Here is a 60,036-nt window from a genome sequence, read left to right as displayed (position 1 = left end):
TAATAATCTTTTTGTCACTCCAAGTAACACTAAATGCATATAATCAATCAGTACGTTCTTAATTATATTAAACTGAGGTAACAGTAATAAGTTTGTGTCATCCAAACTAATGTGATGATCAGGATCTTTCCGTAATCGAAAATCAGAATCATTTCGTTTTGTAAAGGTTAATTCTGGAAAAAACAAATTATTTCCAAAATGATCACCTTCTTGTGTACACTTGTTACATGAAGAATACCCAGAATGACCTTTAGTTTTTAATAAAACAGTTTTTGCGGGGAGGTCACATATTAACATATTAATTCTAAATGCATGTACTGTAATTTTAAATCGAAATCCCTCATTAATTAATGTTACAGCTTCTTTAATAAATTCATAAAGTAAATTATTTGAATCCTGTGGTTTTTGGTAACCGTGATATAATCCGATCAATAAAATGTTTTTTTAGTAAGTTTACTGTACCAAGAATTGGCCAAAACTGAGAGCCAGTGCTTTTAGATAACGGTAGGCCATCTACATTAACTGACATATACAGAACGTTATTTTCATTTAAAGATACATTATATTTGATAAATAAGTTTGTTATTGTTTCTGAAATTCCGAAATAAAAAAAATTCCTGGTTCCAGATCACGAATAAGGGTAGTTCTAGGAGTTTTTAATAAGGTCCTGGGATCTTTTGGTGGGTAACTTAACTATGTCGTCCCGCAATTTCCTTAATAATTTACCACAGTGACTTTGAGAAATATTATTTTCTACAGCTCATTTCACTAATTTATTTTCAATTTTCTGTTCTTGTCTTTAACACACTCTTGTAACTGAGGATAGCCGAATTCTACATCTTCTAATGGCACACCTTCATTTTTAGTTTCGTTACTTAATGAAGTTGATCTATTTAATTCGTCATCCACAGAACTCAAAACTATTGAAGAATTATCCACATCACGTGCACTTTCAATATGAAAACACTCAAAATTAGAACTGTTAGAAGTTTTAACACTTAAACTTGATTCATTTAACATTTTCATGGTTCTATCAACACTTTTCTTAATAAGTCTTTGCCTTTGTCTAATTTTACTTTTAGGTATTGTTGAAATAAAGATATAAAGAAAAAACAGATAAAGCAAACTCTAAGGAGTAGACAAGACCGCTAAATTTCCCGCCAAGTTCTTAGTAAACGTTCAGGTTATGCATAGACAAATCAAGCGTTGAAAACACCCCGATTTTCAAGGGTAAACAGAAAAGCAGAAAAAATCGTGAAAATACCCCCCATTTTAGAGGTATATTAAAATTAACGTTTTTCAAAGATTTTGCCTTGTTTTTCCATTGAGCCACTTGAGCACAAAAATAAATACGGCTTCACAGTCCTATTTTACAGGGTTAACGACTTTAAAAGAAAAACAGTATTTATTATTAAATTAGGATTATATGCGATTTTTAAAATTTCCATACCAGTTTGATATATTCTTATGATTCAGTGCGAGATATTTCTTTATTTGTTTGATGCAGACTTGGCAAACTAATTGATTTTTCTAATATGTGTAACTTTTTAACTCAGATTATCATGCTTAGTTTCTTAGTCATTTTTTACTTTCTACGCATTTTTTTTCCAAGAAAAATCCGTATTTCTACCAAAACATCAAAAACAACGTTGAATTTGACTTTTTACCCTGATTTTTAACCCTAACTTCTAAAAAACTACCAAACTACCAAAAAACATAATTTTTTTAGAAAAATGAGTCTGTTTTCAAGTTTTAGTCGTTGAAGTTTATTGAGTTTGAAAAACAGCCCATTGAAGTCTGTTCAAAAACACAAAAAATTCAGAAAATAACCTGATTTTAGACCCATTTTATCTATTGAAACATCAATTTTTTATGCACACTACCCTAATTTTTATAGCCTTTTTATATTATAATATTAATATTATAATGTTTAAACGGCCACGCCAAGTACAAGTGATATATAAAATACAAAGATAAATTGATATATAAAATACAAACAAAGATAGGTACAATACAGTTAACATAAAATAAAGTGTTAATTATTAAAAGAGCTAAGTTCACTATGTTCAATTACAGTTTTTAAATCTTTTAGAAATCTATTTTTAGGTAAACCTATAAAATCTAAATTACCAGAAAGTACGTTGCATGTTTTAGATAGCCTAGAAGATACAGAATTTTTCCCATAATTGGTACGGTGGTAAGGCACTACAAGCATTCTAGGCTCTCTAACGTTACAAACGGGTATATTGATTGAAAATAGCGGAAGAATAGGATTACAATTTACATTACCAGACAATATACGATATACGAACGACGCGTCATAAAATATTCTACGAGAAGATAGTAAGGATAGTCCTAAATAACTTAAAATGTTTATGTAATTATTTTTGTCATAAAATATGTTAAATTTGTAACATACAAATTTAACAAATTTTTTCTGAACATTTTCAATTCGATTAATATGAACATTATAACAAGGTTGCCAAATAATTGTGCAGTATTCCAAAATAGGACGAACATAACAATTATATAATAATATTACAACACGCAAACTTGAAAAATCAGAGCACTGTCTTTTTATAAATCCTAATGTTTTGTTTGCTTTCGACAAAATGTGGTTAACGTGATAGTCAAAACTTAACTGGCTGTCTACAATAACTCCTAAATCGCGAATATGAGTGACACATTCAAGTAGATTGCCTGATATAAAATAAGATGGTAAATTGTAATATAATTTTCTAGAAAATCTTAGTGATTTACATTTATTTATGTTCAGTTCTAAAAAAATTTTTTTACACCACATACAAAAACTATTTAAATCACGTTGTAATATATCACAGTCGTTTGGATTTATAATAACTTTAAAAATCTTTACATCGTCGGCAAAAAGAAGGATTTCAGAGCTTTCGATCGCTGTTTTGACATCATTTATATATAGAGAAAAAAGAATAGGGCCTAGATGTGACCCCTGTGGCACACCTGTGGATGGGTGAATTGCGCGAGACTTAGCACCATTTATAGTTACATACTGTACACGATTAGATAAAAAAGAATAAATCCAACTAAGGACTGGATCCCCAAAACCTAAATTATCTAATTTTGATATTAATAACTCAATGGAAATGCGATCAAAAGCTTTTGACATATCAATATATATACAATCAATTTGGAATCCATTTTCAAGATTTGACGTTATATATTCAGTAAACAGAAAAAGATTGGTCATCGTAGAGCGACCCTTGAAAAAACCATGTTGTACTTCAATAACAGATTGTTTTACAGAAAATGATATAATGTCAGCCACAATGGAGTCAAAAACTTTTGATATATACGATGGGGTACATATCGGTCTATAGTTGGAAATATTTACACGACTACCATTTTTAAAGACAGGTCTGATATATGAGATTTTCCAAATATCCGGAAATTGAGACTGATCAAGAGATTTATTGAACAGCATTTGTAATGGCAATGTTAATTCATAAGCACAATTTTTTAAAAACATTTGAGATATACCATCAGGGCCGGTTGTATAGTTGTCATCTAGATGTATCAATTTCGAAAAAATAACATCAGCAGAAATTTCAACGCTATTTAAAAATACAGCATTTTGATCATTTTTAGAAAAATTTAAATCTGATAACTTTGGTTGATCAAGATAAACAGATTCAAAATGATGGGCAAAAAGGTTTACAATACCATTAGGAGAATCACATGAATTTTCATTTAGCGACATTTTTTTAGGATAACCCTGTGCAGTATTTTTAGATTTAACATATGACCAAAATGCTCTACTGTTAGTTATAATATTTTGTTCTACCTGATCAAGGAATTGTTTTTTACAGTTCTTTGTGGCATTTTTACATTTATCTCTCAGTATACAAAATTGTTCATAATCACTTAACAGACCACTACGCTTATATTTTTTGTGAGCAATTTTCTTCTTTACAGTTAAAGATCTTGTTGATTTGTTAATCCAGGAAGGAAAATTTTTAGACGCATTTTTACATTTGATCGTAATAAAGTTATCTAGGATATAATAAATGTGAGAATAAAAATATTCTACAGAGTTATTAATATCAACAAAATTATCTAAAACAGACCAATCAATAGAAGATAAATAACTTTTAATAACGTCATATGGTGCATTCTTATAATCTAAATAAAAAATATCAATTTCTGGTTGTATATCAGGTACAATAATATCACAGACATTAACACATAAAGGTGGATGATGTTTATCAATAGCAAGAATGGGTTCAACATTACTTACTAAAAGCCTATTATTACAAAATGTCAAATCCAAAAAAGTACCATTATCGTTTGCAATATTATTATATTGAAAAAGACCGAAGTATGCAAAATTGTCACATATGATTTCCTCTGCAGCAGAAAATACATTGTTGGGCACTAAGTAATCACAGTCAGTATCAACTAACCAACTAACACCTGGTAAATTATAGTCACCAAGTACACATATTACGGCATTCGGATAGTTTGTAGACATAAGAGCCAGGGAGTCTAAATGATTTGAATATTCCACAAAATTTGCGTTAGGTGGAATATAAGTTGCACCAATAATAAGCTGACTAGAATTCACATAAACGGAAACCCACAATTCTTCTCTCATTGTTGCATCACACTGTACTTGATTGGAGGGAAAGTTTTTCTCCACAGCAATTAGCACTCCACCACCTCTTAATTTAATTTAATTAAAAATGTGAGCCAGATTTTTATGCCAAAAATAAGCAAAACTACCCTGTTTTTCAATTGCCCACTTCAGCACATATGAATACGGTTTTGTCAAAATAAATTCAACCTTGAAAAACACTTAAAATTCATGAAAATTATTTTTTATTACATACTTAACATTATTTGTGCTTTTATTGGAGGTTGGAAAATCATGACTTTATCAAAACTCAATAACAAACCATTCCATAAAATATTTTTTATTTATTCATTAATTTTATTAGTTTATAATCCCTGAATCAGTAGATGGACCTGGAGTCAGAACTTTTTGTTTTATCTGAACTCGACTGAATTTCCGGCCTGCAGGAACAAAACAAATTATAGAATTAATAGACTATCGTTTTTTTTACTTACAAATTGAGGAACCCAATGAAATTCCACTTTTCTTCTTCGCTTGTGAACCACAGTGGTATCAATCCTTGTACCCTCTTTGTTTTTACAAGCAGTTGAAGTTCATCTCCTTGGCTTGTTATATGTTTTGTTGCCCTTTTTTATTAGGCTTTCATTGGTTTAATTTCCGGATTTGCATGATTGTTGCAGCCTTCCAGCATCTTTCTTCTTTTCTGGGTAATTTCCTCCTCAATTGTAGCCGTGTTTGTATCCTGTAGGATTATTTTGTTTCTTACGTATCATGGTGCATTTAGGATTATTCTAAGAATTTTTGTTTGGATTGTTTCTAAGATACATTTGTTTGTTTTCTTTAATTCGTGATAAATTTCTAATCCGTATGTAAGTGAGGGTCTTATGATCATTTTGTAGATTTTCATTTTATTTTCCAAACTTAGTCTCCTTTGGGTGTTTATTAAAGGGTAAAGTTGTGTGAGTATTTGTTGTGTTTTGTTTTTAACTTTTTGAGTTTGTTGTTTGAATGAAAGTCTTTTATCAAGCATAATACCAAATTATTTGACCTGATTGGCCCAGTTTACTTCTTGATTGTTTATTTGTATTCATTTTTCTGGGTTTATGTGTGATTTCGTAAATACTATGGCTTCAGTTTTCTTAGAGTTGATCTTAATCTTCTATTGTTTTAACTATTCCAGTAGAGTGTTTAGGTCTTTTTGTAGATGTTTGTGTTGTGTTCTTTATTTTGGGTTTATCCTTTGATAATGAAACTATCACAGGAGAAACATGTTTTTATTGCACACCTCGTTACATTCCTCTTGTAGCGCGTGCCCTCAACATCGAGTGATTCGGCTACTCTCCATACTTGTATGTGAACATCGAGATACATATACTACATCTCCCCCCCTTTTTTTTATACGTTTAAAAAGAAAACAAACTAACCAAATTATTATAAAATTCGAAAACGTTACATAACAAAATCATGATATTTCTGTGGTAGTTTAATTGTGCGTTTTGGTCTTGTCATGGGCATGGTAGGAGTTGTCATAGTTGGGCTAGTATTTCTAGTAGGACTAGTTAGGTCACGAATTGGGGAACTGGGAATTTCTGTTCGCTTTTGAATTTGAGAGTTTACCTTGGGTTTGAAAAGCTCTTGTTCTTCCATGAATACTGGTGGGGCATTCATAGAAGGCCTTAGGTCTTTCCTATTTCGCCTAATGAAGCTTGATTCTGTTTGAACGATGTATGACCTCGGTTTTTCATGTTAGTCTACTACTTTTCCGGGTTTCCAGATTCTGCCTGTCTTGACTAGAACACTTTGATTTTTACTTAGACTAGGTAAATCTCTTGCATTTCTGTCATAAAATTTTTTTGTTTTCGTTTGTGCAAGCTCCTTATCCCTTTTAATATTTATAAGAATTTGAGGTCGTAAACAGTCGGTCTTAATCGGTAGTTTTTCTCTGAGGGTCCTGTTTTGCATGGCCTGCGTGGGCGAAACCCTGGTTGTTTTAATTGGAGTATTCCGGTATGCGAGTAGTGCTGGATATATGTCTGTATTTTATTCATACGACTTGCGAAGAATGTTTTTTGCAATTTGCACTCCCCTTTCGGCCATTCCATTGGATTGTGGATAACGTGGACTTGAAGTGCTGAGGGAAAAATCCCATTCCGTAGCGAATCTTCTAAATTCGTAACTATCGAAAGGCATGTTGTCTGATACAAGCTCTTCAGGAATTCCATATCGGGAAAAAATTTCTTTAAATTTGATGGTCAAATGTGCCGCTGTTTTTCCTTGCAAGCGAATTATTTCCAACCAGTTTGAGAAATAGTCGATTACTATTAGAAAATCCATTCCTCTAAACGTCATTATATCAGCAGAATCTTCTTCCAAGCGCGATCTGGAACCGGGTGAGGAATTAGTGACTCCTTCTGATTTTGGTGTCTATATTTTTCACAGATCCAACAACGCATGACCATATTTTCTATTTGTTTGGAAATTCCAGGCCAGTACACAGCCGATCTTGCCCGAATTTTACATTTTTCAATGCCCTGATGTCCTTCGTGTATTTGTGAAATAATGTTTTCACGAAGAATGACTAATCTGTTTCCTTTGAAAATCAAACCGTCATCGGTAGAAAGTTCGTCTCTAATATTCCAATAAAATTTTATTGTTTCCGGCACTTGTGTCTTCCTTTTAGGCCAACCATTTTTGCAATAGTTCAGAAGTTCTAGCATTGACTTGTCCGTATTCATTGCTTCTTTGATTTTTTTTTCCTTCGTCACAGCTATATGTTTCGATATACTGTGTACTACAGATTCCAAATCTTCATCATCTTTTACAGTATCCTTCAAAAAGTTTCTAGAAAGAGTATCAGCTAGATACATATGTTTTCCTTGAATGAATTCCAAATGAAAGTCATATTTCAATGTTCTTAACAACATACGTTGTAGTCTTGCTGTCGTTTTTCCTATATTCTTTCTAGTTATTGCTAGTAGTGGTTTGTGATCCGTTTGGACCGTCACGTGTCTTCCGTAAATATAATAATGAAATTTTTCTAAACAGTACACTACTGCAAGCAGTTCCTTCTCAATTTGTGCATAATTGATTTCTGTTTCCGTTAATGCTCTTGAAGCATAAGCCACTGGCTGTCCGTTCTGTAACAAACAACAACCTATCCCTTTCTTTGAAGCATCTGTTTGGATAACGATATTTTCCTTTGGGTCGAAATATTTCATGGTCGGTTGTTTACTAAGTAATTCTTTTAATTTATTGAAGACTTCTGTATGCCTATGGGTCCAATGCCAATCAACGTTTTGCTTCAGTAGCTCTCTTAATGGGGCATTAATTATTGCTACATTAGGAATAAATGACGAAAGAAAATTTATCATTCCCAAAAAACGTTTCACTTCTTCCTTGCACTTGGGCTCAGACATTTCTCGTATTGCACGTACTTTATCGTCATCTGGCTTTACACCCTTGTCCGTTATTATGTTTCCCATATATCGTACGCTTTTTATTTCAAACTGAATTTTATCCTTGTTAAATTTTATATTGTTTTCTAGAGCTGTGTTTAAGACTCTTTGTAAAATCTCATCGTGGCCCTTTTCATTATTTGCCGCGATGATGAGATCATCAAAAATAACGCTTACTCCCGATATATGGCCAAAAATACGAATGACATGTTTTTGAAAAACTTCTGGAGCCGATTTAATTCCGAATGGCATCCGTAAAAATTTGTATCTACCCACATGGGTGTTGAAACAACACAAATCTGAACTTTCCTTATCTAAAAGCACATGCCAGAATCCAGCGCTCATATCTTAATAGATATGTAAAAAACTTCTTACCAGCTAAACGTGGAATTATAGCCTGGGCTGTGGGTATCATATAGTGCTCCCTTTTTATTGCTTTGTTCAAATCCTTAGGGTCCAAGCAGAGTCTCAGCTGTCCTGTTTTCTTCTCAACAATCACTAGACTGTTAACCCAATCTGTCGGATATTCCACCTTCTCAATAATTCCTTGGCGTTCCAATTCTTTCAAGGTCTCTTCTGGTTTGGGCTGGAGTGATAAAGGAATGCGTCTAGAAGGATGAACAACAGGAATAATGTCTTTGTCGATTTCTATGTGATGTGCTGTGTCCAATACACCTACGCCTATAAAAACATTTCTATACTCATCTATTACATCATTAACAATACAGTAGTTTTTGTTAATTTGGTCAATTCTTTTAATCAAATTTTTTGAGATTTTTGAGAAATTGAGATTTTACATCTGCAACGACAAACTCAAGACGCTTTACATTGTCTTTGTATTTCCACTCTAGTGTAACTTTTCCAGTCGTATTTAGTTTCATATTGCCAAATGTTAACAAAGTTCCCTTATATGGAGAAATACAATTTAATTGAATTGACAATTTATCTAAAATGTACATTGGCAAAATATTTACCTCCGCTCCTGAGTCAAGTTTAAATTTCACTGCGACATTATTTATCGATAAATACTCATACCAGGCTTTAGAATTTTCTCCCGACACTTCGGAGACGAAAAAACTTTCAGAACTTCCTTCTTCTGTTACTTCTTTAATTTTTCTTCTATCTTGAATTGGTCCGCTTCGTCTGTTTTTAGTTTCCACTAGATTTTTCTTCTTGCACACCGTCGAGAAATGATTTCTACCCTTGCAATGTAGACAGGTTTTTCCAAATGCGGGGCATTTCCTTGCTTCGTGTCGTCTTCCACACTTGTGACAGTTCTCCGTTTTCTTCGTAACTTGCTCTTTCTTCACAGCTTCTACTCTTGCTCCATTTTGACTCCATTTTGAAACAACTGGGCTTGTCGTTCACTCTGCTCGGCGGCACGACAGTACTGGATGCAATCAGCCAACAATAAATTTGGTTCTCGTAACAATCTCTTCTGTAAAACTTTATCTCGGATTCCGTACACTATGCGATCTCGGATTAATCCTTCCTTCAATGTACCAAACTCACAGGTGACTGCCTTGTTTTGTAGTTCCGTTACGAATGAATCAAATGTCTCTCCTTCTCTTTGGACAATGCTGTTAAAGTTGAACCTCTCGATCGTGATATTCTTCAAAGGCTGGCAGTAATCCTTGAATTTGTTGACTACTGCTCTGAAGTTTCCCCTTTCTTCGGCTGTGGCCCATACGAAATTATTCATCAACTCTTGAGCATCTTCGCCAATGAGGTTAAGTAGCAGCGCTATTTTCCTTTTCTCCGTGGCCTCGTCTAATCCCGATGCGCTCAGAAATGTTCCAAATGTATTGTACCATTTGGTCCAGTTGACGTTGGGAACTCCTTTTATTTTTAGCGTCGGTGGTTTGTTAACTCTTCCATCTTTCTTGGTTCACGTGTTTTGTAACACCCTAGCCTCGATTTTTAAATCTTCCAACATCCGAGTTGTGTGGCACTATTCTGCGTTTGTGACACTTTCAATTAGACTTGTTTCACACCTGACACCATGTTGTGTTCTTTATTTTGGGTTTATCCTTTGATAATGAAACTATCACAGGAGAAACATGTTTTCATTGCACACCTCGTTACATTCCTCTTGTAGCGCGTGCCCTCAACATCGAGTGATTCGGCTACTCTCCATACTTGTATGTGAACATCGAGATACATATACTACAGTTTGATAGCCAGGTTTGTATTGATGGATTCCGTGTATAAAGCTGTGTCATCAAAATTAAATAATCAAAAAGATAAATGTTCTTATACAGAATCTCAAAGAAATATCAGAGGAACCTGGTGTACCAACGAAGTAAAAAAAGCAATTGAAAAGGGGTACAAAATAATAACTATTGATGAGGTTTGGCATTTTTACAAAAAATCATCATATTTATTTAGAACATATGTGAAAGCGTTTATGAACATTAAATTAGAAACAAGTCTTTGGCAGGATGATTTTGAATCAGAAGAAGAATATAGCAAAGCCATAAAAGAAATTCTAGGTATCGAATTGGGTAAAATAGAAAATAATCCTGGAAAGAGAGCTGCTGCAAAAATCTGCTTAAATTCATTATGGGGTAAATTTGGACAAAGACAAAATATGGGCGCAACAGAATATGTTACAGATGTTAAAAGGTTTTATTAAACGAGAAACTTGATAATATACGTATAAACGATATAAATGAAAATATGTTACAAATTGATTATAAGTTAAAAGATTGCTAAATAGAGAACGATATCAATATCAATATATTTATAGTTGCTTTTACAACTGCAAACGCAAGACTAAGATTATACGAAATGTTAGATAAGTTAGGAAAAAGTGTGGCATATTATGATACAGATAGTATTATATATATAGACGATGGAAAAAACACTGTTAAAACGGGGTGTCTATTGGGAGATTGGACAAACGAATTAGGTAAAGGCGTATGGATAGCTGGATATCAACAGGTCCAAAAAGTTATTGTTATAAAGACTAATACGGGTAAAGTTGTTTGTAAAATAAAAGGATTTACGTTAAATTATGAAACGTCTGAAAAGATTCATTCCGATAGTATAAATAATATTTGACAGAATAAAGACAGAAAAATCAGCACACAATATAAGCGTATTACCAGAGATACCAAAACCAAATTGCTATAAATTGCAGATATGACCGTAGAAACTTAATTTTTTTAGGATTTTAGCCGAACTGACTCGACTAAAATTTTTCTTGTATCTACTTTCTTATATTTATATCCCATCGCTTTAACAATTTTTCTAAATGATATTTCGCCGCCATTAAATTCCAGTTCTTGATTTGCAAAATTAAATAATTCTTTCATAGTAAAAAATTGGTTTTTTGGTTCTTTCTGTAGACATAGAGACTTAATTCTTCTTTGAACATAGAATCGAAATAAAATTTATTTTTCTTTTTGCTGCCAGTTCGGGGATTTTCAATGGGAAGACGGGATTTGTATTCAGTTAAAATTTTTCGAACGTGAGATCTTGAGTACTGGTGGGTGAATAGGAATTAGCAGGAGTTGAGTAAAGGGCAGGTATAGTAGATAAAATAGCGAAAATGTTTGGAACATTATCGAGAAAATATTTTTTACTTTTGTCTCCAATGTTCTTTCTGAAGCACCTAGGCAAAGTGGTTCAATTTCTGCGAGGCATTTTATAATTGCCTGTTTTACATCCACATTTAGCCTTGCCCGCTTTTTTGTCGAGTTTGGGCTGCTTTCCTTTTTTACTGCGCTTGTGCCAAGTGTCAAATTTTGACAATAAATTAGTATTGCCAATCGGTACACTAAAAAAACTAGGCACGGCGTACCAACCTAACAACTTTACAGCTGGTTGTTATTCATGTAAAAACTATGTACGTATTATTATTATTAGGAATTTTCGTAGATACGTGTTTACTCCTAAGAATCGTTACAACTTTTTTTAGTCTTTCTTCATTGCTTCCATTTTTTTGTGGTCAACATGTTTTCTTTGAATGAAATGATTTCGTTGTTGTAAATTAATCTTTCTGTTTTGATTCTTAACTCTTCTTGGGCGTACTTCTTTTAAAGCTTTTGATCCCTGCCAGCAAATTTTGTTAGCAAGTTCGTCGTTCATAATTTTTGACAGAAATCTTTTTACCCCAAAATATTTTTTTTACAAATGTCGTCTATAACAAACTGATTTGGCACCAGAATTACTAAAATGTAAAATAATTTTTAAGAGCAAATTTTTGAAAATTATCGTCCTGTAGGAGAAATGTTTCGATCTTGATATTTTAAGTTCTCAATGAATGTTGAATTTTTCAAAGATATCTATTACAGAATGGTGGTAAGGTCACTTTGAATATTGCTTAACTTGGGGTTAATGATACATTGTTGCTTCAAGATTTTTATCGTCATCATAGACGATGTTTCTATATTCGAATGAAATCATGCTTTTGGGACGAAAACCGGAAGGTAATAGAATGCGCTTTCCTCTAAAAGGGAATATACGTAATTACGTATTACCGCAAGAATTTCTTAAAATCAAAAAAATATAAATAGGCAGAATGTTCTTGTTAGAATTGGACCTACAATTCTACAATTGTACCATATGCCGGGTCAACATGTTCTAATCATCTTCTTCACAGTTGACACAGAAAAAGTATAGGGTGTATCAAAACTCACTCCCCGCCGGAAAGGTGCTATTGGTAACAGCAACAACGATGGCAAATATGCAAAAAAAGTAGGTCTTTTATTCTTTGTTTGCGAGATACAGAGGTCTCAAAGTGACCAATCCCAGAACCTTTCTCCTAGGTGTAGTGCCATTGCCGTCTTGAAACTCCAGGCCTGAATGTTGACATTGTGACGTCACAGTAAGAGTCTAAGCGATCATAACCTAACTTTGTGAATTTTTGAAAAAAATTAATTTTAAGAAACGACGGAAAAGTGTATCTGAAGAATCCTGATACTGCAAATGTGGTCAACGACAGGTCAACTATAATTTTTATAGTGACACGTTGCGATTTAAAGTAGCTTATCCAGAAAAACATATATTAAAGTTTATATTTTTTGATAGCTTAAACCGTCTAGCCGTGCTTAAACATCTAAAGTTACGCCCATTAATAGAAAAATTCTTCTTACGGGCCTAAATTTTAAATAACCGCGACTTAAAGATGACCGTTTTATCCAAGTTTTAACACAGTGTAACTTTTTTAAATATTATGTAACAGTTAAGTTATGATTAAGTACTATAGTTTTAACAATTTCTGAGATTGCATTAAAATCAATTTTGAAAAAATAAATGCTGCTTTCTTTCATTTCCACAATCCAATTATTAAATACTAACTCTTTGCACTGTAACTTGACAATAATTTCATTTAAACTTTCAATTTCATCTAACATTTCATCACATTTTTCTTCCCGCGTTTCATGGTGAACGTCATTCAGGGAACAGAATCTCTTGGCTGAATTTTTTCGTTTGACAGGAACATTTTCGGAAAGATAAGCAGGAAGGTCAGGGAAGAGTGATGGATAAGCATCACTTTTAAGGGTTAGTCTCTGTCTTGGTAAGGTTAGTCGGGAGCCTATAATATGTAAAAATTAGTGAAGGGTAATTATTACCAAAAGTACAGAAAGTAATAATAACCATTGTAGCAATAATTAGTACGGGTAGTTCATAAGCGCTCCACCAATACCCTTTTGGTAGCGCCACTTGCACCAGCGGCCACAGCCCCACTACCCCAACTAGCTCTTTTTGCGCAGGCACCGCCTTCCGCAAACCCAATAAAAGGACGACCTCTCCCCTGGACTCAACAGATTCAGTCGAGCATCCTTCGGGGTCCAACTGAAAACAACTTGCGCCTATCTAGGATTTTCTTTGGCCTTGTTCGCTTAATGTTATACAAATACACGTTTTAACAAAAAGAAACCAAACTCGTTTGGAGTATATTTCCCGCTCCCACGAATACTGTTACAAATTGACGCCCAACGTCTGGGCCCGAAGTTTCAACATTCCACGACGACGTCAAAGAGTAGAAGCACCTCCACGGCGAAGTCCACGTTTGAACGAGATGGCGATCCAGATGACGCAGGAGCAATTTCAACAATTGCTGCTGCAAATCCAAGGAATGGCGGCACAAGCAGCACCTGCACCAGCACCTGGGGCACCTCGCGCTAACCCCAGGCATTTCACACAATGTGTGGCAAGATTCGATGGCACCAGGTCGCACGCAGCAGTTGAGGAATTCATCACAGCGGCCACCATATTCAAAGAAGTGGAAGGCATAGAAGATGCCGAAGCACTTGCAGGTCTTCCTCTGCTTCTGATGAAAGAAGCCAATCAATGGTGGAGTGGTGTAAAGAATAACGTCGACACTTGGGATGCCGCCATGCAGCTAATCCGGAACGCCTTCGCCCCTCGGCGCCCGAACTATCGACTATTTCTGGAAATCTTCGGTGAACCCCAACCAGAAGGAATGCCCACGGACAGATATGTAACGATCCAACGGGACCGCCTCGCACAGATGACACGCCATCTTGACGAAGAATGGCAAATTGACGTTGTGTACGGCCTATTAAGACATAAAATTCGCGACAAAATTCCGCGCAGTGATATTGGATCATTTAACGAACTTTTGAATCGCGCGCGAGCAATCGAAGAAAACGAAAAAGAATCGACCGCGGGCCCGGTAAAATCCCAAAAAACGAATGGGACCACGACCGTTAAAGCAAACGGCGGGAAAAATCGCGCACGGTGTAGTTTCTGTAGAGCATTTGGACATGATGTTGGTGAATGTAGAAAACTAAAGACCAACACCACTTCCGGACCACCTTCTGCACCAAATGCAATAGTGCCGCGAGTGAGTACGGACATTCGGTGTTACGGATGCCAAAGGCCGGGGGTGTTCCGACGCAATTGTCCGGATTGCAATCCACCTAGTGCTCCAGTAAGTGCTCCAACCACGGATCCAACTGGATTCTGTGCAATAAACACAAGCATTCAACCTCGGCGTCGGCCAACGGTTAATATAGAAATCTTGGGCATCACGGGAACCGCATTGTTGGACACCGCCGCCGGCAATAGTGTGGCAAGCATAAGCCTGTATCAACACCTCCTCCGACAAGGTTGTACTCCACGTAAAGAAAAAGTGGAAGCAACTCTTGCGGATGGTGGAACCCGTCTGATGGAAGTCCCCACTGTAACAACTAATGTAAAGCTGGCAGGCAAAATCACAAAAACCACTTTTATCGTGCTCTCAACCTCAGAGGATACAAAAACTTTGTTGGGAGCCGACTTTATTGAAGACAGTGAAGTGATCATCGACCTAAAGCATCAGCAGTTTTACTTCGAACAAAATCCAAATGAAAAGGTTGCCTTCGCTAACGATTGCGCCACTCCCACCGATGAAGACATTCGTACCGTGTTCCAAGCAACAAAGATAGAATTTCTGTCACCCTTGGACCCCGAATATATTGCTAATGGATACGGCCCTCCACCACCCGATAATTCAAGTATGATACCGTCCGTAATTACTCCCGGAGGTACGTGGAACACTTATCAAGCTCCCGGTGGCGCCGACTACATGCTACAAGATGCCAACGAGATGCTGATGCATTACGACCAGGATCACGATGAATACCAGACCGATCTATTTGCGACGATCCCTTACAAAACGGAAATTTGTTCATTGGAGCTTCGCCCTACAGAAGGTCAGTTTTTAACCACCACGGAGAAGCATGAAATCAACCGGTTAGTGAAGGAATACAGAGACTTATTTGCGGAATTTGGTCCACCAACCCCATACGCCACCCATCGAATTAATACCGGTGACAGCCTCCCTGTAGCAGTATCTCCATATCGCCTGACATGTGAGAAACGAAAGGTCCTCCAAATGGAAATAGAGCGACTCCTTCAACAGGGTATCATCGAAGAATGTGATAGTGCGTGGGCGTCTCCCGTGGTAATGGTACCCAAAGCCAATGGGACCATTAGGCTATGTGTGGATTACCGTAAACTAAATGCTGTAACAAAACCAGATGTCTATCCACTTCCTAGACTGGACGATCTGTTACACGCAACTGGAAAGATTGGTTGCATTACAACGTTGGACCTACAGGCCGGCTATTGGCAGATCCAGGTGGAACCGGGAGATAGGGATAAAACATCTTTTATCTGCCCTTTTGGACTATATCGCTTCACACGGATGCCATTCGGTCTACGCAATGCACCGGCTTCGTTCCAACGTTTAATGGACAAATTTAAAACCGGCATTCCCGACGTTCCCATACTGGCATACCTGGATGATCTCATTATAATCTCCCCCGATGGTCATACACATATTCGCCACTTGAGAAGTACTTTTGACCAGTTACGACGCTTTCAACTACGCATAAACAGGAACAAGTGCTTGATCGGATGTTCGGAGGTACGATATCTTGGACATCGTATCTCTCCCTCTGGCATCGCCCCAGATGAAAAGAAGGTGGAAGCTATTAAACAAATACCACCTCCACGAAACCTGAAGCAGCTGCAGTCCTTCTTACAAACCTGCTCTTGGTTTCGCCGATTTATTGATCAGTTCGCATCCGTGGCACGTCCACTAAGTGAACTAACCAAAAAGAACGCTTCTTGGAAATGGGGAAACGCACAAGACGAGGCATTCACCACTTTAAAGGAAAAGTTGACAACAGCTCCTATATTACGAGCAGCCGATCCAACCCAACCGTTTATCTTACGAACCGATAGCAGTGCGTATGCACTCGGTGCGGCTCTTCTCCAGGGGGAGGGCCCCGACGAGAGACCCGTTGAATACGCTAGCCGCTTGTTAACTTCATCGGAACGCAACTATTCAACCACGGAACGGGAAGCCCTCGCCATCGTATGGGCCATTAGCAAATTCAGAGGATATGTGGGAGAAAACTCAACAACCGTAATCACCGATCATCAAGCTCTGCGATGGCTCATGTCGCTAAAAACTCCTACGGGACGGCTTGCTCGATGGGCTCTTCAGCTCCAGCCATACAATCTGGTAATCGAATATACACCAGGAAAAGCAAATACTATTGCCGACTTTTTGTCACGACCAGCAACTGAAGAATCTAGTATGATCTGCACAGTCCAAATTGATTTACCGGCTCGCTCGGACGCCGACATTCGCAACGAACAATTAAAGGACCCAGAAGTAAAGAAGATTCTCGACGAATTAATGTCCTCAAATCCTGAAATCGCTCAGCCCTGGTCTTCTCGTGGATACGTCACGAATCGAGGTGTGTTGTACCGCTACTCCCAAGCCGATGATTATGAAGAGGCCCAACTCGTAGTACCACATCATGAACGTCTCCATATTATGAAACAACACCATGACTCCCCTACCGGCGGCCATTACGGCGTTGACAAAACCTACAGTAAGATTGCCTGCCGCTATTACTGGCCTGGTATGAGAAGAGATGTTTCCGACTACCTGCGCACTTGTATTGCTTGCCAGCGATACAAGGCCTCTAACCTGAAACCCCCAGGACTCTTGCAAACCCCGGTACTTCAGCAACGCCTGGAAGTTATTTCGATAGACTTGTTTGGACCTCTACCCCCTTCCAATTGCGGAGAAAAATGGATTTTCATAGTGGAAGATACATGCACTAGGTGGGTGGAACTATTCCCTCTTGTTGATGCAACTGCCGAGATGTGCGCTTGGACTCTTCTTAATGACGTGTGCTTTCGATATGGCCTACCTCGACAACGGATCACAATTTGTGAGCGCCATAATGCAGAAACTCACCTTCTGCTTAGGAATAAGCCAATCCTTCACTCCAGTTTATCATCCGGAGGCTAACCCAGTAGAACGGAAAAATCGGGACCTTAAAACGCAACTCGCTATCCAAATAGGCGACAATCCACACTCCACTTGGCCAGAAAAGCTTCCGACCATACGCTTTGCTATGAATACAACGCCCTGTTCCAGCACTAGTGTCACTCCTGCATTCCTGATGTTTGGACGAGAATTACGAACCATCGACGACGTCACTAATGATTTACGACACATAGTTGAAAGTGAGACCTTTGTGGCCGAAGCCACACCGAAACTTTTACTGTTGAGCGATACGTGGAAAAAGGCTAGAGAAACACATGAAGACAAACAAGATCATCGGAAGGAAGCCGCTGATCGCACCCGAAGAACAGCCCCCGAGTTTCAACCCGGAGATTTGGTTTTGGTCCAACTCCATACTCTCAGCAGTAGCGCCAAAGAATTTAGTTCGAAACTGGCCCCAAAACGGGATGGTCCCTACGTAATCCTACGACGGCATGGCCCCACTAGTTATGAAATTGCAGCCCAGGATCAACCAAGTCAAGCACTAGGGACATACCACAGCTCTCAACTCACACCATACCGCGGCCTGGAAAAGGAAGTGCCACCCCCTGTTGTGCCTATTCGCCGGCGGGACGACCCCGAAAACATAACGTCCAGAACCAGTGATCGGGACGCTTCACATGGTTCTGAGGGGGAGAACTGTAGCAATAATTAGTACGGGTAGTTCATAAGCGCTCCACCAATACCCTTTTGGTAGCGCCACTTGCACCAGCGGTCACAGCCCCACTACCCCAACTAGCCCTTTTTGCGCAGGCACCGCCTTCCGCAAACCCAATAAAAGGACGATCTCTCCCCTGGACTCAACAGATTCAGTCGAGCATCCTTCGGGGTCCAACTGAAAACAACTTGCGCCTATCTAGGATTTTCTTTGGCCTTGTTCGCTTAATGTTATACAAATACACGTTTTAACAAAAAGAAACCAAACTCGTTTGGAGTATATTTTCCGCTCCCACGAATACTGTTACACCATAATAATAATAATAACCATAATAATCTCTGGTCACTTCGTGATATTTTATTATAAAATCATCCCGAAAATGTTTCACACAAACACGACTGTTCCTGGTAACAGTCCAATTAGTTCGTGGTATCTTCCTTGACCATAATGATCGCAGGGATTCTTGTTTGGGAAAGGAAAACATAGCTATATAAGGACCATTCATGTTAGACACACAATTGGGAACACAACACTTATTCGGCATTTTCTAAAATTAGGAATACAAAATATTCAAACGATGTGAACAAATGTCACGACTCTAACGATGACGTCACAACAAACAAAAGCTAGTAACCTCACGGCCTGGAGTTCGAGACGGTAATGGTAGTGCATACAGTAGATACGTTACTAAGGAATGAAAAATAATTCAAGTGCCCACTTTTATTGTCGGTTCTACCTATTTTTTGTTTTCCTAGCAACGTGTTTTGTTCCCCTAGTCCTCCAGAGGAGGCCTTTTGTGATTGGTTATTTTCAAACGTTCTTATCTCCCAAACGCAAAGAGTTACAATTTTTTTGTAAAAGAACTTTGGTTTCAGAATTGCCCAAACTATATGCACCTTTCCGGTGGGGACTGAGTTCTGATACAGGCTGTATATTATCCATTTTTCAGCAACTATTACTGGTTCGTGGGCCCAGTTTTTGCACGCATGGCACTGAATCCAAACTTCTCCTTTTTTGTTTTTTGAATTAGGTTCAAGACAGTATGGACACACACTGTGCATCACACACTGTAATAAGCGTTTCTCGTTCAGCCGACGTAACTGAACCCACTTGCTTTCTTCCTTTAAGAGCCCCTTGTTTACTTGACTTTTGTACGGTTTTAACGAAATTATCTAATTAAAATTTAAAGATTTCTATTTTCGTACGATACAACTAACTAACTTCGTGGGTAAATGACTACTGCTTCAAAAAAACTGACCAACAACTCTAGAAATGTAACAACTAAGTATTCTCTCGACTAACAACTTTAGAAATTTAACAATTAAGCATTCCCCCGCCTACACTAATACCACTTTTCAGTAGCACCTCCACCTTTAAGATATTTTGATATCAGGGAAGATGTCAAAATACGCAACCACGTAACATTCACACGATCACATGCATTTATTGGCCCTTGAATACCGCACTGATGCACTATTACTGGTTGGAGGTACTTGAAGTCTTATTTCTTCTTCATTGGAGTCGTCACAACCTGTCGAATGAGGAGACGGGCGCCGGATGACTGTTGATCTTACGTTGCAATAATTGAAAACCTGAGGACAGCATCCGCTGGGAGGACGGTGATCATCGTCATTATCCTCAGTGTTCAAACAATTGCGAATTTTACTTTTGACGCCGCATTTGCAAAGGAGCCAAATTATTATGACTGATATTGAGAAGATGATAACGTAGGTGATTGTTCCCCAGTGTCTGGATGTGATTGGTTCCCTGATGCTGCGATCGAGTTCTTCGTTAAATTCTCGAAGTTTTTGATCTGCAGTATTCAACTCGTCAAGATTCAAATGATTAATTTGAAGAGGTTGAAGTTTGGGTAATTCCTCTTTTTCGGGAAGTCGGGAACAGCAGTCAAATTCATTGTTTGGGATTAGAAGTTCGGATACAATCGTATCGTTGTCTTTTATGATGGCGTAAAGTTAAAAGACTGTTTTCTTCGATTATTTCGTTTTTCGAATTTTTTCCTGGACAAATGGTTGTTACTGTAGTCGAATACGAGATAGTTAGGAGCCACTTGTTACTGGCTAGTTTTTGGATGTTATAATCACTAATTGATATGATTATACCGTCACAGTGCTCTGATAGGACTTCACATGGAGCACTTAATGACAACATTTTCGTAGTTTTATCTGGTTTTGGACAACTTCGGTGCAATCATCCTTGTCCAGCGTAATGTGTTGTTTGCTTTCTCTTGATACAGCAACATATTTGTGGAGAGAGATAATTGTGTAAAAAAGATTGGTTTTGGTATTTTTAGTGGTAGCTGAGTAGGTATGATAATAGTCGTACTCGGCGGATTCAACAATTGGAACGTGAAAGATAAAAACGGTTTTGTTGAATATTTGAAAAGCTTCGATTTTAATCAAAGTCAAATTTTTTTATAAATAATTGTCATTTGGAATGAAAGGTAGATTTCCATGAGTTAATTTTTGAGGTATTTTTGTCAATTGTTGTAATAATAGACTAGGCTCGATATTGATGAATTGATGAAAGTTACACTAGTGAGAAGGTCGTTTAATTCATCCTGAAGGATCATAAGAGATTCCAAGATTTGAGCAACAATTTGTAATAATTTAAGCTGAAAATCATGAAAATAGATATTTTGAGAAAATTGATTTAGTCTCTGTGAGATAATTTCTAAATTTTTATTTAGCGTAATACCGTCATGCTTTAATTTAGAAACTGTTTCATTGAATGTTTTGTATGGTACTGGAGATAATTTGAATTTGGTTTTTCATAAGGTTTTTAACTTCTAATTCGCCCTTTTCAAGTTGTTCAACGCAATCGATATGATACTGACCGTCATCTTCATCTAAACTGCCTGCAATTAGTTTACAAACAGACCCAAGTCCATTAATAATTCCTCTTTGGTGTTAATTTAATTTCTTTATTTTTTTTTCAATTTTGGAGGATAAGGCATTAAGAAAATCAGTTAGAGTTGGATTGACACTCTGAATTTCTTGTTTTGGTCGCCGTATCATATCTTCAATTTGTTTTTGAGCATTTTTGTATTCATGAAATAATTCCTCTAAATATATAATATTTTTATACACCAAAATTTTCCAATTATCGTTTGTAATTCGTGCAATACCTTCTCTTAGGAAGAACAGGCCTGATGGGTTTTGACTCGAGTTTTGACTAATTCTAGGAAAATTGTTAGTAGTATGCCCTAAGTTTTGTCGATTAAAATTAGCGTGTTCATTTGAACGAGGTGGTACCTGATTTCGTTTGAAACTATTATTTATCAAATAATAGTCTGTCTTTTTACAGTAATTGCAAAAATTTTGTGGATTACTTGTTCTAGTTTGATTTGATCCAAAATTTTGTTTAGGAAAAATTCCTGATGAACTGTCTGGTTTAGTTGGAGGTTTTGAGATTCTTAAATTTGTTAGATAAGCTATATTTTCTTCCTCCATCAAAAATTGTTCGGCTTCTTCTAGAGATGCTGGGCGTTTTGATCTAATTATTGATTCAAGGGGATCATTAAGTCCTGCAAAAAAGGCTTTTAAAGCAATTTTCTCGTGTGGTCTATTTGAAACCTCTTTTTCGTTTTCTGCCAAATCGGCTGTTAAAGCAAGAGAACTGCGAACACGTGTTAACAAGTTTTCGATTCTTTATACAAAACTTCTAGGAGTTTTATTTTATTTTTGATAAGTTAAATCTCGTAATAAACTTTCGGTATCTCAACAGTCTCCGTAATAACATAAGAGTGATTCTTTCACCGCCTTCCAATTTTGAAGATTTCGAGAAGAAATGAATTTTTTGCGTTACCTGTTAATTTACTTTTAACTAGGTAAATAAAAAGATTTTCTTGTTGCTGTTCTAAGGCAAAGTCACATGCACTGCGATGATTTTTCTTTTCGCGATTAAATGCCACAATTTTTGGAACAATGTTAGATTATAACTTTGTGTTAGCCGTCCGCACATTTGTGTAGACTGTAATGTGATGGGAGTTCTTCCCTAACTAAGAGCCACACTAATTTGTCTAGGTCTAATTTATTCGATGTTAGAATACATAATGCCAAAATCTGGCGTCGAACTTGGTGATAAGCACAAATAGTAAGGAATACAATCACTGTCGATCTTATGACTAAATTGGGTATTTAATACCTCGATTGCACTACCGTCAGCAATTAAGGTGCAGTGGCCGGTCAAGACATTGCACCTGATGTGTCGAAATTACTATTACTATCTCTACCAATTTACTCTATCACACACCAGTGAATTGGTGTTTGAAACTAAAATTCCTTTACAAAAATTTCTAACTACGTTTGGAGGATAGTTATCGTTAGACTTATTTGCGGAAGAGTACGAGAACAAAACACGTTACCATACCAAAACAATAAGTATAAAGTTATTTGACCTAACTTTTTGAAAATATTTTGTCAGGCAATTTTTATGAGATCCGTAAAACTTGAATGTTTTGTTCGAATTTTCTGTTAAATTTATCGTACTTGAAATGTCCGTTTTATTTGACTTTGGTGGTTTTGTTCTACAGACATCAAATTAAACTAAAACTTTCACTCGAGCTTTCACTCAAAAAAAAGTCATATTTACGGCAAAAATTACTGGCGCTCCAACTCAGGGGTACGTTATTGAGAAGCAAGTGCAGATTACGGGAGAAAAATTACTAAAGTCATTTTTTAAAAAATTGGAGCTACAAACTTATTGTGCTAACTTCTTTAGTTTTCATTAGCTTTTAATGTTAATATGTTTCACACTAGGTAATCGTTCCCTAACAAAACGATGAATAATTATTTTTAAATTTTCTATCAGACTTTAGCCGTTTTTTTAATTGAAAAAAAATAAATTTATCAAAAAAATCACAATGTGTAGATGTGCCAACACTGGGAATTATTTCCTAGGAAACCGTTTCAAAAATAATTTATTTTTATTATTGATCAAATTCTATTGTGATCATGACTGTTAGACAACGTTGCCACATATTATTTATCTAAAATCCGTCATTTATCAATAACTTTAATACAAAGAATTTTTTTACTATTTTTAGCTTTATATGTGACCAGTTCCCTACCACACACCACAGAGTTGGTGCGCTAGTTTTTGAGCACGCTGTATATTAAGTAGAAAATTACCAGGATATTGATTTAATTATTAAGTAATATATGGACTATATGAAGAGACATGTTGGTTGTTTATCGAAAATGTGTAATTTTGAGGCGAATTATTGCAATTATATAGTTTGTAATGTTGATTCATTTAAAAAGTTTATGTTAAAATATCTGCAAAAGACGGTCAGTGCCTGGGGCCTTGGTGGCCTAGTGGTATAAGCGCCACTTACGACAGGGGAGGTCGGGGTGCGAACGTAAAGCAAAGCATAAAAGTGACAGAAATATGAAAATAATGCGGCAAAAGGTAAAAATACGTAAAGGCGCCAAATTGTAAACGTAAGAGCACGTCCTAATAAAGGGAAAATACTTTTTGTCTTGAAAGAAAAAGAGATGAAGCCAAAAAGTAAATAACAGAAAAATGAATAAACAAATCAATAAACAAACCAAATAAAACTAAAACTAAAAAACTAAAAAAGGTTTAACAGCTAATTGCACACCTTTTAAAGTAATTTGTAGTTTGATTGACTGAAAGTAAAAGCCTTTCACCCAACGTTTACGTAAACACCCCTTTCAGTTCAAAGATGAATTCAAACACAGTTGGGGCGATTTTTTCAGTCGGAAAATGCTTTCTGCTTTCACCGAAATCGCCAAGTGAGAAAAAACCGTCTCTTCTTAAACACATTTTCGCATTTATTCTCATAATTCTGTACACAATTGCCGCACTTGCGCACCTCCTTTATAATCTCCCGGACTACCGTAGTCTTAGTTTAATGCAAATGACTTTTCTGGTGATGACCGACGTGGCTTTGTATTGTTCGGCGATTTATTTCCCTCTCATGACGAATAAAATAACGCTGGGTTGGTACCACTTAATTCGTAATTTGTCGCAAGTTTGTGGCACTGGTGCTAACCGTTCATACTCTTTCGCTGGCTTTTTTACAGTTTCGTATTTTGTAACGGTTTCTCTTTACGTTATTTTGGGACGGAAGGAAGGAGTTAGCTTTTTTTATTATTTTCCGTACCGGATTTTGGCGGCGAATTCGATCAATTTTGGGATGGTTACGGGCGTTACAGTGTTACAAATGCTACACCAGTGTTACCACGTTCAGAAAAACATTGTCCAAAGACGGATTTTGACAAAAGTTAAATCGGAAGAAATCTACAGTTTGTTGGAACCTTTCGAACGCGGTCTTTTCACACTTAGTGATGCGGTTTCCCACTTTAATGATATTTTCGGATGGAATATTTTATTTAGTCACATTATTGGCGTTTGTAGAACTCTTATCTACATTGATGAGTTAGTTCGAACTCAAACAAATTTTCAGTTTTCTCTAGAAACGGGCGCAATACTTGGAAGTTTACTGATTTTTTGGGTTAGTCTGTAACTTAGTTTTAAATAATTATTTTGAGAAAGTAATAAATTTCAGATTTTGGCTCTGTATCTGATTGTACTTTGCGACAACGTTTTGAAAGAATTTGGATGATATTTTGGATGTTTTATTGAAAATTAAGTTTAACTTGATGAAAATGGGAAAGTTACAAGAAGCTTTCTTGGACGAAATTGAACAAATTCGACCTACGTTTTCAGCTGCGAGGTTTTATAATATTAGTAGACCAACGATTTTCAGTCTTTCGAATGCTGCAACCACATTTTTGATTGTTTTGTTGCAATTTCACATTAACTAGTTATAATTAATGTACTTAATGTGTCCAACACCAAGCAGTAAATATTTTATTTCAACCATTAATCATTGTCTTAAAACTTTCACGCAACTTTGCTGTTTGTAGATTGTAACTGTGGTTTTAATAAAATAAAAACTCGAACATTTATTTGTTTATCATTATTCTTACGTATGAGTTTAGCTTCTATATTGTAACTTATTTTTTTTTAAGACAGAGAGTTAAAAAAGCTTTCCAAAAAAATAGTAATTTAAATTGTTGAGGTTACGGATAATAATTCCGAATATAAAACATGAAAAGTGCATAAAACGTTCTTGGAGCGAATCTACGAAGGACTATAAGCTAAGAGACGAAACGAGATACAAAATAGCACCCGAACATGTAGTACGGCAGTGTAAAAATGAGGGCGCCTCAAATCGTTTAAAATTAATTTAAATATAATATAATTATATTAAATAATATTAATAATATTAAATATTTAATAATATTAAATAATAATTATATTAAATAATGTAATTATTTAAATATAATATAATTCAAGTAGTTCACTAATTACTTGGAAAAAAATGCAGAAATGTTGAGCTTTGCATTCTCAACAGACTGAGAAAAACTGAAGACTTAAATAAATATGCATGAGAAATATGAGAAAAAAAATATTAAAAATTTCAAATTTGCGCTTGTCTTTATCATCTTGCAATCTTAAAACTTTGTCTAGTTTGTCAATCTTATTGGTATAGTTTTAGGAAATTAATTTCAAAACAAAAATAAAGTTTCATTTTATTTATTAGACAAAGGCATTGTAGAATTTATTTTGATATCATCAGTAATTTAGGTTACAAACTAAACATAAAAACACAATAATTTTGAAAACTATTAGTATGCATTTACAAAGAATCAATACATGGAGCCTTAGACATTACCTCTAGACTCAAATATATCTAAAATATTAGAATTTGTGCAAGTTCCATGTGTCACAATGAAGCTTTGTGCGAAATACTTAACAATGTAAAAGGGTATTAAAACCGTTATAGGTAAATGGATTTTAGTATAAGCTTTTTCATCTACTTGATAATTTACTTCCACTAAAATATTGCACAACAATGACTTTTGAACAATTTTACTAACAGCATCTACATAAGCTAGAACACTATCTTCGACAAAAACACAGTAATTTGCGTCCTTCTGGAATAATTCATACAAATTAGATTTATTGTTTTTTGTGTAAATAATTCCTTTCGTACATGCTGGTATGTACTTCCAAGCTGATGTTGATGTGGTGATGCAGATGCTGCTGTAGCCATTCATCATTTTCTTAATAATTTCTGTGTGAGCTAGTCTATAAATTTTATTATCACAATTTTGCAAACGACGTTCAATGTCTTCCTCTCCTTTCAGCGCAGACCTTCAAACCAAATCAGTCCAAGGTGCTTGGCCAATGTTTCACAGTAAGATCTATCCCCAACTAATATCAATATTTCTACTTGACATTTCACAGTATTGTTAAATTGACAGTTGTCTTCATGTCCTACCAGCTCAAAGTCCCCTGCTTTTTGACATGTTTTTCTCTTTCTCTTACGAGTGAGAGATGAATTGCAATTAGAATCATCATCATCTTCTAGATCAGCTGAGCTTGATGAATCGCTTATTGAACCTGGCTGTGTTGTATACATTATGTGTTGCTTTCCAATATTCTTATTTTTAATTTCTTCATAAGCAGTTACAGTAACTTTTGATTTAATGTTTGTTTTCTTGCTACAATTAGCCTCAAGTACAAGTTCTTTGAATAATGTGGGACACTGCTTCTTGAATAAAACTGGTGATAGATTCGTACACTTGTATTCCTCTGTGATTTTTTCAGATTTACTCATCAGTATGCTTATCAGATCAAGAGGATCTCTTTCCATTGTTATTATTATATTATCAACGTATGAAATAAATTCTTTTATTAATGTAACACACTTTAGTGATAAATTTGTACAATCGAAAAGTAGAAAGTAAATCCTTCGACGTATATCATCTTCTTTATCGAAATATTCTTCGTTATTTGTACATTCTTCAAGGAAAATGGCTCGAAAGTCTCCTAATAATAAGCAAAAATTAAAAATTACATTCAATTGCATTATTCAAATCATTATTCATTCAACAGTACAACATTCAGAGCAATAACAGAGTTTAGAACTAAGTCTGTTGCAGTATATTAATTTACTCTCTACTGAACAAAATTAAATGTATTTACCTAGAGCTAGAAATGAATATGTATATCCACCTGTAATATACCTAGATATTCCAGTTTCAGTAATTTCACTGCAGACATGTTCCGTGCTAAAAATTCGTTACAAGGTGTTATTAATGATAATGTAATTTGTTGACATTTTGTTAACATGATGTTTCGGTCTCGATTTTGAGTAAACGCATTAGAATGATTTATGCCTTCATATTATCAGGTTTGGTAATAAAATTTAATACTATTAATGACAAATCGATTCTATCTGACACTATCTGCTTTAAGATAAATGTAAATAAAACAAAGTTGTAACGCCTAAGCAAGCTTTTTATATGATTAGGTGTAACCTTAACCAGAGAAACCTTTCTGTAAACTTAAGACAAGTTTATCTAACTAAGTCCTTGTACGTGTGGCCCACAATAAGCAATTATCTGCTTAATTACGAAAGATATTTCATTACTAAGTAACAATACGCTGTACTGATGGTAGTTAGATTCAATTCATTTCGAACAAAGTACATAGGGGTTATATCCTTTGAATGGGTTCATTACTGGCGCTGTTATTGTGTCTCAATACATTCTTGACAACAAATTGTCAAAAACCTGCTCTTGAGAAATCAAAAGCGCGAAGAAAATTTTGTTTGAGGACCTGTATTGTCGACATATTGACAAATTTGTGCAGCAAAGTAATATTTCAAAGACAGAACAAAACAACGTTTAGATACATATTCATTTTTGCATTAGCATAATTATTACAGAATGTAAAAATTAATCCGTTTGCTTTTTTACAATTTAAATTATGTGCAAATTAAGGGTCTGATGTCTTGCTTTCAATTACTCAAAAGTGTTTGCCCGTCTCGGAATCACCATTTAAAATCTAACAAAACAATTCTGATAATGGTGGTGATCAACTTAATTAATTTTAAAACGTGTTTTACTGATTTACCAAAATTTAATATCTATTTCCATATTTTGTTTAGGTACCTACGTCTAGCACATTATTTAATTTTTACACTTACAAACTTTTACAAATCACTGCAGGATGATAAGACAGGAACTGCTATTTCAGAAAGGTTCAGGTCCAATTTAACACTTAAACAATTATCTCCGTATAAAGGAGAAGGTCATTGAACACTTCTCACATATAAATCAACTGTGCACGAGTCGTAAAAGTCGCAGTCTATTCCACACACGTTATTTTGGTGTAATTGATTTTTAAATAGACTGATTAGTGGGAAAACCTAAATCTAAGTAAAACCAGAGATAAAAATAGATCCGAGGGAAATGATCAAGACCAAACATCAGCGCACATTGAAAGAACTCTATCAAAGGCTTTTTTCGTTTGAGCTTTAAAGTTGGGATCTCTCAAGAATGCTCATTACCGTACACAATCTTCGACATTTTGTTGAAAATAAAAATAACTGGTAAGAAGCGTCCATATAGAGTTGCAAAGTTTTCCACTTTTACTAGTAGGGTATTTAAATCTCATTAAATTAAACAATGACCATTGTTGTACCTTCATTTACATGAACGTGTAATCCAGCTCATTGTGCAGCTATTAAATTTGCATGCAAAATTATTAGAGTGTTAGGGACGACTTAGCTTCTAAAACCTTCAATTGCACACCCACTTGTTTAAAATTTCCAAAAATCAGTTCGTTCTAGCGAAAATAATGTAAAAACTTCAATCTGAAATAACGTAGCTATATTTTAATGAAAACAAATTGCAATTTCTCTGAGATCTAATCTGAGAAAGCTTTTCATCAGAACCAAAGTTAAATTATGTTACATATTGTTGACAAGCGGTGGAAACACGCGAAACAACAATTCAGCAAATTACTAGATAATTGAACACGGAAAATGTTGTCACATATTTAATAAGATTTAAAAATAATGTAGTCTAGCAGCGAAACTTTGATTCTGCACCAAAGTGCACGTTTCAGTTTTGTGTAATTAACTTTGAAATTAATTCAACTCTAAAAACAGATTTGGCTTCTAGGTGCAACAAGATTAATGTTGATTTCATTTATTCTGTCATGTTCAATGCATAATGTTCCATTATGTGCGTCTCCTAATCCCATAACATCTGTTTTGCTCTATGAGCAAGGAAAACTCAAAGCTGTGCCATAACTGAGTTAAGCTCAGTAAATTAGAAATGTATTCGGCTTTTCGTGATTATCAGCCTGATATCACTCTGTACTGAGTTACTTTATTCCCAAAAAATTGGGTATCAGAATGCGCTGTATAAATTCTTGGGCAAACAATTTAAAAAATTCGACGGTTCTAAAAATTGACAGTCAATGTTTGCGCTAAAAATTATTCTTCTGCTCAACTAAAGCGTCGCAAGCTGCAGTGTTGTTTTATTGCTGTCGAATACAAAGCAAAATTTAACCTTTAATTAGTGTTACGAGAGCATATTTGGCCAAAGCAAACTTTAATTAACTTGTGGCAAAACGCAAATTACCGTGCTTTAAAAGATTTAATCAATACGAATCTACCCACCTTAATTTTATTAAAATGGAGTTTAATCTTGTTAATATGGACGAGCCTCGAAACCGTATTAAAAATTTATTAGAAAATTGAGTCGGCATAAGGAGTTATTCATCGTTAAAGGTAAATTTTAAAGCATTTCGTCGTTTAATTAATGCTAAATTAATCCAAGTTATGGCAGTTTTTAATAGAAACTGATTTCGTCGAGACTAATTTGAAAATACCAATGGAAAACTTAATTAGAACCGAAATTCGGAGACGAAAAAAGTTAATTAAGAATCGAGCTTTTATTCCCTTGCTTATGGAATATTAATATAATTCCCGTGTAAACGCTGCAAGTTTGCTACATTCCTTGCTATTTCACAATTACAAGTTGCAGCAGCTGCGAATAAGGCTCCTCGAGTGGGCACTTAATTCGCAAGTTTTTATTCAACAAGTTACTGGTAAATATAATTACACCGACTTTACATTACAGTGGAAATTAAATTATTTTGTTCTTATTTGAGCGCGTCAGCTTTCCGCTCAAAACTTTGATGACACTTTGCAGTAACCTTGTTAAGTAACACTTGAAAGCTTGGAATAACTTGCTAATCTCAAACAAATCACTTTATGATATCGCCAAAATGTTTGACGAAATTTTTAACAAGTTGGAAACTGCGCCAGTGCGACAGGTGGTTGCATTAGAGCTTTCGGAGCCGCTGCTGAAGGAAGCCCGCGCGGTACTATATGCATGAGCTTTCGAGCTTTCGGAAGTTGGCGTTCATGCATAAAGCGACTGCGCACTTACATCTCTATATCTCAATAAAAACCATAAAAAAACGTGTGTCATTGTAACACCACCCTCTGATTAATACATATTTAATGTAATACTTTCGTAAATGTCTCAGATGGAGACGATTTTTGTATTCTTTCAATCATAAGGTCGTCTGTTTTATTAGATTTAACCCGAAGTCATTATTGTCCAAAATTGCGCTTCACACGTCTCTTTTGGATTTAAATTAACCAATCACGCCTTGAATTGCTGTTGTAATTAACCAAGAGGAAGGAATTAGTACGATTAAAAAACCATGATTAAACAACCAACCGATTGTCTGAACTGTAGTTAAATCCTTTCTGTTTCACGTCCGAGTCCATTATCGATATTGTTTGATCATAAAGCACGCTCGAGGCTCCATTCTCTAATTTTCAAATACGTGTGATAAAATGAACGTTCTGTGTAATCGTTTAATGAATAGTGGTTACAAATTTTTGGTCGCGATCAGTTAAATTGACAAAATAACTATACATTATTGCACTTCTACCGAACGTGCTTTGAAAAGATAAAATTTATCTCTAATTATGGCTTGTTAACTATCGATTATGGACAAAAATGAGACTGTAATTGTGGCAAAGTCGCAACTGTTATCGTCGTACTACAACATACTTTTCCCGTTTTACTGCAGAGAGGTTTAATCATAAACCCACATTATTCCGCCATAAATGTAAAGGTGATGAACTTGGAAGTTCGTTGTAAAAATGTTTGCGAAGCTTCTATACATTGTATAGTAGGATAGAATAAAATCCCACTTGTCTTTCGTAGCACTAAAAATATAAACCTAAACATTAATTAAATTTTCCTGCTGTGTAATTATTTATGTGGAGAAACTGTCTCGGCCGACAAAGTCACTATAATAGGTCCCACCTCAGCTGTCCTATTCTGATAAACCCTTAAGCATTCAAAGGCAATTACACGGTTCGTAAGCCGGTAACCACATTATTTTTATTTAACCCTTTTATGGGTGGATTACTTGATTACAACATCCCCGATGTAAACACACATGAGTTGTTTTGGCTTGTGTGCAAGAAATTGATTTTAGCAAAGTGGGAACGTAATTTATTATTACAGAAACAAACAATGATCGCTATTTAAATGCACCAAAACTTTATGCGAACTCATAAAAAATACAGGATCAAATCCCCAAGAATAGAATTTTTCACTCGTGTCTTGTGCAAGTGTGCTGCGAGAAAATTTATTTCAGCGAATACTAATACCTTCATAAATTTTATCATTTATGTTGACATTTTGAAGCGAAATTATAAGAAAGGTTCGGATATTTTCAATTTATAATAGTATGCTCACAAATCGAGCAAACAGGGCTCTTGTAAAGCTTCTTTAACAGACTGTTTGACAAAGTTGTATCAATAAATACAATCGCAACAAAAGGCTTCATTGAATGATATCTTTATGACTTATTACAGATTTAATAAGCTTGATTTTGCATAATTTTCAGTAATTGGAATAATGCACGTGTGGAGAGCTAAAGCTCATTACCTTTACATAAACTTACAAATCTAACAAAACGTTCTAGACTAAAACACGCGAATGTACAAATTCACCATGTCTTTGAAGTATGGAGTGTTGTCAAAGCAGTTAACATCAAAGCTTAGCTCCGAAATACCGCTTATAAATCTGAAAGATAGCAGATTGGTTGCTCAAGGTAGACGTTATCACTGCACTATATAATAGTTTTGCATTAAAAATAGCACCACTTAAACAATTACAGGCACTCCACTTTAATATTTAATTACCCAGTGCTGTAAAACGTAACTGGCAATAAAATTGCATTTCGAAATTACATTCATACGTCCAATATCTCATTTTATTGTCTCGTCTGGCGACATCGGTAATGATTACCTTTGATTTTATGCCCTAAAAGTGCATTAAGGCTAGGTTAAAAGGAATCTCGAACTCGCTCTCGGGGTGTCGATCATAAAACTGTCGGCCCGACCGGCTTAGGGCGCTTAAAATTCTGTGGTTAAGCTGATGTCACAACAAAGAATGTATTTGTGATTTACAACATTACCTACATTGGTCTTACTTGATATTTGTATGCCCAAAGAAGATGTTCCCAATTTGAACAGTTTTATTTTAAATTTGAAGTGTTTATTTAATGAAAAAGAAAAAACGTTCTAAAATACTGGTAAATCACGATAAAAAGAAACTAATTCAAGGCGTTCTCTGGATTGTCAATTTTTCGGATTACTCAATTAGTTTAATAAATATAATTTTAATTTAAGATTCGATTAACATATCGTCGAATTAAAAGATTTGACTGTAGTTAGGAACGTAGGTGTTATGTAATGAAACATGCGTAAAAAAAAATCATATATTTTCAAAAAAAAATCTAAATACTTTTTTAACTAACAGAAATTTCTATATTTCTATCTTCCATTGCCTTTGGATCTAGCCATTTTGTAAAATGTCACTAAGCACAAACTCCACACAATAGCACAGCGAACTGTTAAACAGTAATTAAAAATTACCATAGTTTTGCACGTCTTATATTAGCAGAAGCTTCCTCCTATCACTTTAGGGAGATTACAATGTAGGGGGTTGGTGTTTTCTCTTTTAAATAGCAATAAGTATACTTTCCCAAGAATGTAAATTTTATAAAAACGAATAACATATAATAACGAATAACACTCTAAATACCTATGGTCACTGGTAGAGTAGACAATTAACAAAAAATCTTTAGGTCAAAGAACTCAATTATGCAATTGCCATTCATCTTTTTTTACTTAATTTTAATTTTATTTTTTAATTACTAAAAAGTGTACTGTCAAAAACAACAAGTAGAAATATCAGTTGTTATTTACAAAAATAAAAAATTACGTTATAATTCAAAAACCAATTACGTTATTAATGTTGCTATACTGTCATAATCATAATATATATACCATGCACACAGCTGAGTCCTTTGAAAACTAAAACATTCCTTTTCAGCATATTATTTGTTATATTTAAAAAAAAAACAAAGTGTAAATTAGGTTTTTATTAAGAATAACAGTGTACACTGGCGAGCACTTTTGACATTTCACCGACATAATCGTGGGCAATACTACTCTATCCTTTTTGACAATGAAATGACAAAAGTGTCCAAAATTTTTTGCTCGCTATTGTAGGTATCATTTTTTGACGAAAAAAAGTCGTGCGAATTTTTTTAATTCTATAATTATTATCATTATTATCAATTTTTACATTGAAATTTGTACAGAACACAATAGCTCCAAAGCGTTATAGTTTAGGAAATAGTCACGCAATACGAGTTTACTGTTTTAAATTAAAGTTAGTAAACAAAGCCTAAAGTTAGTTAGGGTTTTGTTAGGTGCTTCTAGAAGTGACTTTTGATTTTTGAAAAAGAAAAACCAAAACCAATTAAATTTACGTTAACAATTTCTGGGTAATAGAAAATTAGCCTGGTGTGTGTTCACAAATAAAGTGCTTTCTAAATACCAGCCTTAGATAAAGAAATTATTAGATAAACAAGTTACCTATTGTAATACCAATTATAAATAACGTGAAACCCTTAAATTATTATTAAGCGGATAATCCCTTTTCTGGTTACATGGTTTAACTTTCTCTGGGTTGGTTGTTAATCTCGACCAAATTCCTTTTTCAACGGAAACAAAAGTCATTATTGTTTCGATGAATAAGACTAACAAGAAAGTGAGATGTGACAAATCTAATCATTTTTAGCACACCCTCCGGTCCCATTGTAAATCTTTCTGCGGATTTGTCTAGTCAACTGCTATAAATCATCGCCCAAGGAATTTTGTGCTTCCAATGAATTAAAATTTTCGCGATATTAAGCTTATTTTTAATAACAGAAAAAAATTAAAAATACCAAGGTGTTTAAAATAAAAATCTCTATCGATTGGCCGGAGAGTTTTTTCATTTTGAAGTCTTGGTGTCTTAATACGTGTATTATTTCGAAATCGTGTTTATTTAAATAGCCATAATTTATTGAGCACTAGATTTTTTTAAATTTTCTAATGGCCATTTTGTAAATATCATTTCTAAGATACATTGAGTTTTGAAACGATGTTGATATCTTTTCAAATAACTTAATTACAGCCACAATTCTTTTACATTGAAAACGCCATAAGACGAATACGTTTAACCTAGCCTTTTAAAACTTTTCATACTCCTAAATCAATAGAGAGAAATTTCAGTTTTTACAGCTGCGTGTTTTCATTGTGGTGCTAAATCTTTCTGAAATATATTTTCCCCTTATAATACGTAATCTCAACACAATTTTTTACTGCGGGAAGAAAAACAGGAGAGGTTTTATGAGGGAAAAATCCAAAGCCATTAAGATAATTAATCAAGCAAGTCAGGTGAGCTTTTATTAGAGCAAAATTCCAGATCGATCGTATCGATTAATCGTCAGACGTCTTGCATTTTTGCATAGAACCAATTTTAATAAAATAGATGTGAAAAATACCGTTTCAGTTTTCCACACTTACTTGGTCAAAATATTTTAATTTTAGCTAGGGAGGACAGCAACTAAGAGGAGAAAATTAACGCAATTTGCTTACTCTGGCCAATGTTTTGATTGATTGCATAATGGTTGCACTCTGATTGCAATACCCAATTTTTAATTAAATTAGCCCAACCAGCATCATTTATCTCAATCGCTTATCATTTATATGATTTTTGTGTAAAGAAAGCCAACTGTTTGTTATTATGACAAATTAATCTGTACGTAGAGCAGAACCACTTATTTCTGTCACTGTTATGATTGATTAAAATTAACCCTTTAAAGCACACATTTCCAGAAAGTGAGGTATGAACATTTTTAATAGCATTTTTCTTTAGTTGTTAGATAGCAAAAAACAGTGCTTGCCAAAAAAAATTTTTTTTTCAAAATTTTGAATTTTTTTGAGGGGTGGTTTACCGTAAAAACCACTATGCAACGAAAAGGAAATTAATTAATTAGCAAAAAATCTAAATATTATTTATTTTGTATGAAATCCAAGAAAACAGTTCCTGTTATCAGAGAGGCATAGGGCAACTTTGCATACGGAGCAAGCCCATTTTGTCCTATGAACTTCTGCTACTGTGGAACAATGTCCACATCTTCGAGATGTTGTTCTGACAGGCAAATGTTCCGACTTGTTGTATCTTACTTCTTGTGAGACGTAAGTTTTAAAATGGTGAACAGGGGTTGATGATTTACGTCCAACTTTTTCTCTCTGTGGAATGCCGATAAGAGATATTGCAATAGCAAGGCGCAATTGCTTGAGTGTAAGCTTTTTTCCTTCCGTAAGTTGTGAGTAGATGATAAATGTATTTACCACCGTCGTGTCCAACATGTGGAAAAATATACGGTGCCACCATTTGCGCGACTTTCTATCAATACAATATATTGTTTTTAACATGTCTGCTTTGTCCACACAACCCATGTGTTTGTTGTAGTCCTGAACAACTGCTGGACAAGCGATTTGTTTCGTTGAACCGTCGTGTTCTTTTCTCCTCACTGAAGTTTCTGTCAATGGACTGTGCATGTTTGAAAGAAAATGTATTCCTTTTCTGTCTTTCCATTTTGTAGCCGTTATACCAGTACGTGTTGATCTCCAAGCAAAATTGCCACGAATCATTTCTTTGTCAGTTGGAAAATCTTTTGGAAAATTCTTTCTATTTGGTCTGGTAGTAGCAGCTGCATTGATTTTATTTTGTTGGAGATAAATAAGTAGTTCTACTGAACTGAAAAAATTATCGAAATATACTGAGTAATTTTTGCCAACTAAGTCTATTGTCAATTCTTTGACTACTCGAAGTCCAAGATTTTTTTCTACGATATCTTTTCTTTTTCCTTCGTAAATTTGAAATTGTACAACGTAACCATAACTATCTGCACGTACCCACACCTTATAACCTCGCTTAGTGGGTTTATCGGGCATATATTGTTTGAGACAGCTTCTGCCCTTGAACGGAATCATCGATTCATCTATTGCCTGAAATTCACTTGGAGCGTAGCAGGTTTTGTACGTCTCTGTTAACTTTTCTAACAGGGGTCTGACTTTGTATAATTTATCGTAATTTGGAGAGTCTCTGGTTGGCATTTTAGAATTGTCATTTATATGCAAGTTTGAAAGAAGCCAACCAAATCTGTTCACAGACATAGTAGATGCTATGTAAGAATCTCTAAGTTCCAATGACGACGACCAGTAATCCCGATAAGAGGGTAATTTTTTTATTCCCATAAGGATATTAACTCCTAAGAACTTTTTTATTTCTTCCTTGTTTGTAGGATTAGTAATTATGCCACCATTATTCTGCGTGTTATAAAGATTAGTTTCATAAACCAGTGTATCTATAAGTTCCTCAGTAAATAGTGACAGAAATACATCAATAGGTTCTTCTGCTTCTATGTTTGGACCTGTATGTTCCCTAAACTCATTTTTTCTTGCTATGTTTGGATAATCATCAGACCAAGTAATTCCTTTCCTGTAAAGTCTAACAGCAATGGGAGTATCGTCGTCAGAAACGTCGTGATCATCATTCTGAGACTGGTTGTCATCATTTTCTTCAATGCCATTAATGTCTAATCAGTAATCATCATTTGGCTTAGTATACAAAAAATCAGAGCAATATAAACTCACCTGGAACATGTTCTTCTGGTTGCAAAATGTTATCTACACGCTGTAATACATTGTCTGTACCAATTACATACGTGCCTTCAATATCTTCATCCACGTCATCTTCTTCTTCATCAATAGACTCTGGGTCGGATGGTATTTCATCTAGAACGTCAACAAGTCTTTGAAGACGAGCTTGCTCTTCCTCAAAGAAAGGCATTACTCATGTCTGTAAAAAATAAAACATTTACTGCATAGTGGTATCACTGTACAACCACCTGCATATTACTATTTACCTCAAAATGTAAACAAAAATTGAACATGCGCCTGTCGTTACAACAAGTAAAATATTTATAGCAACAATTTACAGAATTTACTTACCCTTATTTAACTGTGAATAAACGATAATAATAATAAAATGAGTCACTATCACGACACTGATACAGCAGGAGCAAGTCCCAATACAAACATCGACACAACTTTAATTTCGAGGTTGAAAAAAGTATAAGTTAGGCAATTTCTAAAACAGGCATCTTAGTACGCATGCCTTATGTGGTTTCAGCGAGATACCAGAATGCTGAATAGGAGTAAAATAAATTTAAAAAGGTGGTTTTACTGAGTAACCACTGTGCTTCAAAGGGTTAAGCCGTGCAAATAAAATATGGAAAACACAATTAATTCTAGAAAGTTGATTTAGTTATATTATTATCGGAGTATCTAAAAATACTGAGCACTTAATCCAGGAATAAATTGCGATTTTATTTTTACAGCATTTTTTAAATAAAAACTGCGTGTTTACTTTGCTCATTTTGTTTACCAAAACTCGACTACAATTACAGCTGTACCTATTCAAACTGAAACAATATTTTAACAATGAATGTTAGTAGGATGGCTATAAAACGAATATGACACAGATTTTGTTTATAACGAGCATCTGGATAACTTACCTATCGCCACAAGAAAAATATAGTTTTGAAATTCGGAGTAAATATTTAAAAATTCAAATGAAATTAGAATGCATTTGGTAAATATTTAAGTAACGTTCATTCAAGTTTTATGCCGCGTTTAAACCTGTCTTTAGGGCCAGGAACATTTTTCCTCCTTTTACGGTTTCATTTAAAAGCAATTAACCGCTTTTTCGCTCTAACAATGCCATTTAAGGTACCCTAGAGTTGGTAATCATCCCAAAGCATCGATTTTACATAATTATAGATGGAACGGCTCCACTGTTGGAACTTCTGGCCATGATTACATCACGTTCATAAACTATGTAATCTGCTAATTAAAGAAAATCTGAGAGAAAGTCGCATTTTCCTAAAGTTATTCAAGGGAGGTATCTGTAGCTTGCAGGATCAGTTTAACTTCCAACAAATTGTAAAGGGTTTGCGCTAAGAAGTGACGCAGAGATGGATTTCACTGGCCACATCAATCTCCTTCAAGGAAGATCCACGAAACTGTGTAAAGCATAACAGAGAAGATGCATCAGAATTTTTAAAACTCCTTAAAAATAAACGCGATCCCTGGCTTGATTGATACGCAAATATTTAATCGATTTAATTTCATTCAGACAAATATTTCAGAAACGTTTTTATTCTCCCTATACTGACTCAGTGAATTTAATTAGTGTCCATTCAAATATCATATAATTAATGCCCAATGAATCTAATTTATGTAATTACTTCAAAGTAACATTCAATAAACAGTCTGCAACAGCAACATCAAAAACAATGGTTCATTCAAATTCAGCGATTTTATTACACCTGTTGATTTAATATAATATTTACCGCGAATAAAGTATTTAAAGTTGTAACTGAAATTGCTTTAGGTTTTCTTAAAATAAAAGCAATACATAATAAATAACCGTATTTATTTGGTTTTAGTATGCCACTAGTTAATTAATTTACTACTAAACTTATAGAAAAATTTATTTTACACCCAAGCTTGTACCAAACTTGAATCTGTTAACAAATAAAAAATGGTTTGTATCAATGCTATTTGCTTTTGCCGTCACTTTCCTCCAGAAATAACAAGTCAAGCAATAAATCGAAGAAATGTATATTTTGCAGCTATAAACTCTTTAAATCAACATAAGATCGTTTTTACGACTTGAAGATTTCTGCACGCACAATGTAAGATTTAACAAACCGTTGCAGGACAAAATTTAACAAAATTCTTATTTCCTCAAGCATTATTTAAATACTATATCTAACAATTGGTTTGTGCCACAACAGCAATTAATTAAAGTATTAAGAGTGAGATATGTGGAATTTTTTTGTTACAATAAAGGTGCAAGAAGAGCCCACACTACGTTTTGGTTGAATTTAACCAACTCACCTATTACTATTAAATTAGAGGCTTCTTATTTCAAATACAAATAACTCAGCATCACGGACGCACATCAGACCACACCGTTCCTCAAACAAAACTGAAGGAAATTCATTTAAGTTTCAGTTATTAATAGCTTTCCTGTTTGCAACAAATTTTATTCATTTTCCCACATAAAATAAGTTCATTCGAACATCAACAGCTTTATTAATTACAGTTTATAGTACACATAAATTTACAATACTACAATACTTTTCGTCTGTTTGTACATTTTTAATGCTTAAGCTAGTTCTAACATAATATTTCATAAAATGCTTAAACAGTTTCAGACACTGGTAAAGCTTGTAACAATAAATAAAAACTTGACTAACGTCCGGACTAAAATTGCTAAAATTTAATTATAAAAACACACATTAGTCCACAATAACTTACGTATCTACAATTCGTCATAATCACACAAATCACACGTAATTACTTTTCAAGAATTATTAGCTGGGATTCACTAAATTGTGATTAATACCTATCGTTTTCTTCCACCTAATACTGCGATAAGTACAGGGATAAAATCGTCTCAGTTCACTTCTCCACAAAGTAAATGTATTACTCTGCAGTTACTAAAAATGAGTTAGTAGGTGAAACAAAATTTAAATTACGAAACTTACCCCAACTTTAAGTAAAAAACACATTAGAGCTAATTATCTTGTACGAACAGACACAAGCTGATGGAAATCTGTACCTATCAGCGTACGGTCTTCCATTTTCATCAGCCGTCAGTAACAATTTTTCGACGAACTTTTGTCGACACCTTGTTTTTAACTTTCTCACCTTCTCGTAAAATTTGCACATTTGATTTTTTCTAAAACACGTACTAAAGTCCGTCCTTATTCACAATAAAATTTAAAAAGCTTACATCACGCAGACCTCTACGGACACTCCTTGTTTGTATCCATCGAAGTTGTAGATAAATTTCAGATTATTTTTTATATTATATGCCGCTTTTGGGTATATAATACTTTTGTGTGATGCACAAATACAGGAAGTGTCTTGGTTCCTACTCATAATGGGCTCTATTACTGCCATACTCTGAAAGTACCGAGAAAACTCCTTTTCGCGGCTTTTTAATATTTTGGAAAATAGTTCTTTAGGGTAGCGGTCCAAGTGTTCACAGTACGTGTGATTTTGGCAGTTGGGGACCACCGTCTCGTACAAAAAATCACCCCCAATTTCACTCGAATCCGGAAAGGTCAAACCCTTGCGATCATCTAAAACTACGAATTTACTACTTCTTTCCTCATTAAAACCAGTTTAAAATTACACAATTAGAAGACGAATGAGAGAAAAAATTAGAGTGTCTTCATTAAAAAACTTTGTGTTATTCTGTTATATTCTCTGAGATTAGTTTACACTGATTAACGCTTGCTAAACTTACCCATCTTGGCTGGATTAAATGACATGGCTTGAATGCCCAACTAAAAATCAATTTATTAATCAAACTTGTAACAGCTTAATCACACAGCGCTTCACAAGATATATTCCTACCTCTTTGAAAACGGCAAAAACCAACACAAAAACCCACATTTCTTCCACTGCCACTGAAGGTTGTGTACTGTCTTCTGAACAGGTACATCTGACACTAACAGCAAAGGATTAAGAGTTAATGATACTTACCGTCCACCACCTTGACCATCATTTTCACTAACAGCAGGAGACCGGCTCCGAAGGGTATTCGACTACGAAATTCTTTCACAAGAATTTACAGGTCGCCGTGACATCAAAACTCATGTTTACTTTTATTTCATTAGAAAAGGTGGAAAAAAAAACGAATGTATAGAATCAAAGTTTTATTGTACCGGGAAATGGTATAACATTTCAGCTTCAAAGACACGTCTATTGATCGCAATTTAAGGAAAATTAGTTGTCAGCAAACTCTCCTAAACTCGGTTAAAATTAATAATTGGTTCGTATGCACAGACACAGGCGGAAGGAAACCAGAATAAATCCCACACAGGTTTTCCGTATTCATCGGCAACCAACAGCAACATATCGCTGTACTTTTGCATACACTTCGTCCTAACTTCCCGCGGCGTTCCCTGGAATGATCTGCAAGCTGTTTCAGCTCTAATAAGAAAGTAGAAATCGTAATCACTTCATGCACTTACACACATTCTTCTGTCCTTACGCCTTGCTTGTAGTTATCAAAATTGTAAACATATTTCCACTCGTTTCTGACGTTTTGCGCCACTTTGGGATATTGCGTTTGGACGTGAGAATTGCAGATGTAATATTCAGTTACTCCGTACAATCGATTTTTGATAGATTCTTCCTCGGCGGTGCTTTGCGGCATGAAATAATCTTCCCCGTATGTGGTGTTTTCTAATATTACGCTAAATTTATTTTTGGGGTAATGTCCGACGTCCTCACAAAATGTTTTGTTACCGCTACACTTTGGAGCAATGAAAGTTTCATGCTCTTCTAGCGAGTTCGGAAAAACGATGTGATTGTTTCCTGCCATAAAAAATAATTAAATTTTCATTTTCAAGGCGATAAATCTTACTCTGCCAGGCTGGACTTGCTTGAATACTGACTAAAAAAACTATAAGAAAATCCAGAAAAAGAGAAAAGAAATAACTAACCACTTCCATAGTCATAAAATAAACACAGACGAAAACACACTTCACCCACATTCGACGTTTGCAGCCACGAAGAATAATGTTGAATAGAATCGTAAATAAGTGATTAGGAAAGTTGAAAGGGTTTAGGGTTTCGGCCAAAGGTGGGGAGAAGGGTTCGTTCATTGGTTGTGGTTTGCTTCTGTATGATTTTATTCAATAAATAATCCCGCTGCCGTTTTTACAATAAAAAGTTCAATCACATAACTTATATCACATTCTTTATTTTATTTTCCTTTCCCTTTCGACCTTAAGGAAACATCGTCGGCGCCAAATCGGGACAAAAAACTCAGATCCTTCCTGTAAGAGCAGCAGCAGGCTGACGGTAACTGGAATGTGTCCGGGACGGGATCCCCATTTTCAGATAAAGACATCATCCTCCGCAACATGTATTTTTGCTTGCAGCTGGTTATGTAGCCGTTCGCCCTGTCGCCGATGAGGTCACAAGCCGCCCCTTCCCCGCAACACTCTGTCACCGACACAGAAATCAACTTTCAACCCTTTACTTTCGGCAAATTTCCGTCCTAATCCCTTGAATGTATCCGTCTTCCTCTTGATTGATTATGACCTTCCACTTGTTGTTTTTGTTGATGCCAACTCGGGGGAAAATCGTTTTGGATATGCTCGTGCAGATGAACGCCTCGAAGTCGCCGTTTCTGTTGGTGATGCTGTAGCGCTCATCGAGGGGTTCGTCCTTGCCGAATAAATCAGTATGCACCCGCTTGCGCTTAAGCACGTTTTTCACGTGGTTGTAAGGATAAGAATCAAAGTCCTCACAAAAAGTGTTGCCTTCGGCACACTTAGGAGGACCGTCGATTTTCGGAACATCATTGAAAATCACTTGGTACGTGTCGGGAAATATTATGTCCTGGTCGCCGAACTCCCCGCCCAGCAAATCCCCTGAAAGCGACCAATTAGTTTTCTAACAAATTTCAAGCAAAAAATAAGGACAAATAAACACACTTGTTTAAGTGTGGACGATAGGTCAAGGTTACGTGTTTTATGTAAAGACATAAACAAAAACAAACAGTGGCGTTTCAATCAAAATTTCATTTTTTCGTGTTTGTTTCCTGTTCCCAAAACCACTCTCTGAATTTATGCCATTTTGAAATTAACCTTGGACTAGGTTTATAAATCTGCGCTAAGTAGACGAAGATTGATTCGTACCTCGGAACAAAATCCTGGTTTTAGTTTTATTCTTGTCATCTTTTAACGCCTCGCCGGTTAGATGTTTAATAAAAGTGATAGCGCTATCATTAATCCCTTCAGTCACTTTGGAGATGGCTTCAAGCGACTCTTTAAATTGAGGTCGCGTCTCTGCAATATACACCTACAACAATTGCAGTGATTAAAGTATTAAGTAAAGTAATCATCAGTAGAATGGAACAGCGGTTTGTTTAAACATTTTCATGGTTATTCACATAAACTCGATCGACAGGTTTGTTTTTTTCTAAAAGCAATTTCCGACTTTGTTCCTCGAATCGGTTTCAAATACTTTCGCGCAATTAGACAAAGTGTACTCACCGTTACCGCAAGCACCACTAAAATAAAAAAGACGTAGCAATTTTTCACCATCGTCTTCCACAATTAGCCGCTGAAGACGCATTTACAGTTACTTGCACTAGTTTGCAAAGATTGTTCGTTGCGCTCAAATCCTTATGAAATTCCGAGTCCCCATTTAAGCCAGTTGTAAACACAAACTGATACATTGCTAGTTACAATTTTCGAATAACAAACTACACTACACTTGATAATGACTGTAGCCGCAATAAATTATAGCAAGTAACACATTAGCCGCAAGGTTTAGTCATCATATCGTAAATGAAAGTTCGATCAAACTCGTTCTCGTTTTATTTATAGAGTGCCACTAAATCTACAAATTATTTTCAAATACTGTGCTCCCGCCAAAGCGCAACACAAACTGTTTGAAACTAGTTTCGTTTCTGTGTTTATAGGTATAAACGCTTCATGTGTGGAAATTTACATAATTTACTGGCCAGCAATTAGACTCCGGTACGCGTCCGTGAAAGTCTTTAAATACACAGATACATCTTCACTTCTGAGTGATTTCACTCGATGGCCGTCAACCATGACCGGGGAATTACCAAATTTTTGCGCACTTGACTCACTTCACTGTGGCAAAAAATACATTAACAACAAATAGCTTTTTTTTTTAAATTAAATGAGATTTCAACAAATAATACCATAAATATTAAATAGGTACATTGGTTTAATAGATATACATAATTTAACTTGTAGATAACTCTTTATTTGAATGTGTAATCGGTATTGCATAAGTCAGTGGCCACATTTGGAAAATACATTTTTAGGCTTATTTAATTTTCCTACATTTCGTATCGTTAATAATAAAGAACTCCTCCAAATAAATTAAAACTGGAAATAATTACAAAAAGTTACAATTTAAGTTATTACGACTGAAATAAACATCAAAATCAGAAAAGTTCTGCGAGTTATGCTAATGACAGATGAATTTAATCTGTGCAAAAAAAATAATTTTCTGCAATCCTACACAAGAAGTACGAGTAAAAGACCTAAAGTCTACAGCGTGTCTTAATTTTCATTTTTTCTGCAGCTGCATGTACTTAAAATGATTGCGATACTGTTATTAATATTAATTTAACATTTGCAACAAATAGACAATTAACTAAATGCGCCACTTAATTTAAATGTATTGAGAAGGTGATTGGAGTCAAACTTTTCGAAAGTCTTTCTTAAAAGTTGTGTGCATGTATTACAAGGGTAACTTTAGACGCTAATTACAATGCTGTTATGACAAAATTATAAGCAACACGCGAGTCCGCATATAATTAATTATTCTTCTTAGTCAATCACGTGAAATAAGGTAAAAAGAAGGGAAGATGGAGTGATGTAGTATTCATTAAATGTTAATTAAAGAGGAAGAAAACTTAACTCATTACTCATCGGCAATCTTAAATCGCAGCACCCGTCTAAAGTTCCCCGTGCCTGATGGTTATACAACAAAGTGGGAAATACGCCGTACAAAAAAGAAAAATACAATCATGTGAAAAGTTCCAATACTTCCGATAAGTTTATTCTTTCCCCTAGGGCGAAAATATGAATTATCTGCAAAGTTTTCCCTTTGATTTTTAAACTTGAAACTTTGATCTGTTTCGTTAAATTCCATTATTTGTATGCAAATACGTTTGGCCAAAAGTTGTGGGAAATAACGTCAATACTTATTGTACTAAAATCCGTTTTGGTAAAAAAATGTGGAAAATTTAAATTATTTTCTTTTCTTCGGCGACGATGTTCTAGTTGATGGACGAATGTTAGCCAAGCCGTGAAGAACAGGTGAATGAAATGGATTTCCCAAATCGATCGGAAGTTAATTGACACTTTCTTTCCAAAAACGAAATCAAGAGAAACAGCAAATAAAAAGCGTAGCAACAATAAATGAATACATCATAATACGTAATTTATAATAATTAGGCGTCAAGTTCCTGAAGTTGGAAATTAACTGATCAGCTCCTGAAAAGCTTCATGATGTTCAACACTTTACGTTTCACGTAAACCAACAATTAATCACAACTTTCTTTCTCCATTTGCTGAAATGAATCATAAATTATTAATGAGGATCGTCGTCACAAACGTAGTTAGGAAATTTTTAATTACTTCCGCCAGTGAAGTATTTAGCGGGAAACACAGTGATACAGTGGCTTCCGGCCGACTGTCCTGCGTCTGGAAAAAGGACGAAATGTTGGCGGGACACGTCCTGCACTATGCAGGTCTACCAGCAGTCTCTTTCCCACAACATTACCGTTTGACTTGGTGTCCTTGTCGATTTACAACAAATTTTAATGTACTCTCGAACAGCGGTAGTGTTGAATGTTGTGGTCGGTCAGACGCTCCGCTCCGGTTAAAACAGACGTTGGGTCTCTTTAGCCGCTTTCGTATCATGCAGACGGGGTGGTAGTTGCTTTGTAGTGCTTAGTAGTTTGGTAATAGCAATGAATGGCAACGTGATAATAGTTTTAATGTCCTTGGTAAGAAACTAATGTAACTTTCCTCAATTTTCCCACAGTGACCTAAACTCAAACAGCTCGCAAACACAACAAAATCTTACTTGCAAATTCCACTTTTGCATAAATCCGCGTCACCTTCTTATTAAAAAAATTATTCGAGGAGTTATTTATACCTTTCTGCGGTCGCAATTATTATTACCTTTTTGTTTTTATTTGCTATTGTTAAATGTGTGTTTATCGCTCATTTGCATGGCTCAAAACATGATCGCGCAGCAGCTTGCCTGCTCTAGTAACTTAAAAGGCTCAAGACCCTCTGGGAGCTGGCGCATACGTTTTACGTGTAAACTGTTTTTACTGTTTTTAGCCGCAAATTTAGACTTGAAGAGTTTCTTGACATTTGCAGTGTTTCTTTATAAGTAAATGTAGTTCCAAGAAACATTCTTGATTAAAATAAATGGCTAGATATTTTTTTATTAAATAAAATGTCTGTTAATGAAGTTGATACGAATTTTTGATAACGGTGCATTGTATTGAGAATTTAAATAAACCATTTTATAGGAAATTTAAAAATACAGACCTGAGATATTTTAGATTTTTGTTAACTGTTCTTAATTGATAGATATAAAGCAAAAATTAAATTGTAAGTAGGCAACTTTTAATGCATCCTTCTTCGAATGCGTAGCTAGCTGGAAGAAGATTTATGACGGGTTTAGGACGCACCGCTGGAGGTAACCACCATTGGGGTGACCCACAAGATAATAATTTTATTGCCTTTGTTCAAGACAGAGAAATGTATCGGCACAAATAGGAATTTTAGCGATTTCTCTAATAATGGTATAAAATTAAAGCACATGATTTCGGAATTAATTTTTTTAACAAAATAATTAGGTACCTATAGATTTGCATTACGTTTTTTTTTGTGTAGACACTGCTATCAACGTATCTTATGAGATTTTGAAATACGAGTAATCACGCTCGCTATTTTTTTGAATACTTTTAACAATAAAATTATTCCTGTTTTAAAAAAAATATAAAAAAAGATGATTAAAACTTTGGTACTTAGCTTCGTTCTGTACAGGTTTTGTGATAGAACTACTGAGCTCCCTCACCACGACAAGGTGTCAACCCACTGAGGAAGTTTTTTTTTACTTTTATTGTTCAAATTAAAAATTATAATTATTATTAAAATGCTTATCATCATATTATGTATTTATGTAAAAATCTCTAAAACTTAACTTGAAATATTATTTACAAATCCTTTTTTATTATGCTGCGTAACGGTAAATTGCGACTATGTCTTGAATCAATTATTTCTGGTAACATGGCATTCATATAAAAATTTTCAAGACAATCTATCATTCCTCCGTTCCAATATTTACTATCGTTTTTCTCAATAATACAATATTTTAAATCTGTAGAGGTGTACACTATAAAATAACAAGTTTGGCGATTAGTAATGTGGAGCTGACCTTGTACTTGATGCATGTAATTATCTTTTTCTTTTAAAACTATTTTACTATCATCTTGAGAATCTATTTCTAAGTATTTAATCAATTTTTGTTCTATGGCAGTTTTAATATTTGTGTTTCTTGCGCTAAATGGACATTTAATTTCAACAATAGCATTGAACCCACTAACCCATCTGGTGTTGCACCTAAAAATTTTTTTTCTTTATCAACAAAAAAGCCGCATGAATCTACCTTTATACCTGTGATCTGTTCAAACTTCTCCTTTGCTTTCTCTTCATTATCAATTCCCCACTGTAGTGGTTCGGGTAATTTTTTAAATTTAGATAATCCCACACGATACAAGATATCTTTTACAGCATTCGAGTAGATAACGAATGGGGGGACAACACAACACAACCTTGACCTTGAGTTTGACCCCGCCCATTTTCCCTCTCTTTCTTTCAAGGTCACTCGTTCTCTCTCTTACTTTTTCAAGGCCAACCCCTCCACTTCCCCCACCACTTCAAGGCCAAGACATTATTGGACCTTGATGTTTTCAAGGTCAAGGCCATTCATGCTACTCCCCACTTTTGCAAGGCCAACAACTTCCCTCTTTACTTATCATTCAAGGTCACTGCAGCTAATATATATAAAATTCAATACAAATTCAAAACAGTATCTAATAAGTATTTCTCAATACTAAAGTAGTAAAAAAATGTGGTATCGTTTTACTTGTGAAGGTGTCATAATAGTGGAAGAAACGTGTTTCCACAACCAGTTAGGACACATATCTTTGGAAGGTGGTTGGGAACGTTTCTTTAATAGAGTGGTTGTGTGTGAACAGTGCAGCACTAAGGACATTTCTATTATTAATCCAGATGGGTGGAATAATTCTTTAAGTATTGACATTACTTGTAATGAAGAAGAATTTAAAGAGTTACTTAGAAAATATGGTTTCCTTTGTCATAAGTGTAAAACTCCGTGCTACACAGCTAGCCAAGTGGATCCGGAAAATGCCCAAAAAATTATAGCTATATACCACTAACTTAAATCAGCATAATGGAAGTTGACAATGGTATGTAATATGAGATTGTATGTACTTGTAGAAATTAAGTTTTAAATGTTTTCAGATCCTTACTGCTACATGCTCTTTTGCCTGTCTCCAAAGGACTGTAGTAACAGAAAATTTTTTTTTGTTTGAAATGTGTGAAGATTATGGCAGTGAGATTTCACATTTGTCATCTACATGTGACTTCAGTGTTAAACTACAAGTGTTTTTGGTGTAATACAGTAATAGGACAGAATTCTAAGTTGTGTGGAAATAATTTAATAAACAAAATGACTGTTAAAATATGGTATTTTAGTAGAGAGCGACAAATGATGTTTTATGATTCTGATGACTATGATTCTGACGACTCATCAAGTAGCTGTGATAGTGGTATAGAATGTTAGTTTGTTAATAAGAGTAGAAATTAGATATAAACAACTTGTAACCTTAGATTAAATTAGTATCTAGATTGTTCTTTTGCTGTATGGATAAAAGTAAATAAATGAAGTTATATAATAAACAGACTTGTGATTCTCAACATAGTATTGATTCAACTCTGACAAAGAGAGGTTGGGGTCTAATAAATAAATTAATAAATAAATTACCCATTGAATTACATATACCGGGTTATCAGTTTTGTGGTCCTGGAACCAAATTACAAGAACGAATTGCACTTGGACATAGTGGTAGAAATAAATTAGATCAGGCTTGTAAAGAACACGATATATCGTACGCCAACGAAACTAATTTGCAAAAACGACACGAAGCAGATAAGTTATTATTAAGTAAAGCAGTTGAACGTTTAAAAGCAAAAGACGCATCGTTTGGGGAAAAAGCAGCTGCATTAGCAATTGCTGGTATAATGAAAGGCAAAGTAAAATTCGGAATGGGAGCTAAAAGTAAAAAGGGTAAAAAAAGAAGACAAAAAAACTACGAATTCTAGTTGCTCCTAAATATGGTGGTTTTTTACCATTCCTATTACCACTATTAGGTGCTCTAGGCGCTTTAGGAGGAGGAGCTGCAGGGATAGCGACTGCTGTAAATAAAGCTTCGGTAGATAAAAAAATGTTGGAGGAAACTATGCGGCATAATAAAGCAATGGAAATGAGTAGCGGTAAAGGTGTAGGAAAAACTAAAGGGAAAGGTCTTTACATTGGTCCATATAAATGGTATCAGAAAAAAAACTCCCAGTAAAATTACCACGTCACGCCCTCACTAATATTGAAATAATAAAGTTTGCTCGACTATTACAAATTCCAAATTTTAGAGGTGTATATATGCGTAATAAATTACCGAAACTTATACATTAAAATAAAACAGGAATTATAAATTTAGATGAAGAAAAAAATAGTGGAACTCATTGGACAGCATATGTAAAAAATAAAAAAATATATTATACTTTGATAGTATGGGCAATTTAAAACCTCCAACAGAGATTATCAATTATTTCAAAAGTGATAATGATGGTAATAACATTACATACAATTATGATGGATATCAGAAAATGGGTTCATATAATTGTGGACAATTATGTTTAAAGTTTTTATATAGACACACATGCAAATTATAAGTTTAGTCGAATCAAAGATGCTGTTTGTATTAACAGGAAAATCAGCGATACTAAGTGCTGACTTTAATCCACCGATTGATGTTAGTGATGGTGTCTATGAACTGGGTGTTACAAATTTTGAAGTCTACAACAGTATACCGAATATTGATGAAGAAAATAATAAATTCTTTTTCGGGGATGTCGAATTTAAAATACCGACCGGTTGTTATCAATTAACCGATATAAACAACTATTTACAACATGTAATTGAAAAACAATTCCGTAATGACCTCTTATCTATTACTGCAAACAATAATACATTACATACACATATCAAAGCAACAAAAGATGTTGACTTTACCAAACCAAATACTATCGGACCAGTGTTGGGATTTAATAGTCAAATAGTTCCGAAAAATGTTGGAAAAGATTCGGACAATATTGCAGACATAATGAAACTTAATTCGATTATGATTGAATGTAATATTACAATTGGAAGTTTTAAAAATGGAGAACCTGTACACATAATTTATCAATTTTTTTCAAACGTTCCACCTGGATTTAAAATAGTACAGTCACCAGATCATGTGATTTACCTACCCATTAGTGTTAAAACTATCAGAAATATTACACTTAAAATAATAGATCAAGATGAAAAGTTGGTCAATTTTCAACAAGAGACTGTAACAGTTGGATTACATTTGCAGAAGAAAGAAGAAAATGGGTATTAGTTTTAGAACTGACTCATATAAAAAGCAACAAAAGTGTAGAAAAACAGTTAGTACGAAACGAACCGTGAAACAATTAAGTAATAAAAATAAACTGTTTCTAAAATCATTAGGATTTGAATTATACACATAAAAAATGTTCGATATTGAGAAGGGTATTGAGTGGGATGAAGGTGTGGTAGGTTACAAATTTCAAAGTCATGAGGCATATACAGCCAGATATGAAAACACGGATGAAATTCGAATTCCTTTACAAGAAGATTTGTGTACACTACCATGTGATAGTTTAATTTTAATTGAGGGACAATTGGTTAAAACCGACGCTACAACCAATAAAACTGTACCAGCAACAAAAACCAAGTTTGTAAATAATGGTGTCGCTTTTTTGTTTAGTGAAATACGGTATGAAGTAAGTGGAGTAACTGTAGATACAAACACAAAGCCAGGTATTACAACAACTATGAAAAATCTGGCATCATTAAATCAAAGTGAAAGTCTGAAATTAACAATGTCTGGTTGGGATCTAAATGAAGAAGCCACTAAACCTATAGATGGATATTTTCAAGCATGTATCCCATTAAATCGACTATTAGGATTTGCAGAAGATTATAAAAATATAATGCTAAACATACCGCAAGAGTTAATATTAATTCGTAGTAATAGTGATGTCAATGCATTAATTTGTACAACAAATGAGAAAGCACGAGTTGTAATTGATAAAATTGCATGGCTAGTTCCACATATTGTGCCCGGTTTAAAGGAAGAGGTTAAATTGACAAAAACCATTGAAAAAGATAAAGAAATTGCAGTACCGTACAGAAGCTGGGAACTTCATTCGCTGCCACTCTTTACAAATACTACAAAGTGTAGTTGGCCTGTGAAAATCTCTACAAAATTTGAAACACCTCGTTATATTATCTTTGGCCTTCAAAGCAATAGAGAAGGACAACTTGATAAAAATATGAGTAAATTTGATAGAGGCGATATAACCAATATGAGAGTATTTCTAAATAATGAACGATATCCGTATGAAAATTTAAATATTTCATATAAAAAACACCATTTCGGTATATTATATGAAATGTTTACAAACTTTAGATCCCGATACTATTATACAGATAAAAAAGAAACACACATTACACCTACACAGTTTTTCGACAGTTATCCACTAATCATAATTGATTGTTCAATGCAAAAAACTGGTTTACAAACACAGTCTATTGCACTGAGAATTGAATTTGATACAGACACCGGTATAAGTGAGGGAACCACCGCATATGCATTAGTCATTAGTGATCGAGCCTTTACATATACACCGTTGACAAAATCTGTAAAACAAGTCTAAATTAATATTAATAGTAATGGAGAACGAAGTGATTATAGACGTTCAAGGTTACAAAATTGGAAAAAAGTTTATAGTTAAAGAACTGGCTGCTTTAAGAGGAGACAAACTCGCACACTATGTTTTTCAACCCCCTTTCCCTTCACAACTTTTGAATCCACAACATGAAAAACAAGTAAAATGGTTAATGAAGAATTATCATTGTATTGACTGGAATATGGGACATATTCCATATTGGAAACACGTACAAGTTATAAACAATGTGTTGAAGGATGTTGACAAAATTTACGTAAAAGGAAAAGAAAAAGCCGAATTTTTGAAAAAATATACACATAAACAAGTTATTGAATTTCCACAACAACCAACATTACACGCCGATAAAGTTAAATGCATGTACCATCTGAACGATAAAGCATATTGCAGTCTACATAATGTATTTTTTTTAAAACAAACATTTCGTTGAAAGTGTACAAAACATTGTGTAAATAATCTCAACTCATCAGTCTATTAGTAATCATGGATCAAGAGAGTTGGATAACGTGTCGTAATAATCCAGGACATCGCCTGAAAGTAAAACATCTTCGACGACATTTACGAAGATGTCTTCCACATCGTGAATATTCTTGGAGGAGTTTTGATTGCGGAAATGGGAATTATTTTGATTCAACTTTATCCCATAATACTAATAATGATTATCAACAATCATCGAGAAGCAACTTTGAAAATACAAACTCTTCAAAAAATATTTTTTGTAATGATATGGAATATTAATTGAATTAATTAATTGTAGTATTTATAAATAAATGTTATATATTTATAAACATTTGTATTTTTTTCATAATATTTACCACTCCCTTACACTTTCAATAATCCTTATACACCACCCAAAAAAATTCATTTTATTTATAAAAAAAGAGTTGATTATTGCAGTGGATATGAGTGATTTTTCTCATTTTTTCAATAAATTAAACAGGTTAACGATGTCCTTGAAACAGGCGGTTACACTCCATCCTGTCTACATAGGTCTTCTTTTTACATTTTTTTGTGTCTATATGTTAACCTTGATGGAATACACCAATGTAGTTGCAGTAAGTGCATACAAAGAAGTTGACCTTGACGGGAGCTTTTAACAATTTATAAATGTGCAGAGAGTGCATGCAGAAATTCATTCTGTGTTGTACAGGTAGTCTGTGTACGAAATAATGTGTTCAAATTATTTTGCTAATTTTAAACCGTGCACTCATGGTGACGAGTGTTGTCAGTGTCCCGGTCCCTCAACTAGGACAACTGTAAGTAACCAGTCATCAAAGTTATTATTTAAAGTATTGAAGGGAAAAGTTGCAAATCCCTATCAAAACCGTAGTGGTTTTAATAGGGATAAACCTAGAATCAATATCGTTTCTGATGTAATTATTAGACCTGCTAATTCAAAATTAATCAAAAATGATGAGACACAATTTGAACAATTTGCCAAGTCGTCTTTAAATCAATCTTTGAGGGAAGATTGTCTTGAAGAGGATGTGATTGAATGTAGTCAGTTAAGTGTGAAAGAGAAGCAATTAGCTAATCACGCTGTTGCTAATATTGTTCAAATCGTTGATGAGGATGATGATGATTCTATGGTTATTCCTTCATCACAATCTGATAGTGAATTATCGTTTTCTTTACCATTCACGCAATACCTGGCTCAACATGGTATTGAAAATGATTATTCGGACGACATCTCGTTGACCTTAATAGACCAGTTTATTAACGAAGACGAGGCGGCGTTCAATCCGGTTGTGGATGAAGGAACTTGTCCCATCAATAATTCGATTACCGATGAGTTAAATGTATTTGATAATGATATGGTGGTGGTGGTGGAAGAACCCCCAATCTCTCCCAGTCCACCACTACCACCACAAAGCCCCTTCGTTGAGCCAGTGTTTACCCGCCCCGTTACACTAACATCTCCTGAAGCGGCACCCGCGATATTAACTCAACCCCCTATGATAATATCGCAGGACATCATTGACGCTTTATCGGAGCCTTGGGTTGAGGTGGAAAACATTATCAATGGTAACGTTGAACATCCCCCTCAACCCAATTCACCGATTATTGAGGAAAATGATGTTCTGCCAGAGAGATTGGTGGTGGTAGAGGCCGAAAATAACATCATTCGGTCACCACAACCATCACCACCACCGTCACCCATAATATTATCACAGGGCGTCAATGACATGCAACAACCATCTCTCATTGACGCACTGGCAGAGCCGTGGGTTGAAGAGAGGAGGCAGGGTGAAGAGATGGATGTTGAAAATGACATCATTCAACCCTCTCAATTGTCACCCATTCTAGGGCAAATAAATAATAGGATTGAGAATAGGGTGGAGGGTGGAGACGATGACGACGACGAAGACATCATTCCACCCACTCCCCCTCACTCACGATCAAGGAGGCGTCGGCGCCCTAGAAAGCCTCGTAGACGTTCGCGAAAGTCGCCATTAATATTAATTATTAATAATTATAATATTAATATTAATATTAATGATGTTAATATTAATAATTAATATTAATAAATCCTATTTCCATCCCACACTCATATCAAGTACATTTAATTCGGACGCGATTTTCCAAATTTTAACATCATACTACCTACAACACGATGGCAAGCATGCTGCTCCTCCTCGAGGTCTTGCTGGATACCTATCTCTGAACACAAAAAAATATATATTTATATAGTATAAATAAAAGTCATTCAAAGATAGTAACAGAAGGCAGCAAATTTATAATTAAACTTTGTTAGTAACCTGTTTAATTTATTGATTTATATTTTCATAAGAAAATGCATCACTGTGAAAACTGTAATAAACAATTTACAACCCGTCAATCACGACTACGCCACGAAAAGCTCTATTGTCAAGTGGTCAAAAAACAGGAAAATGGAGGACCGGCCGCCAAGAAACAGAAAATATGTCATTCAACTGGTAAGTTTTAACTAATAGGTACTCTATTTTCAATTATTTTTCTTTTCTAGCTAGCAACAATTATATGTGCGTTACATGTAATCAAGAAATTGCTCCAAAGCTTATTACGGCCCATGAGAGAAGTAGACAGCATAGAAATAATTGTCAAAGTACTCCCTTGGAGGATGGGGTGTTTGCACTCAGCAGTGCATTTAAATCACGCATCGCTTCATATAGGATTTGTGATGAGGGCCATTATATCGATTTAAATGAATTTATGGATAAAATTCACAATAAATTACTTAGACTTATTGTTTCACAAATTGAAAAATTTAGTACAATCAAAATAAATTTGGAATTATTTGGATTGTATACCATTGAGTCAAAAAATATATTTGATGTAAAATCTTTCAATACTACTAACAGAATTGTCACTTTAGGCACGAATATTAGGAATATGTTGCATGACTTTCAAGAAGTTATTAGTCAAAAAATGATGGATTTTTTGGAACGAGATTCAGGTAGTTATATATTGTAAAAATCTTTATAATACAATTATTTTTTTTGCTTCTTTGTTTTAGGCTGGACACTTGTGAAAATCTTACATTTAGAATTAAATGTAAACTATTACAATCCATTGAAAGCTTCGTCGTATATCCCACTACCGCCAAGCGTGAAAATGAAGAGGGCAATAGTTAATGTTCAAAATCAGGATATTCATTGTTTTGGTTGGAGTGTCGTAGCAGCAGTGTGTCTACCTATGGGACCAGAACATTTGCCCAGTTCATATCCACATTGGTCGACACTTTTTAATTTCCAAGGTATTGAATTTCCTGTAAAACTGGATAGTATTGCAAAATTTGAAAGTCAAAATAATGTCTCTATTAATGTTTACGGACTTGAATTACTTTATGTAAACAATAAGGTAAAATTTGAAATTGTGGGACCATTATATTTTACAAACTTTAAGAAACCGGTACACATAAATTTATTATTGTTGAGTGATAACGATGGTAATCAACATTACTGTACAATAACTAATTTGCCACGTTTAGTATCTTCCCAACTCTCAAAACATCATCATTCAAAATATTTCTGTGATGGATGTCTACAATATTTCACAACCCAAGCTTTATTAGATAGACATTCTTCGACTGATTGTGGAAAACTTTATGCTAGAATCCCAAATAATGAATTAATAACAAATAGATTTGGTTATAATGTTCCCGCTAATGTATTAGAATTTCAAAATTATCATCATAAAATGACTATTCCATTTATTGTTTATGCTGATTTCGAATGTTTATTGAAACCTATGAGTACAGTTGCACCAAATCCAAATCAATCATTTTCGATAAAAACTTTTCTCCATCAACCATATTCATGTGCATATTACATTAAATGTTCATATAACGATCAATTATCTAAATTCCAAAGTTTTCGAGGACAGTCATCTGTGGCTGACTTTATTACAGCATTAGAAATAGATTTGATAGAGATTTATAAAAAGTATTTAAGTATTGTACAACCAATGCTTCCATTAACTATTCAAGAAGAGTTTGATTATCTTACAGCAACGGAATGTCATATTTGTCAAAAACCTTTTCAACAGAATGATATTAAAGTAAAAGATCACTGTCATTTAACGGGTCGTTATAGGTCCGCCGCGCACAGTAATTGTAACTTGAATTTTCAAATTCCAAATTTTATTCCGATAGTATTTCATAATTTAACAAATTATGATAGTCACTTATTCATTAAAGAGTTGGCCCTTGAAGAAAGTGAAATTAATATTCTTGGTAAAACTAAAGAGAAATATATTACATTTTCGAAAAAAATTTGTGTAGGCGAATATCTAAATTCAAACAATCGAATAGTCAAGGAGCACTTACACTTGCGTTTTATAGATAGTTTTCAGTTTTTGGCATGTTCATTAGAAAAACTGGCAGCAGCCTTGGATGATGCTCAATGTATGGAAGTAAAACGATACTTTCCCGTTGACAGAGAATTTCAGTTAATTAGACAGAAAGGGGTTTTTCCATATTCATTTATCGATGATTTTTCTAAATTAGATCTCACGGAATTACCACAAAAAATTGATTTTTACGATAAACTTCGCGATGAGCATATTTCTGAAGATGATTATCAACGAGCTAATACCGTATGGAATACATTCCATTGTCAGACTCTAGGCGAATATTCTGATCTCTATTTAAAAAGTGATATTTTGCTATTAGCTGATGTCTTTGAGAATTTTCGAAACATGTGCCTTAAGCATTATGAACTTGATCCAGCACATTACGTGACAGCACCATCTCTTAGTTGGAATGCTATGCTTAAATTTACCCATGTAAAATTAGAATTATTGACTGATATAGATATGTTGCATTTTTTCAAAAAAGGGATTCGTGGGGGAGTTAGTACATGTGTTAAACGAGCGGCTCAAGCAAATAATAAATTTCTTCCAAATTATGACCCTTCGAAACCGACATCATACATTTTATACCTCGATGCAACAAATCTCTATGGTTGGGCTATGAGTGAAGTACTCCCTTTAGGTGGATTTACTTGGCTAACGCAAGACGAAATTAATTCACTTAGTATTATGGATTTGACTGATACCACACCTGAAGGTTATGTCCTTGAAGTAGATATCTCTTATCCTCATCATTTACACAACTCTCATAATGATATGCCATTTCTACCTGAAAATTTAATTCCACCAAACGGAAAATGTGCTAAACTCATTCCAAATCTATGTGCTAAAACAAACTACATAATACACTATCGAAATTTAAAACAAGCTCTACAAAATGGACTAGAATTGACAAAAATTCATAGAGTACTAAAATTCAATCAATCGTCATGGCTCAAACCATATATTGATTTAAATACGAAATTACGAAATCAGACTAAAGATAAGTTTGAAAAAGATTTATTTAAACTCATGAATAATAGTGTGTATGGAAAAACCATGGAAAATGTCGATAATCGGGTAGATATTAAACTGGCTACACATTGGAAAAAGAACGGTCACAAGTATGGAGCAGAGACATGGATAGCCAAACCACAATTTAAAAATTGTTCTATTTTTACTGAAAATTTAGTTGCAATAGAAATGAATAAAGTTCAAGTAACGTATGATAAACCTATTTATGTAGGATTCAGTATATTGGAAATTTCAAAAACTTTAATGTATGACTTTTTTTATAATTTCCTTAAAGTTAAGTATGGAAATAATGTACAGCTTTTGTATACGGATACGGATTCATTAATTTTAGAAATTTATACGGAAAACGTATATAATGATATTAAGCAGAATATTGATCGGTTTGATACTTCAAATTATCCCGAGAATAATATTCATGATATTCCTAAAACTGTGTCTATTATCGGTAAAATGAAAGATGAGTATGCTGGTGTACCAATTGTACTACTTTATGGCACCGGTGCCAAAGCATATTGTGTGCAAACAGTGAATGATTTAATTAAAAAGGCTAAAGGTGTAAGTAAACATGTAATTGATAAATCTCTAACACTGTTACAATATCGGGCAATTGCAACAAATCCTTCATCTTCATCAGTTTTCTGTGTTATGAACGTTTTCAAATCTTATTTACATAATATGTATACCGAATTAAGGAATAAAATAGCACTGTCTAATTTCGATGATAAACGATACATTTTAGGTAATTCAATTGACACATTAGCCTGGGGACATTACGATATTGATAGAGATCGAAATTTAGATTCTCTAATTAGAGAATTGCAAAAATATGTGGAACCCACTGATTGAATTTTACCTTATTGTAGATATGTAACGATATGTAACCATTTATTTATACTACATAGTTATTATTATTATTATTATGTATTTATAATTGATGTAATGTGTAAAGTATTTTTATTTGTATTTTGTAAGTCAACAATGAAACTTGTGCAACAAAAAGATTTATTAAAAATTTCTAATCACGACTATTCAGTTTGTGTACCCTATCAACACTTTCCTAAACATAATACTTTATTCAATAATAGTGTAAAAAGAGGACTAGTGGTTGGACGTTCTGGATGTGGAAAAACAAATGTGATATTAAGTCTTTTGCTGCATCCTAATGGATTACGCTTCACAGACATTTACTTATTTTCAAAAACCCTACAACAACCAAAATATCAATTTTTAAAATCGGTTCTGGCACCTCTCGATAAAGTCGGTTACTATGAATATGAAGATGGTGCCGAAATTCCTCCTCCTAAAGAAATCAAACCCTATTCCATAATAATATTTGATGATGTAGTAACTTGTAACCAAAATATAATACGTGATTATTTTTGCTTTGGTAGGCATTATAATATCGATTGTATATTTATTAGCCAAACGTATTCTTCCATTCAGAAACAATTAATTCGTGATAATGCTAATTTCATAATTATCTTTCCTCAGGATGTATTAAATTTAAAACATATTTTTAATGATCACGTTGGTACAGATATGTCATTTGAAACCTTTCAGA

General features: G+C 34.5%; 2 protein-coding genes and 1 long non-coding RNA gene across 12 annotated transcripts; 1 reads left to right on the top strand and 2 right to left on the bottom strand.

Moving 5' to 3' along the window:
* Positions 1-27,416: 27,416 nt before the first annotated feature.
* Positions 27,417-44,656, bottom strand: LOC135265449 (uncharacterized). 9 transcript variants are annotated; one of them, XM_064354959.1, is made up of 10 exons: positions 43,983-44,634; positions 43,626-43,788; positions 42,423-43,358; positions 42,344-42,373; positions 41,949-42,294; positions 41,329-41,907; positions 41,219-41,258; positions 40,700-41,051; positions 40,452-40,645; positions 39,977-40,403 (listed from the first exon to the last, which is right to left on the bottom strand). In XM_064354959.1, the coding sequence occupies exons 6-9, from the start codon at positions 41,365-41,367 to the stop codon at positions 40,459-40,461; spliced, it is 618 nt and encodes a 205-aa protein (XP_064211029.1). In that variant the 5' UTR covers positions 41,368-41,907; positions 41,949-42,294; positions 42,344-42,373; positions 42,423-43,358; positions 43,626-43,788; positions 43,983-44,634; the 3' UTR covers positions 39,977-40,403; positions 40,452-40,458. The 9 variants fall into 9 exon arrangements, 4 of the variants coding, with proteins under 4 accessions (XP_064211029.1, XP_064211027.1, XP_064211028.1 ...); XR_010333110.1 differs by adding an exon at positions 27,417-27,431 and having other exon boundaries at positions 39,799-40,176; positions 40,230-40,403; positions 40,700-41,907; positions 42,344-43,358; positions 43,983-44,653; XR_010333111.1 differs by adding an exon at positions 27,417-27,431 and having other exon boundaries at positions 39,799-40,403; positions 41,105-41,907; positions 42,344-43,358; positions 43,983-44,653.
* LOC135265445 (piggyBac transposable element-derived protein 4-like) lies at positions 35,827-38,105 on the bottom strand. 2 transcript variants are annotated; one of them, XM_064354948.1, is made up of 3 exons: positions 37,846-38,105; positions 37,489-37,693; positions 35,827-37,430 (listed from the first exon to the last, which is right to left on the bottom strand). In XM_064354948.1, exons 2-3 carry the CDS (start codon positions 37,682-37,684, stop codon positions 35,842-35,844), a joined length of 1,785 nt encoding a protein of 594 aa, XP_064211018.1. In that variant the 5' UTR covers positions 37,685-37,693; positions 37,846-38,105; the 3' UTR covers positions 35,827-35,841. The 2 variants fall into 2 exon arrangements, with proteins under 2 accessions (XP_064211018.1, XP_064211017.1); XM_064354947.1 differs by having other exon boundaries at positions 37,489-38,105.
* A 10,547-nt stretch (positions 44,657-55,203) lies between the features above and the next one.
* LOC135265452 (uncharacterized) lies at positions 55,204-59,500 on the top strand. The gene is made up of 3 exons (XR_010333121.1): positions 55,204-55,546; positions 55,597-56,046; positions 56,107-59,500. It is a non-coding gene; the product is annotated as an uncharacterized LOC135265452 (long non-coding RNA).
* The last annotated feature ends 536 nt before the right edge of the window (positions 59,501-60,036 follow it).

Source organism: Tribolium castaneum, chromosome 2 (genome assembly GCF_031307605.1).
Source record: "Tribolium castaneum strain GA2 chromosome 2, icTriCast1.1, whole genome shotgun sequence".
NCBI lineage: Eukaryota > Metazoa > Arthropoda > Insecta > Coleoptera > Tenebrionidae > Tribolium > Tribolium castaneum.
The sequence above is the reverse complement of the archived record's forward strand: the minus strand, read 5'-3'. Positions and strand labels throughout refer to the sequence as shown.

Excerpts from the sequence above, each read along its gene's own strand:
- LOC135265445 (XM_064354947.1), bottom strand. The coding sequence starts at position 37,684 with ATGCCTTTCTTTGAGGAAGAGCAAGCTCGTCTTCAAAGACTTGTTGAC. Across the intron at positions 37,431-37,488 it reads ACCAGAAGAACATGTTCCAG|ACATTAATGGCATTGAAGAA; the intron begins GTGAGTTTATAT and ends ATTACTGATTAG.
- LOC135265449 (XM_064354957.1), bottom strand. The coding sequence starts at position 41,367 with ATGTGGGTTTTTGTGTTGGTTTTTGCCGTTTTCAAAGAG. Across the intron at positions 41,052-41,218 it reads ATTTAATCCAGCCAAGATGG|ATGATCGCAAGGGTTTGACC; the intron begins GTAAGTTTAGCA and ends TCGTAGTTTTAG. Across the intron at positions 40,646-40,699 it reads TCCGTAGAGGTCTGCGTGAT|AAAAAATCAAATGTGCAAAT; the intron begins GTAAGCTTTTTA and ends TACGTGTTTTAG.